The following is a 57433-nucleotide window of genomic DNA, read 5'->3' as shown; positions in this document are numbered from 1 at the left end:
GAGATGCAACCGGGTGTCGTAAAGATTGATTGAGACAGGAGGATGGAGGCGACGTAGGTGGAGAGCGAGGGGGGGTGGCACTGGTTGCGTACGTTACATTGGAGGGGTATTCTTGTGTTGCTCGGGGCAGTAGGGCGAGATAAGTTTGGAAAGATAGGGACAAACGATTTTTAATGCATTAACAACCTGGCTGTGTGAGGCAATAACAAGGACAAAATCGCCGCTAAAATGTTTGACATCCTGCATAGAGATCAATGCATACCGGAGAGGGCACACACACACACAAACACACACACACACACACACACATGCATGCAATAATACACAACCAAGCTACCAGATAACACACAACATGCAAACACACCAGCATTAGCAGGGCGCAGAGCATGTGGGTGGGTGCATGAGTTAACAGTCCGCTAGACCTCAGGGCGATGTGTAGAAAATAAAACAACAATACTTATATCCATAACAATATCCGCAGGTAAAAGCATCTTTAAATCAAAACAGGGAGAGAGAGGGAGAGAGTCGATTGTTTGGAGACTACGTAAAAGCCCCACAAACTAAAAGAGTAATGAGCCTATCCATATCTCCCCGTGGACCTTAAGTTTGCATTCAATACATTATTTACAGCTGAATTTTTACTGAGGTATAAGTTCCTCTCAGGGGCCCTTACACACTGGTGCTCTAACTGCTTTCCATTGCCTGCAGTTGGCCCAAACACACAGCTAATGCTTCCAGGTTGTTTTCCCATGTTTACAAGCTCAGATATGCATTACAGACGCCCGGGATGAGAAAACAATTTCAGAGATTCATGCATCTCTCCAATTTGGTGTACATTAATATGTGAGTTTGTTGATGCTCAAAAAATAAATAATGAAGAAAAAAAATCTCTTGTTCGTATTGAGTGGAACAAAGAAAATTTAATTGGAAAGCTCAGTGAGTTGAAGTTGGATTTTGAGTCATTTGGCATTTTGAATTGAATACAAAATGCCAAATGACAACAGCTGGCTCTGCTGCAAACATTGAACCGCTCGTGGTTCATTAGAAAAGGTGGGCTTTTGTTGTCATCATTCAAGAAATGCTCCCAGGCAAAAAGCCCGGGGTCCATCCATTTCAAACTGACTTGTTGTGGGAGGCCAAGCTGCAATGTCAGCTTTAAAATATTGAGCTATACCTTAAAATATGTTTGACAACTTTAATTTATTTATATTCAACATAATGCTTTTTATGTCATGCTTTGTATGGAATGAGATAATAATAAAAATAATATATGATCCATGCCTTTTAGAGCCCCTTTTGTTATGTATTAACTAGTACAAAAGCTACTGACACCTATTTTCATCCAACTAAGCACTTTGCTCTCTAAGAATCATAGGAAAGCAACTTCCTGACACTATCCCAGAACCTTGATTCCCCGTCATGGGCCGTTACGAGTGTCAAAACAGCAAGAAATAAGAAGAGATTGCAGAATTTTATAATAACTGCATTAGACAGACTCAGACAGTTGTTTCTGTGTCATAGTGGCAGAAAAGACAAACAGATCAAACTTAAACATGTTCCTGGCTCATGGTTTGAAATCAGGTGCAGGCCCTTGAACTGAAGAGAAGTTGCCTCAGATAAACGTGTTTATCATTCAAACATGAACCCAGAATCTCCAGCTGCCATACTGTATGTCATCATTGTGTCAGCCAGAAGATGAGAAGAATGAAGAGTTGCAGTGTGATATGTAATTAAGAGTCAAATTACCTGTGTATCCGATCATTTTCTGTGGCCAATCTGATGGAAAAGAAACGATTCAGGTGGACAAAAAGTGAGACCCGCTTCCAATGAGGACCTCTCAGGATCGATGCTATAAACAGAACAGATTTGTTATTGTCCAATGTGGATGTGTTTGACCACTACTGACATTTTAAGCATTTTAACATCACCTGGAATACTCGAAGTGTGTCTTTCTTATTGTATTCATCTATATTATAATTTACAAAAAAGCCAAGCATTATTCTTGTAATTTAAATATAGTAGTTTTATTGAGATGCAGTACAAAAGCCAATACGTTTTTGAAAATTCATAATATTATTGAGTCGGACTGCTTGTGAAGGCCTGTTTGCCAATGTATTTTATTGAATTTGGATGTGTGTGGTGATCTCTTACCTTTAAGCGTAGCGCGTGTGGATGAGTTTCATGTTTACACTCAGAAATTCAATAGAACTGACAGGCAGATGAAATGAAAACGTAGAAATGGTAAAACTGGCTCTAAAAGACTGTCTGCAGTAAAGATGATATCTGACTGGGGTAAAGGTGATATCAGATGCAGAATTGGACTGTAAATGTTTTCCTATGTGTGTTCTCAGTCTTCTTGTAGAATGGGATTTCTCAGCGCCGCGCTCCCCCCCTCTTTCTCCTCAAACATACAAGCTACAGTAGCAAGTCCCTGCCTCCTTTGTCTTTGTAGTTGGGCATCTCCAGCTCCCAAATCTTGTAACATCAGGGAGTCGGGGAGGTCTCAGTGAACACAACACGACTCCACTCCTTTGCTTCAAATCTATCTGTATTTTTGCCTCTCTTTCTTTCAACTCGGCTATTTGTCATCGCCGAAATAGAGCGTTTTAAAATTTCAACCTGGAGCCAACCCCCACCCCACGACGACTACCCCGCGATTCTCACTCTCAATTCCCCAGACTCTGGCCAGCACCGATCAATAGTCTATTGATCAGCTCTCTCCGTTCCCATTATACACCAGTGCCAAAAGAGCCCACCATTTTCCCTGAAAAGCTGATCGGGAGCATATTTGCAATAGTAAGGTTGCTCTCATTTCACTGGGTTATTATTAAATGCATAAACAGTGTGGGAATGGCTGCTCTGCGCTGGGCCGCTGCTGATAGTAAGTGGTGCTTAGTGAGTGTTCCTAATTGAAAGGCATTTCACTTGGAGTGGACAATGCTTCTCCAAAGACTTTCTTTCTTTTGACCCGCACAAACCTCCCTGATTTGTATAGAAGTTTAGGCAGTGATGGGAAGAATATTTAAAAACTGTATTTACTTTCATTAAAATTCATTTTGCTATGTATTTGTTTGTATTGTGATTATTTTGAACATTTTCACATTGAGTCGAATTATATTTAGTGTAAAACAACTTTATATTGTCTCACTGTAGGTTGTGCATTTAGACATGTACCAAAACCTGTGATTTCCCCATATTTACATTTGTCCATGCAATTCGACTGGCACAAAGGGTATTTTGGCCCTGACCTTCTACGTATCAGGATTAAATACATCCCTTAAATAATAAAATAAAAGTGACAGCATTACCACCTCCAGTACAGAGCGTCCTTGCTTTTCCAGCGCTCTCCGCCGTCCTCCATCTTACTTCTCTCTTCTCTCCCCATTCTCTCCATAGACAATGCTACGGGCAAAATCAATACTAGAAAAAAAAGGAAAAACAAGGCATATTTTTAGCCCGTTATTATATGAGCCGTATGAGGAAAACAGTGTTTGTGGGAAAGACAGAAAATGCCAAGGTGCTGATGAGAAAAAGGAGAAGGGAAAGAAGAGAGTGTGTTGAAGATCAGGTGGGGATAAGATGGGGTAACTGTGAGAAAATGGCCGTGTGCTTCTGTGTTTATGGGGATATTGTCACAAAATGACATTTGTCATAACGCTTTGTTCATATTTTATGTTCAGCTCGCAGCATTTCATGTGAGAAGCTATCATTCTTGTTTCCTATGTTTGCTCAGGCGTTTTTTTGTTTCAAGACAAATCATATATCTCTTTGTTTTATTACTCTGTAAATGATAACTGATGTCTGCCAGAGTTCGTCCTCTAAGGTCCATGGATAAATGTGTGTTTGTGCACAAAGATGTATGAAAGACATACAACACTTTTTAAGTCCTCTGTCCACATACCTTACTGTAAAATAAATCATAACTGAGGCCATCCGATATCTCGAACCGATATATTGCAGCTATCGGCCTTCTATTTCCTGCAGAGGCCGATATTTTGTTTGGGCCAACCTGCTGCCTAAAGAACATGTATAAAGCTTTGATTTAACAGTTCAGCATGGTAAAAGGTTACTTCACAAACCTGATTACACTTTTGTAGTAAACCCAGGTTGTGGATGAATAATGTGTCGTAAATTCAAATCATATAATTAAACTTATCAGCCATTGGTTTCTCTGGATTCTAAACAATCAGCATCGTCATTGTTTTGTTCATTTCTGTTTGCACTAAATCAGTCAGGTAAAATAGGTAAAGCAACATGTTTGAAATGCTACTACTGCTGTTTAATTTGACTCGACGCTTGTAAATCTATTGTCCAGCTCTAAGCACATGTACGGAGAGTTTGACACTAGCCCACCCAACTCCACACAGCCCCCAATTACTTTCTGATAGACTTCCCTTCCATATATTCTTTTTGGGATCACTCCTCTGCTGCTGTCTGTCAGCCTCTCTTCCCCTTCTCATTGGCTGGAGATGCTCTGTTGATCAAACGGCGGCCTGTGCGATTGGCTGCAGAGCACTGGGGGGAAGACAAGAATTGATTTATCTGTGGTATTAGGGGATCAATTAATCCCTATTGTGTGTGCCAGCACAGATAGTCCGACGTGTCTTATTTGGTACGGCTTGTTTCTGCTGGGCCAAGATAAGAGACCGTTCCCATCACTTCCCTCTATGAACAACAAATCAAATGCAATCGAAAAGGATGACGGCCCTGCCCAGGGTTCCTCCCCGAGCCGTGGCGGTCTGATCACATAAGGCGGAAGCATCAATATGAAAAGTAGTCGCCTCAAGAATAAATGTCTTTCACTTCAGATGTAAGGCATCTTGGTCTTAACAATCCCAGCAGTAAACATTTTAAATAACTTCTCTCATAATAACATGTTTGATTAATGACATTTAAGTGTGTCTGAATACTCTATAGACAACGCACTTATCCGTACAGTGTATTATTTATATAAAGATCAAATTGTTAAAGATCCAGGTGGAGTACTGTAAAGCGTTTGGTTCTGAATGGAAAACTAATCATAGCCAGGGGAGGAAGAGAGAAGGGTCAATCAAGCATTACTTGCCAATAGTTAGTCCGAGATGACAGCGAGGAGAAAAGGTAAGAGAGACTCAGGCAGAAGTGGGTGCTAATTCCTACTTTTCAGTTTAAATAAAGATTGGAGCTGGATAAAAGCCATTAAGGGAGAAATCAGACAGGGCATGCTATGTAGGACAAGAGCTGACTGCAGGGAGGTGAGTGGTGGGATCAATACTCAGTCGATGCGCTCAACACCCAGCAGTGGGCCGTGTGCTGGAGCCGGGCATCTGCATGTGTGTTTGTGTGAGCGCACTGACTAATGGAGAAAGAGACACAGGCAAAGCAAACGCACGCGCAATATACAATTAACTGTTTTTTGAGCGAGGCGGTATTAAATCGGCGCCGGCTGTAATTTGTAGTGATAAAAGTATTAAAGCAATGCGCCCGGACAAAGATGGAAAGGTGGACAGCTGCAGAGATGGATTTATTTTGGGAAGGCGTGCTACAGTTAACAAAGATAGATGTTTGAAAAGACTGTGTTGAGCCCCAACTGGAGCCTCAATTCGACTGCAATCACTCTGCATTCGGTCCTCCCTCCTCTCCTCCATCCTTTAGCCCCTCGCTGTCTCTCTCTCTATAGCATTGATCGGCCATGTCTCCTCAATCCATCTCTCCCTCTGTCGCCTAGCAACGGGCGCTCCGTCGGGCGTGGAGGGTGGGGGCCCAGCCATGGGAGGGGTCGGACAGGCTCATGCATGGGTAGGTGGGTGGGTTAAGCAAAAGCCAATTGTACTTGATTTCACATTTATTCTGACTGATACATGCTTCCCTTTCATGTGTGGTGTGTGCGAGCTTCCCACCGCCGCCTGGTGAAAAGGAGAAGACAAAAAAGGGTTGCAGAGTGGTGCTAGCGAGGGGATTTTTCCACCGTTCATCCCGTTCCAATGCATGCTGCAGTTGTGAGCACGTTGCGAAATGTTTTGATACGTGTGCCAGGATGATAGTAGGTCATTGTTTAGATTTTTTTTTTTTTTGCCTGAAGCTGTGTCACTGTTTTATGTGCTGAGCCGGAGCAGCGCAAAAGCAAAATCTGTCTCTCCCACAAAAAGAACTTTAGCTTTGTAAAAAACAAAACAAAAAACCCACACATATTTAGACTTTTAGGTGCCGACTTCAAGCGACTGAACGTCCGTACGCTACAACTGACAAAGTATTTGTGAAGGGGAAACGTCATGTTATCTTACAATATAAAGTTTGTTCCACAATATTTTCAGTTCATTTTATGGGGCTAATTTGAATTTCTTGTTCAATTCTGGTGTATTTTTCAATATTAGCTATTGATTTGAGAAACGGATTTCGAAGTTGAGTCAAGTTTAAAAGTGCACAATTTTGTACAAACTATGGGCAGCTGGTACAAGGAGATTAGTCTAAAGACACTAGCAGTGGGACTGAAAAATCCTTCTTTAAACTTTGAAACTTTCTCATCCTCCTGGTGTGTTTCATGGTAGGCCGCACAATTACACTGTCTTTTCCCATCATGATTATTGGACACAGATGCAAATACGAACCGCTTAACAAAAAGAAACTATCTCCAGTGTTTTCTGCACAATCCCTGTATTAACATAGTCGTGTGGGAATAAAGTGGTGCAAAAGGCATTGTTCTGTTTTTAAGGCCTTATCCTTTTGATCTACACTTAATGTCTGATCCCCTTTGAGGAAGATGTGTAGGCTATGCTTTAAGCCCTAATAAATCCAGCGTTAGCACTGCTTAAAAAGGCAGAAAGCTACGGGCTTAAAAACCAGGAGAGCAACGGGGAGAGCAAACCGTGCATAATGCTCTTAACTAGCTCGTGAGATAATGCACACACACAATCTATAATCATTCTAATCTGAAATCTATGCAGCGTGATAAATGTATGGATGGTGCAGCCTGTAGGCAAACAAGAGAAATTATGTTAAAATGTCTCCAACTTACATAGATGTAATCATTTTTTGACAAACAAGTTAAATACAAATATTGACAAGAGATTACTTTCGATATATACCAAACATACACACTGACTTTTCACGTTTTTCAGTTCATCTTTCATAGTTTAGTCCTCATCTATATTGACGGTCTTTATCGTACTTCAATGTTCTTGTATTCATCTGTTAAACCTACTGTATCTGGCATTCGTTGCATGTATCGCATCATAATAGAAAATATAGATTGGATAATAGCTTGCTTATTGTGTCCGACATCCACACATATCCTGACCAACTTTAAGCAGGTGAAGAAAAAGCTGTGTAATTACATGTCTTTGACGCATGGCTTGATCAGTTTTGTGTGGAAGCGCATGTCTAAATTACAGTTTATTTCTTAGGTTAACACACACGCAACACACGCAAAAATAGAATGCATAAAATACAGTCAATGGCCCTTTTGACAGACTGCGCACCTGTCATTAGTGTTTAACTCTGACTTCAAAATGTGCGTTTACAGTAGAAAACCCTTTTTGGTCTTTTGTATTAAACCAAGGGGGAGAAAACACTGGAAATGGATGCATGGCTTGATTTATAAATTGTGTGGTGTGTCTTAAAGTAGCCCAGGAAACAGAATGTAAAATTAATATAGATTAAGAATATTCTGATATAATACCAGATTCAATATAATACCATGTGTAGAGTTTTGCCCTTTTTTTTCTATTGTTGTAGATTATCTCTTTCTTTAAAACCAAAAGAATAAAATCAATTTAATAATTCTGTTGTTTCAAAACCGGTTCAACTAACATATTGTATTGAAAATAAATGCTAATGTTGATTATTGAGTATTAATTATAAATAAAGCTGTACATAAAAAGTGCCTTGTTAAAAGTAAAATTAAAAATGAAAAATCAAGTGTGTATGAGTCCTATCTAAGTCAAAACGGCAGAGTAATGAATTATGATAAATATTTGTGTTGTTAATTTATTTTGTTAAGGTGCTTAGTCAAAGGGTGAATGGATCAGAAATAAAAAAAGAATGGAAGAAAATGTTTGTTTCAGTCTTTTCCATGGATAAGTTTCACACACACACACGCACACACACACACACACACACACACACACACACACTTCCTCTCACTGTTGGAGGCCACCTCAAAGGAAGTGGAAACAATAGAACTCCAACGCAAGTGAATCCGTGTAACATTCATTTAGTAATCAGTCCAATTTAATCGATAGCTCATTGAATGAGTTTGTGATTAGTAGCTGTATTGATCACGTGCACATCATGGGAACACATCCGAATAATGGTTATTTTTCCAACAGTTTGTCACAATTCAAATGAATCTGAGGCTCGCGTGACCTTTGTGGTGGAAGAAATAACTTGGGCCTGAAGCCTATTTATTTTCATAATTTGCGCACGGCAAAAGAGAGAGCAGTGATGACGGAGAAATACTGTGATTAATTTAATTATAAGGGAAGGGAAATATTAATCTTATAGGTACGCTAATTGGTAAATTGATAAATTGTGAAATTCAATAACAAAGCGCGACAAAAAATACTAAAAAGTTGAAAATGATTGACAGCCTATTTTACGGAGTGTGTTCAACTTCCAAAACATTTTAGGTTATTATTATTTACATGTATTTTTATGAAGAAGCCGAGCATATAAAAGCATCTAATTTGATTGATTATTGATTCATGACATGTCACACCATAGGCCTCAATTAACACCTGTTGTTCTTCACCTAGACAAGATATACACAGCCATATTTATTTGCTTTAAATATACAGGTCTGTACATTCTTTTACCTTTTATTTTTGACACAAAGCCAACAGCAGAGAAGTGATGTGCGCCCAATTCTTTGTGCCAATCAATCAGGCTGCGGATGGATCGATAAGGCACCAGGGCTATCGATCACTACGGTCTTCTATTGCTGGCTGCTTTCAAATGCAAATCTACCTAAATAATAATCTATAGCAACACACTAATTCCTTAACAAACTGCAGGCAAACGCTTTACAAACACAGCGATTCAATGTAAGAGTGATTCTGCTCCACATTTAGGCCTCTCCATCCCACTGCAGCAGGCTTTTCTCTGGCGCTGAAGCTAAAGTGTTTTAACGCGAGGGGCTGACGTTCAATGATTCAACAGGACAAACATGTAACATTCAGACTGCACGGTCACATTGATTTGGCCTGTAGCCTATTGAAACTTTGTAGAAAATGTTGGGACGCAATGCGATAAGTTAAAGGTCTAACTAACGGGGGAAAAAACAATTAGTATTAAACCAAAGCAGAACTGCACGTGAACTGCCACCCAATATAGAAGTGATTATGTTTATTAGTGACTTCAGTTTATGGGCTATTAGTGTAAACTGTGGCGATCTTTGCTGATGTAAATCTATCAGACACCCACACACAGTTACTTAGAGCAAAGCCACGGGCAAACAAGCCACATGTCCGCGTTTCTACTCCGCAAGGCCACACAGAGTAAAGTGTGTGGTGCTATATATGATGTGCAACGCGTCTCGCGCTCCTGCTCCGAGGCCTGATCAATGCCACGTTACTAACACTGCTGCTTAACTTTTGCCAATAGCCAGATTCAAGTAAATATACTTTGGAATACATTAAGCGTGATGCATCTGCCAAGGAGTCATTCAAGAAGTCACGAGGAGATTAGTGCGTCGCCATGGCACTGGATCTTGTGCAGCATCAACTGCACAGCACATGGAGTTAATTGCACTTATTACACTTATTTTTTAAACAAATGTACAAATATTGACTACTTTCAATAGGCCTATACTGCTATTGCTACAACACATATACGACAATTAATAATAATGAAACAACAATTAACCTATCATTGTTATTATTATTATTATTATTATTATTGTGTCTTTTAATGTATTTTTTACGTTTTGGGGTTATTGTTTTTTTTTCGCACAGCACACAAACTTTTATGACTTCCGGTAATGAAAGTGCCTGTTGACAGGGGTCAAACACATAACAGTATATAGACTTAACTTAAAGTATTTGTGGGCAACGTGTTTTAGGCTCTGTATCGACCATCCAGAAATGTATTGATCCATGCTCCGGGTTCATATATTGATTGGTTGATCAGCAAACGACAGCAGTGCTTAAAGATAAAACTAAATGCTTTGTTGTCCTGCCCGGATGAACACTCAGGTTATACCAAATAAATTATAAGCTATAGTGTGCAAAATTAAGAAAGGAACAAATACACTGTGGGCCAAGTCGATGCCAATGGCGCCGGAGTCACTATCTGGGCCTCAGATTAAAATTAAATAAATCAGCAGCGCTGCAGTGTGGTCCCCACACACGCATATCGACGCATTTAATTTTTCAGATTGTATTTGCCATGGGATATATTTATTCGAGTATTCCAAAACACTACAATAATACTCAAATTAAAACCGAGCTCTAGGCAGCAGCATAGATTTTGTGGAAAAGAAGAGGTTTATTTTGCATTCCGGCTTTATTTTGGCTTATGGCTGGATTCAACCTCCATTGATTAGAGTGGGGATAATACTATGATCCCTATCCACGGCCTGCTGACCCGGTTTCAGCCTTGTTCTCTAAGTAACTTCTCATTAGCGTTGAATACACAATACAAGAGAAAAAATGGCAGAGTTTAAAGTCTTTGAAAAAGTCTCAAACTTTCAGCGCGTGCTTTTGGGTTGTAAACCCTGGTGAATTAGGAGCAAGGAGCCGCAGTGAAAGTTAACATCCATCACCAGCGCACCCAATAAGCATGCTGTGGCCGGCTGGCTGAGCACAGATGACGGATTCGCTGCTGAGCGGGCTTCGGTAATTCATTTTCGATAGCAGTGGTTGCTGGGATCAATACAGGGACATTAACCCAACCGGACACCACTGTTCTCTCTTGTTGGCACAGCCAAAAGCCACTGTCCCCCGTTGGCCACCCTCTCGTAAGGCACGCTATTAAGAGACGCGTGCCAAGGCCACTGATATCACACTTCGTCTGAGCTGTAATGGATGGGATGGCACTGAAGTGTTGGTAAACACCGGAAGGGGAATTATTTTACCTAATTTGTAAATAACGAGTGGTGTCACTTCCGGGATTGTTGTAATATATTTTTCTTTCATGGGTCGAAATCTTAATGGGCTCATTTTGCATAGCATTGGTGAAAATGCCATGCTCAACACTGTTAACAGAACCCCCTGCCCTTTACGTAAGGAACACTCACTGCCCTCCGCGAAAAGAGAGTAAACAGTGTCTTCAGAAGAAGTAGCAGCCTAAATACTTAACTGAATGGTATTTGGAGCCAAATAGGACACCATGATCAAAAGCACCTCTCATTTCAGTGAAGACCTTTGGCAGTTTGTTACACATTAAAAAAGCAAACGTCTTGACTAAACTTTTAGCCTGAAAGAAAAAATGCTGAAAGCTTCATACAAACGCTATTGCAACATAGATCAACATCGTTAACATTGTGAATTTGACTCGTGGCTTAAGTGTGACCGTATTAGGTTCTCACCCTTTACCAAGACACACTGCAACACAAGTCCAAGCCTTTACCCAAGGAGGAAACAGCTTTCAGAATGGAATAAAAACATATTTGGCTCAATAATGTGCGATGTCAACTCACGGACTGTTTTTAAGGCTTTCTTATCTTTAAATTTCCAATTATTTGGATGTTTTAATTATAGCTTATTTTTTGTGCAGGTGCTCATGCCCTTTGGTACAACAGTGTGCATAATTTATGCAACAGAAACTTTTAAATTAATTTTATTTGGTTATTGGCCCTTTTAAAAATAAATTATATGCTTGAAATGCTGCTTTAAGGTCTATTGCTGGCCTCAATAGGCAGTAACAGATTGATGATTCTGCTGATCTATGCATTGTTTGACATTGATGGATTGCTGACCAGAATTGACATGAGCAAGTTTTACAGAAAAGTTTGTTAAAACTCCATTCAAAATATTCAGAAAGCCATTGATAAAATGATGCAGACAATGTGGCTAAATGCAAAAGTAAATATGGGCTATGTAATTTTTGTATAGTAAGATACTTTTTCAAGATGGTTTCAAAATGGTTGGCTGTTTTCTGACATGTGTTGTAAAAAGATTGAGGTGCCAAAGGTCACATGTATTGAGCTGAATCAGAGAGCTGGCCTCTTTGAGAAAGAAATCTACCCATCAAAACGCATGTGCAAATGTACTAATCTCCCCATAGGCTTTTATAAATTATGTAGGCCTATTTTCAATCTATGAATAAAGATGATAGAAGTGCGTAACACATGACCTCATCTTGCGGTTTTCGCATAACACTCTGGTCAAATGTGACACATGTCAATTATTAATATTTAACCCCGTCACATGCGCGGCTGGCGCCGTGTTTTACACTTTTATCGGAAAAAACAACAACCAGTGAGCTCTTCTTATCCGCCACGCGGCAGAAACAACACTTCGGATTGGAGGTCTATGTTTTATCTTAAAAGTCTAATCAAATGCAATCTTCTTTCTGGAGAATCTGAGGTTCAGCTTGCAACACGAACAACCCATGACATCTGGGGCCAGTGACGTCAGATTGGCCCTGGACGCCAGTGAGCGAGGGCGCGCATCAGCCGCGGGGGCGCGCACATGAGCACAGGCAGACTCTGGGCGCGGGCACGTTCACATACACACAGAGAGCTGAGCAGTGCGTTGGCTAAAGTAGAAGGTGGTCCACAGCGAGAGAGACCCAGACACCTTCCGCTGAGCGCTGGTTTGCGGTGGCAGGGACGCGATCTTTTAAAATCATGCTGGATTGACTGCAGAGTTGCAACTACAATCAATGGCTTGGCTTTGAAATCGTTGACAATTTATTGGAAAGGAGTGTGAGACAGAACGCCAGTGAGAGGGAGAGGGGGAGCGGACGGCGAGAGGGGTGGAAATAAAAATCCTTTCAGCGATGGAGCTTACGATGGAAAACATTGGAAATCTGCACGGCGTGTCTCACTCGCACCAAACGAGCGATTTAATGAACTCGCCGCACGCGCGACAATCGGCGTCACATCGGAACTTGGTGTCGCACGGACGGTCAGCCATGGTGTCCAGCATGGCCTCGATTCTGGAGGGAGCCGGGGACTACCGCACTGACCACGCACTGTCGGGACCCCTGCATCCCGCCATGACAATGTCCTGCGACTCAGGGATGAGCCTGAGCAGCACCTACACCACACTCACGCCGCTGCAGCACCTGCCGCCAATTTCAACCGTGTCCGAAAAATTTCACCATCCACATTCACACCCGCACGCGCACCACCACCCCGCGCACCAGCGGCTCGCACCGGGGAACGTCAGCGGTAGCTTCACACTTATGAGGGACGATCGCAGCTTGGCATCCATGAGCAATCTGTATGGGCACTATCCTAAAGACATGTCGGGCATGGGGCAACCTCTGTCCCCCCTGTCCAATGGTCTGGGCTCTTTACACAGCTCCCAGCAGACCCTCAGCGCCTACGGCCCCGGAGCTCACCTTACCAACGACAAAATGCTTTCAACCGGAGGTTTTGAGTCCCATGCTGCCATGCTGTCCAGAGGTGAGGAGCACCTGGCACGAGGACTTGGGGGCCACGGGGCAGGCCTGATGTCATCCCTCAACGGTCTCCACCATCACAGCCACCCACACTCTCAGGCCAACGGCTCCATGCTGTCAGAGCGAGATCGGCAGACGGTGGTGGGGGGTGGTCAAGGCGCAGGGTCGGGTCAAGTAGAGGAAATAAACACAAAAGAGGTGGCTCAAAGAATCACCGCAGAGCTCAAGCGCTACAGCATCCCACAGGCCATCTTTGCTCAAAGGATCTTGTGCCGGTCCCAAGGAACTTTGTCTGACCTGCTGCGGAATCCCAAACCATGGAGTAAACTGAAATCTGGTCGTGAAACCTTTAGGAGGATGTGGAAGTGGCTGCAAGAGCCCGAGTTCCAGCGGATGTCAGCGCTGAGGCTTGCAGGTGAGTGAGGAGACAGCTCCCAATCTGAGTGATGTGGAGAGATCAATTAGAAGTCAATGTGGCGAGACTGTCAATAGCTGCTCAAACAGACATTACTAGAAGTTATTAGTCGATTATATCGAGTAAAACTTCATCATGACAGTTGGAGTGTTAAATGTTGGGAGATCTATAGTCTGATTGATGTTACAATCCATGACAGTATAAACAAACACCGGTGGGGATCAACAGAAAAAATGGCAGGGTCAGTATCAGGCTGCAGCAGTTTTACGCACAAAAGTTGTCAGAAAGACTCGACTCTCCCGCTCTTCCCCAACACGCGCTGTACTCAACTGGATAAATACATGACTAGATCTCGCCCTAAAGTCACAGTATACATATAACTGAGTCCTCACATTTACTTTGGACTAACACAATCATGATATAGTGGCTTTATCATAGTTGACTTGCCCTGCCAAAGCAGCGCACTGCAAACAAGGCTCGTCTGAGGCCTGGCCAAAGAGATGGGGAGCATGACCTCCTATGGATCAATATCCCAGGTCCACGCGTCCCTTTTCAGAGGCGCGCGTTGATAAATGATCGATTTGGATGTGAAAGACATAGACACAAACAGATGCGCCTTTCCGTGGCTGTCTTTGCTCCTTGTGCACTCTAGGGCTATCTTGTTTCCAAACTTGGTTCAACGCCATCTACGTGTATTAGACTTCATGAAATTATCCGCGCGGGTCATTTTGGTCATGATGTGCGCGCAGTTAGCACACGGAACACGCTTCTCAGGGGTGGGGGTACAAAGACTCTGACACGCGTCCTCCATCTGGCTCTCTTTTCTGAATGACCACTCGTTCTGATCCCCATTGTGCTCTTAAACCCGCTCCGCCTCTCGAGTGAAAAGGAGACGCGTGATATTTGTGTAAAGACTCCGTTTGTTCTTCTAAACGTCAATCAGCTCATCTGTGTCGTATTTCAGTGAACAATTCAATTAAGCAGATATAGGCTAGTGGTATATTTTAGTTCCAGTCAATGCCCTATTGAAAAGCACTTAATGGCATGTAAATTGTTCCTTGCGCATTTAGAAGGGGTTCTGGTAAATAAAGATTTAAACACTCCACAATTGTCTCTTTAAGTGCCACTGCTGTTAAAGCTAATTGGGCTGTGGAGTTTTATATCTTCCACACCTCGTGCAAGGCGAGGATAAAGAAAGCCCCCAACACAGGGTCCCGTAACAGCATATTTGAAGTGACCGGGGCACAGAACTCAAACCAAGCGAAGGCAGTTCGCTTTCTTGTCTTAATTTAATGTAAATTTAATGTGATTTACTGCAAATGCACCAATATAACTGTATGTCTTTTCTTGCTCTAAGCAGCGGGTTTGTGCCATGAAATCGTCCCGCAGGCAAAACCGGGAAAATTCCAGATGGGCAAAACGACAAATGACTTGTATGTAAATGCGCGCTGCAACATTTTACTTATTGCATTTAAAATCGCCATTATCCTTGGTGCACATGTGGAATGGGAGTTGGGGGTTGTGAGGCTGAAAGCGGGGCTGGGCCATACTCGCTCGGCCACATCAATCAATAAATTCAAATTACTATTCCAAATTCATCACAGTCACACAAATCAATGAAGCTGCCCTGCTTAGCTAATGTGAAAATGCCAGCCAGAGACACACGTACACACACACGCACACACAGCCGAGGTCTAGGGCGAAAAACTAGAGCAGAGAGGCCTGTTTAAGGTACCCTTCACGCTCAACATCCTCCAACATCAGCAGCAGAGCGACAGAAAGGCCTACAGGCTTATACTATTGTGATGAACCTACCGCTTCATCTCGTCCCATTCTCAGTCGGCAAATGTTTAGTTTCTACTCAAACATGCACCACGTAAATTAGAGCCAGGCGTGCAGGAGTCGTGCATCTGGGGCATTGAAATCTTTGCATTAACGATGATAACAATTCGTCTCTGCATTTGTGTTGAATTCCACACTCCATCTCAATGTATTTGGTTGGATCAATACAGCCCTGATCAATAAGGATAGCCAGTGCATCTATCAATTATCCCGCCTCAGCACTCTCTCCCATTGGTCTCCCCCTACCGCTGAGGGGGAGGAAGCAGCCGGAAAGAGGGGAAAGAGAACAACGGTTATAAAATGCCACAGCCACATTTTCTCTTGGTTGTAATTACGTTCAACTGCGTGAAAAGAACGATGGCGTGGCATGTTTAGTCGCACTTGGACACATGGAATTGAGCAGTTTATCAACCGAAAATATATATATGTGCCATTACATAGAGACCAAGGGGTGAGAATGTGAACACTAAAATGAGATATTTACATTTTCCAATCATGTATTATGCCACTTCTAGATCTAGATCCCCCTCAAACTTTTAGAAGCACAACAGGAAAACTATTGTGTACAAGTCAATAGCACATAGTAAACAGTAAACAGGATTTTGAATTATTTCACCAAATGTAAAAAACTGAATAAATAACTTGTGTCATTACAAATGTATTCGCTGCCTTCCCCATTACCGCTGAGATATTGTTAATATTCCCAGTGACAGGAGCGAGGTGCCATGGCATGCTAGTGTTTTCTTCATAATCACGCACAGTTGACTCATTACCATCTGAATGGATAAGGCACGTGCCACACGTGCCAATGTGCACAGGTCAAGACCCGCAGGACACGCCTAAAAACATTGTTTGAGTGAGGGTGAGAGGCCTCTTTTCACGATACAATGGAGTACATGTAGTTTACACTGGCCTAATACCGGAGTAATACTCGATTCGGCCCCACCCCCAAATAAACCCCACACATTGCGTCCTTCACGTACTATGCAATACATGGATAATTAAACTTATTGAGATTCATTTGAAAGGTAAACTTTCAAAAGGTAGTGTGATTGACCCTCTATTTATTTCATATCATATAAGGTACAATTACGTTAAGCCTAAACGCACTGTCCAGGGTGCTGACTTGAAATGCAGGTCTTTCGTGTGAGGACAGTTCAAGGTGGTAGACTGGACGTTTACCAATATTTAGTTAATAGCATTCTTGTAGGCTCTAAACACCATTATTTCACCCAACAGCTTCCACCCATGCAATCAATATTACAATCCACATTCATGTCACTCAGGCGATCCTCTTGCCTACTCCCCAAGCAAAGGTAATCACAACCTTCCATTCAAATCTGCAGTTTCTTGGAAGAAAATAAAATAAATACAAAAGCTATTGATGGTCAATATTCTGGAAAACCCGTCAAAATACAAAGCAAATCAAGTGTTGCTTCCCCCCCTCTCTTTCATTTAAAGTCGACACAATGAAATTAATTGGACGATACTTTGAGATATGATGGATGCAGGATAATCTAAAACAGTTTTTTTCTTTTGCTTGATGTTAGCCCACAAAATGATCGATTGCTACTTTAATAATTAATGTGTGAGGGGAAGATAGGGGAGTAAACAGTGCAGCTGCGGTTTCAGTGCCTCGGTGTTCGTTAAGCACAGCATCGTGTGCTGTAAGTATGAGACCCTTCGTGTACAAGCAACGCCTTTGAAATCCTCTTGTGGGAAAGCAACAGTCATTTTTTTAAGGTTACAGCCCGGGGCTATTTGTCCAAATCCAGTGTTTAGTGTAGCTCCCAGCACATGTGTGACATCTCTGGCCTGGTATCATTATCTGAGGCTTAAGTGTATGTAGCATATCTAACATACATTTGAATACATCTCGAGGGACAGACATATTGTTTAAAAGCATGTGGGTCATATATTCAAAGAAATGCCTGGGTGTACTCTATAGCTGCTTCTTTGGGACGAGAGAACAAGCTGCATGTAGTCTACATGTCACCGCCGCACATCTACCAATGTATGTGACCAGGATGCAGAGTGCGTCTGCGCCACATTGTTAAGGCCGTTCTAGCGAGTCCTGAATCGGTATCGATTTCCATTCCCTGGCCTCCCCTTCCCATCTCTGGAGCTGCACTATGCAACCCCCTCCATCTCCAGCATGCAACACCATTTCTCCCATTAACGGCTCGGCCTTCACAGCGGATGATAAACGCGCGCTCCTGCAACGCGTACGTACGGTATTCCATCTAGAGTCAAAAAGGCTGACTCTGAAATGTGAGAGGTTGTGTTGATGGGGATTTGCAGACTGAAAGCGAGTCAAGTTCGCAGACGCATAACCTTTCTGTTAATTACACAATCCACCCATATTGCTCTCACCAGTCAACCTTATTCAAATAATGTAATTTTAATATAAATCAGAATAGTCTGCTGAATGGGGAAAGGAGCAGGAGTGTGTTTTCACTTTTGAACCCTGCCTGTCTTTGTACACCGACACTAATAGAGCCGCCTTTCAGTTTAAGCTATTTCAAATGTAGTAGTGGTCTACATAGACTCTGTACAGTTTCAAATACCGTCTCTTCTATTTTAGATGATCATTTCCTATACTCCGTCGCCCCCTCGCAAAACTGGATCGATAGGAGAGAATGACCTTTAAATCAAATTGCTGGCAGAGCCCACTGAATACACACGACTAGCATCAAAGGGTTAATGGGCCTGTGTGCATCGCATTCTCCGGCAAAACACAAAGAGTCCAAAGCTAAGACAATAATTAAATCTCATTATTCGTCCTTGAGCTCAGAGTCAAATGAGCAAACCTCTGGACCAACCAAAAGCCGATGAGGTTTACGTAATGGCCGAGTCCGTGGCGCCTTCAAAAACGGCTGTTGTGCAATTAAATGTTGACCGGAGCAGGAGGAACTCCGCTCACGCTGTTACGTAACGCAAGGGATGCCCAAATCTGGCTCTTCTGAAATATCACAGATTTTTACAGACTCACTAAGATCACTTCCGTCCCATACTACGACCATCCGCAACATAATTAGTAGCCTACACACCCAGTATTCATGCTTGTGATTGTAGGTCCAGATATGTGAGTGACCCTTATCTCTGGTTCTTCCCCTCAGGCCTGTCCAGTGCCGTGGCAGAGCAGGGAGCTGCTGCTTATCTCAGGACCTGATAGGCCATCTCTTATTAAAGCCCCGATAATGGCTTGTTTAATGCGTATGCTAAGAACACAAGACAAGGACAACGTTTTCGCAATTAAAGAGAATAAATAAAAATTGTCACATTTTAAATAGCGCTTTGTGGGGCATTTACATAGTGCGGCTTGTAAAAATACCCGACAGTCTTTTGAAATGACCAAAACAATACACACCTAAAAAAATAAAAATATACAATAGAAAAATATATGTTTTTTAATCCACTCTCTTGTGGCCTAATCTGAGCTCTCTAGCCACAAGAAGAACGAGACCTGGCTCGACCTTTTCGGGCCTTTTTGAAATCAGAGCCCGAGCATGGCTTGTACAGAACCGCTGCAAGACTCTCTACATCAGTCGATCACAACAAAACCGCAAACACACAGTGCACTGACTCACACAGCTTCTCGTAGCCACAGATGCAACCTGAACCTCCGGTTGGGCAACCCCACACAGATCAACAAAGGAGCAAAACGACTGTGAAATCAATTGATGAGCAAATCGATGACAACCCATAATGCCATTGTATTAAATGTTATTAGATATAACGAACTGCTTGTTTGTTGGTCCACTTTTCATTTCTTTAATGTTTCAGGTCCACATATTGAAAACAGAGCGCGGAAAAAACTAATAAATAAATAAATGTGAACCACACAGGCCTCTGTATAAGTGCTAACTTAATTGCCACGAAGTTTCGCAAATAAAAGGAAAACCAACTTAATCAAATAGGATAATAATTCCCAAAATATTTGTATACAAACACTACACGTAAAACACAATAGGCTAATATTCAATTTAATTCAGTTTACAGTGTATATTTGATAGGATGGTTCCGAGCTTATTTCGTCTCAAAGGGCACAAGGAACGTGTGAGTCATATTTACCGAATATCATGTTCAAAAAGTATACAAAACCTCCGCCTTTTTTTGTTTTTATTGTAATTTATTTGACCAGGGTAATGACCAGACTGACATTGAGAATAGACTCTAGTTAGTCCGTTTTGCAGTTCATGACTTCATGCCCGGTGCTATATTGTATAGGCCCATTTTTCTGACGCACACTTATGTTGAGGAGAGCGAAGCGCCCATGTAGCCTATATTTGGACAATTGTAATTTTAACGTGAGGTAGTTGATTCATAATATATATATTTTGAAGGACTAAACCATAGGCCTAACGAATGAAAGTTTTGAGCAGAACACACTGTTATAATAGCTTGAAAATAGAATGTATCTTAGTCACTCGAAACCCAAAACTGAATTGCCGCATGTGAATCAGGACCAAATAAAGTAGGTCATTAACATCAGGCAAAACGGGTCGATGAAATGATGAATTAACTCAACGGCGATTGGAGATAAGAGTAATAAAAGCTTCAAACTGCACACAAATGGCACATGCACCCGTGCAGTTCACACAACAATCACTGAACTCTGAGCACTGTCTCTCGCGTGCGCGCATCAGTGCATTTAATTGCATCACGTCAGTGCAATGGTATTTATTTAAGCAAATAAATAAATACAATATAATTGACTGCATCAAAATTTTAGACATTATCCCCTCGATATCCAAAAAAATCCACTCGAAATTATTGTATCATTGATAATGTCTGTAGATAGTGACCAAAAATATTTGGACAATTTTGTGAAAATGTAGATAATTTCGCAATTGAAGTATTAAGTTATAGTGAGCGTGCTTATGTTGCAGTGGTCTTTGTGCGCGGGTTGCGAGAGTTGGAGAAAGCAGGCAGTGAATTGCTTGAGTGTTATTGAAGTGCAGGGGAAATGCCTCGCAGCTGAGTCGCGGCAGAAGGCAAACAAACACATTGTGTCGCTTTATCAGTATATTAACACCAATTCTCAGTCATTACATTAAGGAGTATTGAGCTGGGAGTGTTTTGGCCTGGCGAGAGCTTGGCACTGCCCTGCAGTCGGAATAGAATAACTGCCACAATGCACAGGACGCGCAAATTCACGGCACTATCAATCTCTCACTAAAGAGCGCGCGCGGATGCAGCCGAAACATCACTAAACTTTGTTCAGACCTTTGTTCACGTGTTGCCTCAACAGAGAACGGTCTAAAATGCGTATGCACGCACACAACTGGAGCCAACACACATGTTTATTGGTAAATGATCTAAAGCAACACTCACACTGACCTCGCGCGCGCTTATGGCAACTACTCACGACAAAGAACCAGACGCAGAACAGTCCAGTGCGTTCTCATGAAACATAGGCACAATATGAGCCACTTTGACTTTCTCATTATGAGCGGGAAGGGCATGGTAGTCAATACATGATTAATGCTGATATGGGCGCGTGCAGGCGTGAAACACAGGTAGAACAGGTGACGTCCACATACCGTCACCGATTAACATATCCTCATTATGATTTTCAGCAGCGAAAAAGGGCGGCGTGCGTTCCTTTTGGCGTGTTTTCGCCCACTTTCCCGCCCCTTCATGAATCTCTCCTCTCTAGGCCCACTCCCCCTCCGAGGCATAATTAATTGGACGGACCGAATTTCACACACGAATTATTCACGAATCTATCGATCAATATTGAACACCAAGGGCCTTTCTCTTAACCTCGCTTGGTTTGTCGTGAAGCAAAGAATATTAATGTCATCAGGAAAGGGGAAAAGGGCCGTTTTCATCGGAGCGGATTTGAAGAAATCACTCATTACTTTTTTTAGAGGAAATCTGCGTGACCCTTGAGTCTATTGAGTATAAGCAAAATCGCCAGTAGTCAAGATTGGGTGCACTGCTGTTTTCATCAAAAGTTATCAAAATAATCATGTAAAATAAAACACCCGTGTGTGTTCAAGGATACATATTTCATTTTTGTTTTGTAATGAGAGCTAAGACTGAGAACTTATTTCAAAGTGGGTCAGCATTTCCATATAAAGCTACCCCAAGACATGACCAAGAGCGCCTGTGCAGCAGCAGGGTGCCCACTTCACTAAATACTCACCAAACCAAGATTTCAGCTCGCAGTCCGGCTGCTCTTTGTGCATGACTTTATGTCCGTCTCTCAGCTCGGTGCCTACTGTAGCTCTAAAAGCTGCAATGATCGATTTTTTTTCTTTTCTACGCCGGGCTTGGTTCAGTAATCAGGGCCCCCTTCCTCACCGATCGATTGATATTGATTACTAAATCCAGCGCCTGTAGCAAAGGCAGCGCACTATGGCGCCCCGTGCAGCCAGGCCGCAGCCAGAGCGACACCTGTCGACAGAAAGAGCACAAAGCACACACAATGAGCCGAGCGGTCGATGCGGAGCAGAGCGTGACTGCGCCCTGTAAAGATGAAGAAAAAAGAGGGCACAGGCTCGGCCTATGTTAAACCTCATTCAGAGAGGTACTTACTTGTAATTACACTTTTATGCTTTTAATGGCCACAGACAATCTTGAAAACGACTTTATCTGCGACCACTTAAAACAAAAGTGTCAAACTGCATTGTAAATAAAGACCCAGAAACAACAGGTGAGTTAGTTACATTTATTATAACAAAAATAACAAGTGTGATTCAGTACACTATCCTTACTGTATAATTCAAGGATCACTGGAAATTCTAAATACTTTATTTTTTAGCTATGTGGAAATTTCACTTCAATAAAAGAAAAATGATATGACTATTAAGAGGCTTGAGTAGAAAATATATGAAAGAATTTAATTGTAAATCGCATGTACAGTTTTTAATTTTGTTTTTCCAACTTAGAGCACACATTTTCTGTAAAGAATATTTCATAAGGGAGAGCACAGCCGTGGTTCCACATCAAACAGACTGAAGCTTAGTGTGTTTAGGCCAGAGACTGTATACAATTTTCTTCCTGCTGAGAGACAAATCCCCTCTCACAAGTACAGCCAAGTGGGGAAGCTCCACCACAAAACACACAGCGATAGCAGTGTACTTCACATGCTCGTGCAAAAGTTTAGAAAATCAGAGACATGTATTGAACAGAATTAAGATTTGTAAAATACATTTTATGTAACACGCTATAATATCATGATGATAGGAATTGTCTTGATTTGACTGTTGTACCGTAAACATGACATAACATGACATGAAGTCAATCTGTAAATAAATCAATTCTGTGAATAGATCTGTATATTATGTGAGGGATCAAAATATCTACTCCTCAATATATCATATATTATTTATTTATTTATTTATATATATATACAAAGTCAGTATGTTAAATTAAGACAAATGTTTATGGATTCTTTCAATTTTGTTGAACGTTAATTGTAACTAAATATAACTTTACATGGCAGTTACAGTAATGTGATTAATTATGACTGGCTAATCAAATGTAATTATTTAAGCAAAAAACACCTTGCACTCACTGGTTTCATGATAAAAGATTGTGACACATAAATAAATTGAATGCAGAATAAAATAAATGTGTAAGTGGCACATTAGCATGTGTTGTTGTGATATATATATATATAGAGCTGCAGTGTTGATGAAATATGAATATGATGGATGGGCCAGTGTGCAGGTTAGACATCTGTAGTAAACAGATTGGACTGCAATGGCTGATCAATAGGCTCTGTTCCACTGTAATTAGACACACAGCGCCACTGCTTGGCTCCAACCACTCCAGCAAAATTCAACATCGGCCTACAATACATGCACACATAACATGAAACCACAGAAGGAAATGGGGTAAAAAAATCAGTTTTTAAATGCACAAAGAAGCTCACACACCCACAGTGTCATAGTGAGACGTTACTGAAGTCTAAGATAAAAGTATGAGAGACAATACGAGTGGCAGGCAGCAGGTAGAATCCCCATAGGGATGGCATGGCTCTGTCTGCTCCTCTTTCCAATTTGCTGTGGCTTTATAGAGACAGTAGGGCGGCCAGGAGGGACACACGGGTTCGATTGGTCCCTCGGTGGGGGAACATGTGACTGCCGGGCCAGTGCCTTAACCTTGCTCGCAACTTTCTACCTCTCCTGGCGCCTTTTAGCCTGCACCTGTCTGCCTCCATCCACCCATCCTACGAGCACTCCGAGTTACAACACTTACCCACAATACAACATTCTATTAACTATTAATTTTGCTGTTCGCTGGCAACAACTCCAACACCCCCCATTGGACCCCCTCCCCAACGTAAAGGCACACACTTAAAGGCTACAATTTCTTTTGAAAATTGCCCAGTGTGTGAAGGGGCTCATACGAGTGTTTGCGTTTGCGGGGGGAGTTGGGTTATAAATACCCTCTCAGAGCTCAATAGAGTCGGCTCCAGTGGGCTCTGTTTGAAGTAACAGACTGCAGACCTGCTGGGGGGAGTGGGGGGCGGGGGGGGGGGGGGTTCTGACCTCAGTCCCAACAGAGTACCCCCCAATTCCTACAGCAAAGTCGGTCAATATTTTTTCTTTCTCCGTACGCTTCACCCCTCCCTCCTCTGTTTCTCAGCTCGTCTCTTTGCTTCTTGAACACATACACAAATGCACACACTTTGTCAAACTCCTCCACCGTTTTTACAGCCCTCTTTTCTCTACAATAATTCTTCCCAGCCGCGTCTGCTCCTTCTTTGCCTCTCAATTCCACACATATGGGCTCACAAAATGCTTACTTTTGTGCAACAGTCACTCAGTCCCCCATTGCGACTGAAACTGCATTAATATTGAATCAAACAGCAGTGTCTACTAGCAGGCAAGTGCAAGTCCCTCTCCCCCTTCATCCCATCTTTCTCTCTCACCGCAGGCTGGCTCCCTGTCTGCACTCTGCAGGATGGAAGGAATATTCCCACTGGGCAGGAGGCATGGATTAGCTTTAAATCAACTTTAATATGGCAATAGAGATGGCGTTATAGGATCTGTCGCTGTACAGTTCTGTGTGATACATTTAGTAACTTTCCCCCTCTCCACACTGTGTATTTGTTGTTTTATAATTAACTATATTACGTTGTATATTTACCTTGCTTTATGTTTCTCTTTTTCCCCCTCTGCCTCCCACTCTCATCCTTCTTCGTCCGACCGCCGCTGTCTGTACCAAGCCTGCAAGCGTAAAGAACAGGAGCAACACAAGGACCGCAACACAGCGCCCAAGAAGCAACGGCTGGTCTTCACCGACCTGCAGCGCCGCACACTCATTGCCATCTTCAAGGAGAACAAGCGTCCATCCAAAGAAATGCAGATCACCATCTCCCAGCAGCTCGGCTTGGAGCTCAGCACAGTCAGCAACTTCTTCATGAATGCACGGCGCCGCTGCGTGGACCGTTGGCACGACGATCACGGAACCAGCCCGGGACAGCCAGGCACATCAGCCACCACCTTCTCCAAGGCCTGAGAGATGGAGAGGGCCTTCGGGGGGCCAGGAGCCGGGCTAGGACAGCAGTCATGGTTAATTAGCTGTGAAACATGTCTGTGAACACCCTACCAGCTCCTGGCTTCCTGAATGTGTCCTCTTCCGGAAAATCCTTCGTGCCATGCAATCATATTTTCTGTCAGTCAAAAAAAGTCAAGCTCTCACCAGAAAAAAAAAAGCATATTCTAAAAGGTGAATCGAGAAGTCAGGTCCACTGCATTACTCACACAAGGACAATCATTGATTCTGTCTCTTTTATAATGAGAATCATTTTGGTGCAGTTTTGTTCCTTATTAAGGAGTGTTACCAAAGATCTTTTTGTTGAATAGTACATGCCATTAGTGCTGGCTTCATTCACCACCTACGTAGCCACTCAATCTGCATTTAGTCCTAACACACCTCTTTGTGTCTGCCTCTTTTACTCTTTCACATCCCACAGAAGCAAAAAGGGCAAAAGAATGGCAATAAATCTGACACAACAGCATATAGCCTTATTATCCACCTCTTGTCCTGCACACACAAGTAAGGCTGTAGAGAAAACAGCAGTCTTTCAGATTCTCTGCCCAATCACCCCCTCCTCATGTAGTCTCCTTCATTCCTCAGCAAAAGGTATTCCCTGATGGCCAGCCATTTCAGAGAGCAGCTCGGCCTGATCATACAGTAAACTAATGAATTGAAAAATGAATCGATGCAGGCAGAGTGAGCCGGGCCTTGACCCTCCTGAAGGTTAAACTCCAGACGCTCAGCAGAAGATACTCAGGTCTTCTTGGTCCAGGTCTATATTTTTGCACAGATGTTGAGGCCCTATAGGGAGACATGTCACTGTTACCCTTAGCCAAGAGTCTGAGTCTCAGTCTGCACACAGCAAACCCGAAAGGCGGCCCAAGTCTGGACATGTTCTTTGTTCTGCCTTCCCCTGATCAATACCTGAGGCCCAACTACAACACACTAGGGCATCGAGCCCAACTACATTACAGCTGCTAGAAAAACTATGTAAAGGAGAACATAGAAACCAGTGGACACAGGGACAAAAAGGCCTCACTGCTGGAACAACCTCAGCACAGCTCCCTTCACAGGTCATGTGTACGCTAACAGACCAACAGCGTCCCCTGCTGCCAGCGATACAAAATCTTCCAGCTGAGGATAGGATTGAGATGGAGGGAGGGAAAGTCACTGGATGCTGAGGAGAAGTCATGGCACAACACTTTCAGGCTCTCACAGCTCTGAAGCCGGATCAATAGCTAACAATTATCCTATTGTTGTTCCTCATCCAGCCAGCGCTGGTGTAGCCAAAGGAGGGGGATGGTTAAACTTGACTAAAAAAATAGGAAAGGCTTATTAAGCAATTTACAATATTCACCAAGCATAACTCAGATCACATAGACACCCAGAGGGCTCAGTGCAGAGTAAAATGTAAAGGGAAGGCTCATTGAGACAGACACAGCTGAGGTTTCATTCAGTTTAGTGTATTTAATTTTCAGTGTAAATCACAATTTATACTTTAGAAAATAAGCAGATAATATTGAACTAAACCGCCTGGTTACTCCTAAACAAAGGTTACTCGCTAACCCCAACCAAACCACCACAGACTACATGTTGCTACATGCTACAATAATTAGTGCCAATGTTTACTGCCTTAATGCAAATCAGAGAAAATGGTACCAGGTTCACACACAGCTACAGGGAGACCTAATGATGGCAGGCAGTGTGTGCCATAGCAACCAACAATCAGCTTTTAAAGGAAAAGTATACTTTTTTAGTAAATATAAAAAACAAATTCAATTTTAGGGCAAACAATAACCAAACCTCAAACACGCCACAAAGTTAAAATGTCTCCAATTCATTTGTGGACACATTTTGATGACAAAGCAAAATCTGTCATTCTATCTTTGGTTCTCTACCTCTTCTGTCCCCTATTGCCCCTCTCTTTTCTCTCTTTCTCTCTATACTGATGCGGGTATTTAACTAGTACCATAGACACAAAAGTTTCTATTCCTCGTTACTATTGTGATCTGTTGTGCAAAAAGTAAGGCACCTTGTTGATAAATCAAAACGAAAAGAAAAGACTTTTTAAAAGAAATAAAGAAGGATGGAAGGACTGTGGCCAATGAAGGACATTTTGGTTTTTTGCATTATGTTATAAGACATGGAGGAGACATTTACTACATGAACATAAAAAGAAAAAAAAAAACAGGGAGTTGCAGAAGAGGAGAATAAATAATGGACTTTTCTCTCTCTTGGCATTTCGTGGACTGGGCTGAGCCCCACCAATGGGGTCAAACAGAGGGGGACAAAACATGACCTCCAAACGTCTCGGCTGAATCAGTGTGTCATGTTGGGTGGGATGGGGGCATCTCTTGGGACTCAACAGTTATCTGTAAGGTCTTAAGATGCAACTGTAGCATTTTCAACAATGTAGTCAGATTAGCAGTGCAGATTAGATAAAGTGGTCATTATGGAGGAGTTGATGAGGGTAGGGACTAAATTCATGTTGCTGTGAGCAGTGAATGAAAGTCGCCCAAGGTGGATGCGCTATTGTTGATTTGTGGTATACAGTTCATATGTACGTACATAGCTAGATTCAGCGCTAGGCATTAGGCTGACAATATGACATTTGTTTGTAGTGAGAACCAATGTGGCTACCTCACTAAGATGAGTGGTTTGTGAAACCGCCAATGATACCAAAGATACTGCAGCCTACCGGTCCCAAACTGCCTAGGGGGACACAAGCCAAAAAGGACCCCCTTTGTCCAATGATGATGACATGCTTACACACACACACACACACACACACACAGAACAGTGCAGTCAGACTGCATTGTGCCACATGGAGGAGGTGGCTGCCGTGCAGACAGAGTTGAGTGCCTTTTCCCTTCAACCACGGGTGGGACTGCACTGGACACACACATACACCACACACTTTTTTACAAACACATGCAGACAATGCAACCATAATGGGATGGACAGAAAGGGAAAGGGGGGCAAGAGAGGGACACAGTGTGGGGCTGTGTCAGCATTTTCATCCATATTGACTTTCCATCTTGATACACTAGAATGCAAGCACTTTATCACGTAGAAAGTCTATAAAACATTTTCTATACGCTATTTATTTGAAACTAAATTATATGTTTCTCCTTAATCTGTCAGGCTTTTTGCTCTTGATTTTCTACTGTTTCAGTCTTTGTGTTTTGCTTTGGTTTCTTTTGCTCTCTGCCCGATGTGCTTACACCCACGGCCGCTTTACCTCTCTCACATAAGAGATATTTTTGTGTACCAGTGAAGGGGCAGGTAAAAAGGCAGAGGCTCTAAGCACTCACAGAGCTGTAGTTATATTGGTTCCATATTACATGTCTCTCTTATTCTCTATGGCGTGCAAGCACAGAGGCTGCACTAGTAAGGTGTGGAAGACTCACTGACAGTTTAGACACAAAACTCTCCTCCCTTCACCTGTCCAGTCGACCTCTCCCCCTGGCTAGTGCTAAGACTTGGTAGGCGTGTGTTGACAATTAATTCTGAAATACCTCAAAATCTTTCATGTAAACTTTATGTAATTTAATCTGATAATAATACTGCTAATGATAACAATGATTATGAAACTATGATACTATGATAGTTAGTTTTGGAACTTGTGACTTGAAGCTTTATACTGTTAAATTCCTTTTATTGGTTTGCTCATTTTTCTTGTACGTTCTGTTAGTTTTGCTACGGCATGTACTTACTGTTTTCATAAAGGAAAAGACATTGTGAATGTTTCTGTGGGAAAAAGAAAAGACAGAAAACAAGGCAGGAACAGAAAGTGAAGTGAGGGAGCTACTCACATATTGTTTGTGTCAGGTCCAGAGATCTTTCAAAGGCTGGTACATTCAGAAAAAATGCAAGGAAAAAAAGGGGGAAAAAAGAAAAAAGTATTTAATTTTGGTTGAATTCAAAACCAAAACTAATTTTATAAACCAAAGGATGAACAAATTTAGTTTATTGTCAACTTTCTTCTGCCTTTCAGTTGTCTTTTCTCTTTAAAACAATTACACGGTTACTTTTGAAGGTTCCTGGGTGTGTTCAAGTGCTCCTGATGTTCTTAGAATAGCACCTTTTATTGAAAAGAAAGGTGCACTTTTTTTTTTCTTCTTTTGTGCATGGATATTGTATAACTGTATAGAAACCAACAGGAATGACCTGTGACTTTGTGGGATGAAGAGGAGGAAAGAAAGATTTGGGAGAGGGTAGAGTCAAGTCGGGGAATATTTTGTTTAACTGGAAAAAGGGTGGGAATATTTGGGAAGGGTCCTTGTTTTTAGAAATTTCCGTCACTGTTGGATTCACTGGTTGTGTGCATGTGTTGTTGCAACCCTTCCCCTTTCCCCATGTTTTTTTGATGTATATAAATTCCAACAGTAGGGGGCAGTGTGCGCTGGGGGGAAGTCAAACTCCTCTTCTCCTAATCAATACCATTCAATCTTCATTCCTCAGCTTGTGGTCCACACTCGGGTCCTGAAATGTGTGTCTTGCTTTTCCAAAGACAGGCTGTTCACTTGGAGTTAATCAGAGGGACACACACAGGTCTGAGCAGCCTTGTTATTCTTGTATGTCTGTCAACATGGGTTTCTTCAATTTGTGTATGTGTGCCCATTTGTACCTATGTGGAAACACATTAGATTTGTTATGTTCCTTTATCATGGGTTGCAATATTTGTCATGCAAAATTTGAAAACCATTTATTTTGGACTGATTAACATCGATCAACCAAACAACTTCAGTGCCATATGGCACCTGTTCATCCAACACGAAATGTTGTCAGCATTTACTGTCAAACAGCATCAGTGCATTTCATTTTCTTGTGGGATGGAAGGTTTGCCAATGGGGCTGTTGCAGACACCCCCAGTCACACTGTGCTCTCCCTCTTCTGTTACCTGTTAATCAATCAGAACCAAGTGTCTTTGTGATGGTAGAAGACAATCAGTTTCAAAACAAGAGGATGGGTAGAGAGAGGGCAGGCCAGTGCGGAGGAGTAAACCGGGGACAATACAAAGGAAAAGAGGTTCTCTGGATCACCATGTGCTGTAGTGCCTGACCAATACTCCACTTTATATACACTTTGACCTTATACCATTACAAAGAGGACATGAACAACCACAGACAATTCACTAGACTCATAGGATTCACCCATAATAACATAATTATTCCTTTTCACCATCCAGCCCCCTGCCAGTGTAGCGCAGGGTAAAAGTACAAAAATGGTGGAAAGAACATAATTACCCATCATTCTCTATTTCCTGTTGATCTATCGATGATGTAACCAACTGCGAGGAAAAAAAATGGCTCCGGTTGGTAGCTTTTGCACAGAGAACTATGCAAACACCAGACCCTCCCAATCTTAATCGTTGCTGCTGGGTCTGAGTGTACAACCCTCACCGCCCCTTTCAATACATTTAAAAATACTCATTAATTCCAGTATAAAGTCATCTATCTTCAGACCACATTCCAGTCACCGGTGACACAGCAGTGACTGTGATAAGGAGCGCACTACAGCACACTACATTTTATATAAGACTGCACCACTGATGTTGTACAGATTTAAATGCCCCAAACTGCCACGAACATCAAAATGGACTCCATGATGATGTTTTGCAAGCTAATCCTTCCCGCTTATTGCTGTATTATTATTTTTTTTACTACAATGTTCGAATGTCTTTGTTCCCAGCGCCAAGGAAGGGCCACAATCAATGCAAAGACACTTACATTGTATATACTAAGTTTACAAAGTCGTCTGGAGATGGTGGCTGATATTGCACTTGGACAGACACACAGACACCCAGAAACACAGGCACATGCTGCTCAGCGTGGGTCTGCCTTTTTGAGAGTGGTGTTGCTGAAACCAAAGATGAAATCAGAGGTATGACAATCTGGCTACCAAACCTAGAAGACAATTTTTCAGCTCTCTGGGCTGCTCTACGGGTCCTGTGATTTTTACCGGCCATGTGGACATTCCACCAATTGCACTTAGAATACATCGTTGCCATGTCAAATCCACTCTCACAATCATAAAGACAAGATACACCCACTTGGTCAGGAGCCTCTTTTCCCTCCTCCCACCACAGAAGCCGGAGAGCCTGTGGAGGACTTTTAGTTTTACTCTAGTTGACACTTTTGAGAAGGAAAAAAATCTGAGTAATAACTGTTACAGAAAAATAAAATCTTAAAAGGAAAATATGGGTAAATTGCGTGTTTTGAAATAAATTAACAAATAAAACAACCGCAAAACAATGCTGTGTTTGTCCTTTTATTAATATAAAAATAAGATGTTTCTAGTCCATGTTCTACAACAGCTATGAGATGCACAAAGGGCGGCAGAAACACATTTTATAAAATAATATTGTTATTCAAAAGAGCAGATGTGTTTTTAAAATAGAATCAAAAGTGAGTTATACATTTTTCAACGTCAGGTTGATGGTCACTTATTGAGAAGTAATATATATATATATATATATATATATATATATATATATATATATGTACATACATTTATTTATTTTTTCAAGTTTTTAATCAGCTGGGATCAGAATAATAATTCTGTATTTAATATGTAAACGTGACTGACCAGGCTATATGACACTCACATTGTTCATAGACTCAGGTTTGGCTTCATTTAATTATCCCACAACATTTGGCACTATTCTGTGCTTCGTGTTAAATAATTGTAGTTATGTAGTTAGAAGTTGTGGTGGGTTTGGTTACAGTCATCCTCTCCTTCACTGTTGGCACTGCACTCGCTCTGGGGGGATCTGTGTGTCCATTGGATGTCATGGCTCTACGATGAATAAATGACGAACGCCGAAGAGATGTTTGCGACGTCATCCGAGACCTCAGTTCCACCGCCTTTGGAGGGACAATGTGCACCTACAACCAGGAGAATGAATACATGCTCAAAGGCCATAAAATGTATACACAATATTTTTTTAATTATTAATGACTTATTGTTTATTTATTTATAAATGAGGTAGAGATTATTTGAAGCAATGCTTTGGTGAATAACTTGTGTAGTGTTGTCACTTTACAGTACAGTTAATTCAAGTAATTCAAGTCATGAAGTCTTGGTATCCATAGCATTAAATATGAAAACATTAATGGTACTGTTAAACGTAGATGTGTGGATGCTTCACAAAACTACATACTAATAATCATTTCTAATTTCTAATTTCACTTATTTATTTTAAATATCAGAAGTTTTAACAAAAATATCTGGGAATACTGAACCTAAATAATATAAGCACTTCATATTGAAATTGGACTAAATCTTAAAATCTAAAAAATGAAACATATGGACGTGGAGGGACAAACTTAAAAAAGGAGAATAAAGGGTGAATGTATCCAGAACACTCTTAATGGTATTTAATGCTGTTTACTGCTCTTACCTTGTGTTTGTCGCTGCCTTTGCGAATGACATTGAAAGCATGGATTGTGACTGAGGGCAAAACAGCTGTCCAGGCAGTAAGCAGCGCTGTGAGCCACACCACTGGATCAATGAAGGCCTTATCAGCTGCTCCTGTTGAGGCACACACACGCACGCACACACGCACGCACACACACGCACACACGCACACGCACACGCACACACACACACACACGCACACACACGCACACACACACGCACACACGCACACGCACGCACGCACGCACACACACGCACGCACACACGCACACACACACACACACACGCACACACACACGCACGCACGCACACACGCACACGCACACACACACACACACGCACACACACGCACACACACACGCACACACGCACACGCACGCACGCACGCACACACACGCACGCACACACGCACACACACACACACGCACACACACACGCACGCACGCACACGCACGCACGCACACACACGCACACACGCACACAATGATGACAGACATTGCCACAAGTGCAAAATCAACATAATCTTAGTTCAATCTGGAGAAACTTATGCTCAGACAATGTGTTAGAGGATAATTAATGATATACAGTATATAATAAGTTAAGTGCTTAGACCCTGGCGGGAATAATCAGAACAGGTTTTCACAAGTTCACAAGCTAGGAACTTGCTTTGGTGATTCGGTGCAACATAAAGCAATGAAAAATAATAAGGCGAGATATAGCAAATAAGGCATGCATTTAAAACAATAAAAACAAAATTACTATAAGATAAAAATGGACTTAGCATATACACAACATTTACAGTTAAATTTACAGATGTAGTGCAGAAAGTGAACAGTGCAGTGAAATGTATATTATAGCTAAAGTGACAGGTGATTTCTTAAACTGCCATTTGACTGATGTAAAACTATGATAAACTTTATCCACAAGTTCTATCGCACCAAACCATGTAATGATTACAAAAACATGAGAACCTGTCATTTGCCCTTTATTGTGGTAACTAGAAGAAGAATTTGCCCAAAATAATTATATAAATAGAAATAAAATAGTATTATTATATACAGATTTATTCATACCAATAAAGTAGTAGTCATTTGGTGCTCTCGTAAACAGTAGTTTACTGTGGGTGATTCTGGTAAAGATGAAGTACAGCACCACGGACACACACACTGAGGCAATGTTGAACTTGGTCCAGTATTTGGTCTGCAGCGAGATCTGAGCAAGAGAAACAGCCATTAGAACAGCTGCATGTACAGCCTTTACACAGACATACAGTGAACAAAGAACTGTATATCATCCATAATGATCAAACTAAAATAATGAAATATTATTAAAAAATAATTTACAACAAATCACAAGTTAACTGTATATTTGTCTAATTAACATACTCTAAACAGTATGCGGTGATACAGTAGTGTTCACCTGGGTAGATTATTTAAATGCAGTTTTTGTCTGAAGGATAATTTACACAGGCTAGGGGTTGTCAAAAGTATTTAAAAAAATCTGATATCAATCAATACTAAATATAGTATCAAAATAACAGCAAATGTTGAAGGATCACATGACTGGGACAAAACTTGACATTTCCTGAACAGTTTTAGAAAAGATCTTGAGCTTTATCAGAGCCAGTATAAGGATAAAAAGAGTACTTTTAAACTATTTAGTTAAGCTGTGCATGTTACTGAAAGTATTTTATTTTCACTTTTCTCTTTTCTGTCTTTATCTGTTTTGTGACATTTTTTTCCCTGTTGTGTGAAGCACTTTTAATTGCCTTGTGTACAAATTGTGCTTGACAAATAAAAGTGCCTTGTATATTATTTTATATTTAAAATGATAGTCTATAGAAATTGGTTAAAAGAATATAATTTCCAATTGTTATTAATGATCAACCTATTCCTTAGTAGCAAAATGTAGCTATGCATTTTAGTGCGTGACAGGGACATGCTCTGCCCCAGAGTTTCCTCGATGACATAATCACTTTGAACTAATAATGAATTACTCATGAAAACATATTTTAGTAGATAGCTTTAATGTACAATATGTGTATGTACATTTGTTAAATAAATATTAACTGATAAAATACATAAATGTACACTAACTTTAGATCTCAGACTCAGAGATTAGTTTGCACATGAATAAAACAAAAAATCCTTGGTATATCTCCATATGACCCACAGTCTTCGCTCACAGATGCGCATTAGGATTATGTTGATGTGTGTAATATGGATGTGTGACTTCCGTGTCTCACACTGACCTCTACAGTGGCTGCAAATGTTGCTGCCATAGCAACGGTGACTGACATATATTGGAAGTCGTATGACGTGTCGAAGAAGACGCCACACGGGATGAAGAAGAGAAAGAATGAGGAGTAGACAGCATAGAGCAGGGTTATCAACATAGTAACAGGGCTGGACATTTCATTTCTCTGTCCCGACATGTACAGCTCTGGATATTTCAAACAGCCTTCTGTGCTTGCGTCCTAAAGAGACACAGGTGGAAAGAAATGTCAAAGTCAAACCAGTTTCACAACAACAAACTAGTAATAAAACATGCAGTTCACCTTTTCAAAAAATGCCACACACAGAATTGGATAAGATGTGTAAAAAACTGAGTAAAATGCAATGAACCAAGTCTCATACAAAGACTAAAAAAGAGAAAAAACACATTAGAGAATTAATCTTTAAAAAAAATATATATATTATGGTACAGAAAAGTGTAGGAGAGCAATATAGTGTATATACGTTTTATTGATTATATTAAATTGTTTATATATATATATTATTAGGGCTACAATATATTATACATAATGTTGCAAAATTGGCATACGCAATAATCAATATAAAAAACGAATTAAATATATTGCAACAACACAAAGGTCTTTCATTTGACAGAGATTGTATTTTTTATTTTATTTTAAATAATGAAAATGTAAAAGAAAAAAAGGCTGTTTCAAGTATCTTTTTTTAAATGTTTTTGATTTTTTTAAATAAACATTGCAGTACTGCATATTGCCCAATATCATGCAGCCCTAATAGGAACGAGAAATTAATATAAATGTTTAGTTGTTTAGTCCATTCAAACTCAACCAATATCCTTACATTTTAGCACATTTCTGAAGGACTGAAAGAATAAGATATGATTGCTCTCATTGTGACAATGCAAAATCAATCAATCAATCAATCAAGACATTTTGTCAATATCTCCCACCTGAGCACTGAAGCCATTGAACAGGCCAAACCATATGTGAACAAGGGCAAAGCTGCAGGTCTTAAACAGGAAGTATCGCAGGAAGAGTGAGATGCGAAGGTAAGACCAATGTCCATGGACCAACAGCAGCCTCTGCAGAAATCTGAACTGGCACAGGGAGAAGTCTGCATTCTGCACGGCTTGGCCTCCCTCCAGCCCGGCCAGTCCCACACCAACATGAGCAGCTTCATTTGTAACACAGTTGAGTCAGGGATGAATAGTTCAAAGGAAACAACTTCAATCTGACTTACTTTTAATCATGTTTACATCATTGGCACCATCTCCAATGCACATAGTGATAGACTTGGTGTGTTTTCTCACTAGTTTAACTATGTCGGCCTTCTGTCCCGGCGTCACGCGGCAACAGAGAACAGACTGGCACTGCGTGGCCAATTTCATCAATGTGGCCCCCCACTCAGGTTTCTGTACAAACTCTGCCTGGAGAACACGTAAACATAGCATTGCAAGGATTTAGGTTTACATTTTGTGGTTCCGCTACCTGCTTGTCTCCATGGAGATGGTATTGCTTTCCACAGTATGTCTTTAAACATCTACTGGTATTTTAATTCATGAAATTACAGGCATTCAATAATTCAATAACTTATTATAATATTAATAAGATCATAAAAGGTTTTTTTTAAGTTATTTGTTTTATTATTATACTTCTGTTCCTACTCTGTCCAATCTGTGTTGCAACACTGGAATTTCCCCATTGTGGGACAAATATCTTATCTTATCTCTTCTAATTTTCATTGCCAAAAAATAAAAAGCTTGAAAAGCGTATGATCTAAATGAGGGCAGCCTCTCTGACCTGCAGCTTAGCCACACTATGGAATATGTGTTATTACAAAGCAACAGCATCTCTATGAAGACGGTCAGGTTGCGGACCCTCCACCAGAAATGTTGGAGACAAAAGGATCACGTTGAAGTTTACCAGCTCGGGTCCAGTGAGCACCACAGCAGTTTTTGTTCCAGCCATCTCTTTGTCTACAGCCCACAGCTCTGTCTGTCTGGCCTTGCTGAAGGAAACCTGTGGGTCTGGGGACTGCAGGATCTGTCTGCAGAAAGAAATACCAAGATCAAGGAGAATCTTGTGTTTGTGTGTATGTTACTGTGTAGTATTCACTTCAAACCTCAGTTCATGCCATTCCAGTAATCTTGTGTCAGCATCCAGTAACTTACAAGCATATCCAATATTCACTGCAGTTTCTATAAACAGTAGGAGAAAACATTTAGTAGGCTTTAGAAATGTTAACATGCATCTCTCTCTTGAAACAAACAAAAAAACGAAATCTAGACACACAAACATACACACAATAAAAAAATAAAACACATAAACAATATACAGAACCTTTTTTGTCCCCAGTCAGGACCCACACTTTAAGTCCGGCCTGTTGAAGTAAAGCAATGGTCTCTGGAACACCGTCCTGAAGTCTGTCTTCAATGGCGGTCAACCCCAGAAGCTTTGAAAATTAACACACATATTTTAACTATTGGTCGCTCTTAGTCGTGTAAACACACACCAGGAGTGTTCCACTGTAGAAAAGATTCAGTTGTAGTCGTCTGGACATTAGTGCATAGAGAGAGATTCACCTGCAGGTCTCTTTCCATTTCATCATACAGTTGGTCAAGGAGGACCTCGCGCTCAGACAGGATCATTTCGGACGCCTGGGACAGACTTTTACTCCACTTTTTCCACATTTCCTCAGAAACTGATCGAACTGCTATACATAACGTCCTCAAACAAGATTCTGCAAACATCTGTTATAAAAAGTTAAAGACATTTAAAGGGTGATAGAAAAGAATCTCAACATTTATGGCGTTACACTGTGCGCAAGTCTTTGATTACTGAAATACAAGAGGAGTATTTTAGGAATCGTTTTTCTACCTTGAGGGGAATCCATCAGGTATCTAATACCTGTGTGCATTTCCGATCCAATAGCCTATAATGTAAAGTATAATTTTACAGGTGTTCTCAAGTATGGTTTCAAGATCGAAGCGATTGAGTGTTCTTTTAAAAGTGAGCTCAGTGAGTGTAGAGTGGAAAAAAAAGACTCAAAACTTACCTCCAGGGCTAGTTCAGTCTGTTCCTGGTGTGGACAGTCCTTCTGCAATCTCTCCAGGATCACTATGTCTGCTCCTTTGCTGTAAAGCTTTAACCCACCCTCTGGCTCCCGCACTGCAGTAAGAAAAAGTTATTTGAGTGAAAAGATGGATAGTGTGTTCTCAAAGTTAAAGTTTATGTCACAATTTAAATAGTTGTACTCCTATTAGGACAGCGGTCTCACCCAGCATGGACATGCGCCTTCTCTGGCTGGTAAAGTCTAGCAGTGCCAGGATCTGATACTGCCGTTGCACACCCAGCTCTGAGATGACGATGAAGTCTCTAGTCCTGGAAATAAAGGCCCAACCTAACTCTCGGGCCGCCCCAACAAGAGCTTCTTCATCTGGGGAAGCAGCTTGGTACACAGGGGCTCCTGGAGAGACGACAGTAAATCCCAGTGGGGAAAGTGTACATAGTGTAACTCCCTTCAGCTCTCGCAGCTCACCATTCTTGTACTCAGCCATGACAGTGTGGCATAGCGACAGAGCTCTGAGGAACTCTCCGCTGACGCGACACTGCTGTCCTCTGAGTCTCTGCACCAGTTCAGGAGCGGACATGAAGAGCCCCCCACACGAGTACGGGTTCCAGCTCAAGTCCATGGGCTGCACATTCAGACGACTCAAATTGAACACATTTAACACAGACAAAATAAACGACTTATATAATTAATACCTCTGTATCTTCTGCGCTAACAGACACATCCCCTGGAAAGAAAAGTACAATTAATGAATATTTATATGGTAACACTTCAGTTCAGGGACCCCATAATAATCACTAATTAAGTGGTAATTGGTATGACAGAATGATAGATGTCATTAGTTAGTATAAAGTGCTTAAGATGACAATTTATGTACAAAGCATCCATTGCTAGTAATGCTAATAAACTGTAATCAAGAGAATTGATGGGGAATAATAGTTCATGGCAAAAAAACATCACACAAAAAATAACAGCAATGATAAGAACTTTGTAATTACTAAGATCTAATTAAAGCCAGTTAACCATTCATATGTGGCCCCTAAACTTAAGAGTTACCACTTATAATATAACTTCCTAAGAAAGGTTATTGTTATTGTTAAATATTAATGCGCTACTGAATTTCATTTTGAGCCAGTGTTTTCTCTCGAGATGTGATCCTTGCTTGTGTTTTTCTGAGGTCAATCCCCAAGTGGGACTGTTGTTCCACTGTACTTAGAAAACACTGCTCATGTCTCTTACATAAATAATTATTATTTTTTAGAGAAAAACTGCCACAGTGAGTCACAAGGTAAACAAAAACTGTCAAGAGACTGCAGGGATTTTAAGTCCATTAATGCTCTCATGCAGCAGTATACAGCAGGTGAAACTAGCACATAATGTGGAATGAAGATGACTAAAACCACATTTAACATGTACATTTGACAGTACTTAATGCTCAAATCACCATAAACCTCTCCCGCGATGCAGCACTGTCTGAAGAGCAGGTGGTTCTGGGTCAGGGTTCCTGTTTTGTCACTCAGGAGGTACTCCACTTGGCCAAGCTCCTCATTCAGAGAGGTATTCCTCGCCATAGCACATTTGTCAGCTTTTTCCCAATACATGTCAAGGTCCCATCCAATGAAAAGGCTATGCACCGTGTGAATCAGCTCAAACCTACGAAGATACAAACAATAAATCACGTGATTAATTGTCTTGGCTCAAATGTATTTTCAATAGAAAAGAGCACAAACGTAATATAAAGAGTGATTGGCATGGCAGGGCTGAGGAGGATGATGTAGCTCCAGTAAACCAGGAACCCAGAGTAAGCAGGATTCTGTTTCACCACCAGAGCAGCGAACACCTCTGTTTGTTGCATTATCTGACTCGCAAATATGCCACTGCCAATGGACAGGAGCAGCGCAGACAGAAGTACACTCAGGACAATCTGGAGAGTATACAGTGTGTATAAGGAGCAGTTTAAGTGTCAAAAGTCCAGACTAGCTGATTTACTGACCCCCATGACTGCTTTATTTAAAACTTTTTCAGTTCGAGTCGTCTTTGTACGTATTTTTCCACAGTTTCTCAGGATCTTGGTGTCAGCGCCTGGAACAAAAAAACTTTTACCGAGCAGTGAACGGGGAGCCCCCCCAAGGGTGACAGTTCAGGCTTTAGTCCGAGTACATGGCTGCTCATGTTTCCTTCAGTAAAAAGCAGACTCCTTCCAGCTCTGAGGGCTCTTGACCCTGCTGTACTTAGGTCAGGGGAAGACTGCATTTCCCTTATAGGGATCAATAAAGAATATATAAACTTTCAAGAAAATATGTTTTCCAACAATGGCCTGGTGCAGACGGAAGCTCCATGAACACATGACAAAACTAAGTAGTGTCAAACTACCCAAGGACAGCTGTTCAACGGCGGCAGAGATGTCGGCCCTGATTATGCCTTATTCAAAGCAGGTTATGGCGAGTGAGATGAGGGTTAGTGTTATCAGACTGAACTGAGGTCACATCAATAGACAGTCACTGATGAATGTTATAAAACCCATCTCTGGAAGAATTTGATGTATTGATTGGCTTTACCAGAACGGAAAGTGCCGTTGCAGTGAAATCCATGACACCTCTGCCTGGACCTGTTATATCCGATCAATGATCACTTAAAGACAGGAGCAGCTGTAATCCTCCATACGTTACACTCGTATTTAGGACACAAACGTCAGAGTTAAGTACTCTTCATAATTAACAGTATAATGTATTCTGAAAACTACAATATGTCATTGAAACCAGGGTCTCTCTGAACAAGGTGAAATCAGGACAGTTGACCTAGAAACAAAAGAGCTTTGTAGTGTTTTTATCTCAGATGTCATATACTTTCTATAGCATGTGTGTGACTGACCTAGAGCAGTTCTACTTTTTAAAATAGTATTATGAAAAACTAAATAAAGTAGCTTTTCTAGGAAACATGTCTCCGCACCAGTGTATATGGTGATGCCATAGGCACACTCTGTGTTGCGGAGGATGGTGCCCCTAAGAAGTATATGATCGGTGTCCAGCAGAATCCGCTGTCCTCTCCAGTGCAGCCACCCTCTGAAAGTGTAGAGGCTGTTATTGGGCTCTTCACAGAGCACTGCACCTGGAAAAAGTACACGTATTATACTATTTACAACAGTTCTTAATTTTATTCCGATGTGTATTTGTTCTTATTACCATCAAAAGCAGAAAGTCTGTCCTCTGAGGGTTTACTGGTCAGCTCAAAGTGTGTCGCATCTGGGGCTTGTTTATATTTCAGGTTGGTCTCACTGCAAATAAAATACAACCGTGTAACATCACTGAGATTAGATAAAAGTGGTTGCATTAATAATGATATGGCCGTATTCATACAATAGTGATTCATTTTACCCATCTATATCTGCAGTCTCTACATAACTCAGACTGTGAGGCTCTGAGCTACACAATAAAAGAAGGTCTGCCTATGAAGACAAACAAAACAGAATAAAGAAGGTGAAAAAAACAAAGTATGACATATAAAAGCATCCCATCACAAAATCTACTTATGGGTTCAAAACTTACAGGGATGGCTTGGTCCTTATGGATGCGAAGAATATCTCCTACACATATGTCTCGCCACTGCTGTGTTTCAAACCTTGATTTTGAAGATAAATATAGAGATAAAAGTAGTCAGAAAATATAAAAATAACTTCTTCTCACTCTTATTATTACTCTAGCCATTTGCAAAAAGCCCATTGTTGTGTCCATGTGGTAGTAGCGGGCAAAGGGAGTGTCTGGGGATTCACTTATCCACACTTCATTAGGGCTTCATTAGACAACTGCTCTAAAATGGGGATGTGAGGAGAGCCTTGGGACAGCACTCGGCAGCCTTTGTCCTCACCTCTGAGAAACGAGTATGTCACAGGGTCGAGAGTTGATGGCGGAGTCGCTCCGTCGCCTTGTCTGGGGAAAAATGACAATAAGAAAACAGTGAGTGAAAGTAGGTTTAGGGACAAGGCAGCGCGATAAGACGAGGGGAAGAGAGTGAAGGACAGGCCGTGTGAGAGAGGCAGAGAAGATGGCCGTGAAAGGTTGAGCGGGAGAAAGGAGACGCCATTACGAAGCTCTACAGTGACACCAGCTGGGAGATTTACACCCTCCACTAAATGATTAGTCAATAGGAAAGGGTCAAGCAAGCGTTTCACCCAGAGCTGTTAACGACCGTAACTCAGTGATGCACTTAACCAGAGAATTCTCCATGCAAAACATCTCGCATGCATTTAAAAGGAAAAGCTTTAATGATAGGAGGGAAAATTAATGCTACTGGGATGACTGGTTTTGTCAATGAGCAGAGGACAAGGAGTCAATAAGGACAATGAAGGAGAAAAGAGTGAAGACATGCTCAAGAGCCAGCCACGTATACGGATGCATGCAGCCGCCTTTGCATTCGCCCGTTGGCTCATGGCTTCACGAGACATCAAAACATTGTAGAACGCCTAGAGTTTTAAAACTGAGCAGGGGCCGGGCAGAATCTGATGGTAGAATTGGCTGTTTGACTGTCAGATTGCAGATTTGACGACCCGATTTATGGTGAATATCCTGGCAACTGCAATAAACTAAACTAAATAAACTAAAATAACTGCCACAAAGTTCAATGTTTTGTCTGTCAGCGTACATAACACAATGAGCCTTTAACACAATGACTGTTATTTCTTTATTTTCCGAGCATGGGTGCGTCGTAAATAGAAAATAGTGAGTATCAATACTAGTTCAGACCTTTCCTGAACAATTTTAGATTGATCTTGAGCTTAACCCAAACTACTAAGACCACATTGCAAAATACAGAAGTACTACTATTTTGTGTTGAATATGAGTATTGTATAAAAAAACAACAACACATTTTTAATTATCATTGTGGTATTGAAACTGGTGTCGAGTATTGAGCCAATTCCTTAGTATCGAAACACATTATATATATATATATATAGTGTTGAGGATGTATTTTAATATTTAATGTATGTTTTTCACAGTGTTTGTAAGGTATGTTTTTATATGATGCTCACCCCAGGGAAAAAATAGTAACGGTGATCGAAAATTAACAAATAAACAAAGCCTCAGAAATGATTCAACCCCAAAGACGCGATTGTTTTCAGGTTCAATATTTGTGTGGGATAAGTTTGGATATTTCAGTGAGTTAAAGGAAAGTGAACACCATCTATTTTAACATTATGGAAGGAGGAAACACTGATCCTACCATGTCATTGGCAAGGTCTTTTATCCCCCTCACAGACAGCACAGACACCAGAGGGATGAAGCTGATGTACCAGGGCACGGAAGAGATGGCAGGAACGCACTGCAACACACATGGAAATATTATGGAAAAGCTTGTGGTCGCGTGCCACTTGAACCACTCTCATGCCGTACAGTTTGCATGTCTCGCGCTCTCTAAAGCCATAAACAAGCAGAAACACATCCATCACAATAGTACGTCAGGCACAAAGGACAAGGAGAAACCGAATGATGGTGATTTAGCCTCAATTATGAGATTGGACGCTTGAATTGTTTGTTTTCTTTTACATTGGTTGGTAACACTTTATTATAGTATCACTTTATAGTTTTTTGTAAAGTGATACTGAACAAAAGGTTTAAGACTCATTTGGGCTATTTAATAATGTCCTGATCCTAACCAGTTACAATGACTTAATAAAGTATTTGTTCATGTAATTTAATTATTTGTTCATGCTTTATTTAGGCAAACTAAGGTGTAGTTAGTATAAAGTGGCACCCATTGGCTATACCTGATCTTAGTGATGTTTTTACTTCTTAAATATTCCAAACTAGAAATACAAAATAAATAAATAGAAGTAAATACAATGGGTGATAACCACATGAACAAAGGACCTGACTTTTTCCTTGAACAATGGATTTGAGTTAACAATAGTGGAGTTATTAAAAGGAATGCATTAAATTCACACTGGTTTGTTCAGAGCATAGATCAGGTAAAATGTACATATAAGTTACACAACAAAATTAGATAATCAGAGTGTTTGTCTTGAGCCACTGCAACCATTTTAGTTGTCAGAATCATTTGTATATTTTACTATTTTACTTCAGTTTCTGTCATTTCTTATTAAAGCCTTTTTAATCGAGAGGTCCACCGCCTGCATGTGGTTTGGACTTTGGAAGAATACATTTGACTGTTTTTTGTGGTAAATGGCAATAATAAAGTCTATATTGTTCATCTTCAGGAAATACATATTGAAATCCATTTTTATTTGTTTTTACTTCGACAAAAATCAAATTGAATCAAACACTGCGACTGATCAACATGAGGGGGGAAACTTGATCAAATGCTTTGTCTTTTTTTTTCTGCCTTAATAATTGTGTAAAACGTCGAGACAAGATAGAGGGCGAAAGGTCTGACCTGCAGCACCAACATGAGGAGGAAATAGAGGTTGGCCACTCTTTGGAACTGCTCAAACAGTGTCAGCGGTAAGAAAGTCAGGGGAGTGTACTTGTAACTGCGGACCACGTTGTCCTGATAAAGCCACAAAGACACAGTGAGACAGTCAGTGTGGACAACAGTAGTGCCACAGTCCCCGTGTTTCACCTGGGACAACATGGCGTCAGGTGTAGAGTTTCACATGTGAAAGAAAGAAAGAAAGTAGGACACACTCACGGCGTATCGGCCCCATCGGAAGCACAGCAGCGACTTCTTCTGACTTTCTCTGTGGAAGTGACGGTCGTTCGCTTTCACCTCCCACGTGAGGCCTATGAGAGATTAGGGGTTCAACGTTAACCAGGAACATAACCAAAAAAAAAAAGCATTATCGTTTTTCACATGTTACCTTGTGCTGCAAACAAATAATCAAAAATGTCAAATCAAAATCTATTTCATTTGCAAACCTGTTTCCTTCTCCATGAGGCTCTGAGGACGGTGTTGTCAAGGCAGAGTTGTGGTGGTATTGTTAGGTAAATGTCGACTGATGGGACCAACAGAAGTGTCCGCTAGTGGAATACATGTAACTCATTACAAAGGGTTACCATGGCTACGCTCTGAGCAAAACCACAATAGAGAAAGAACACAGATACACTAAAGACGGCTACAGGAATTACATTTGAACAGAATAGTTTATACTGATGGAAGATTCCATTTTGTTATTGTGATAGTGAAATGTTGTTTTGAAGTGCCCCAAAACATTATCCTCAACATATAATAACTAAATAATGCTATTTTTTGCTATTTTACACATTGCATTAGTCTATGTGAATAACAAAAAACCCCAAGGCAACAGCAGTGCTAAATAAACAATACGGAGAGCACAAGATCTCTCACGGTAAAATTAAGAGTTTATATTTGGCTTGGATAAAAAGAATGGTAAAGTTGGTGAAGTGGCGTTTTGAGACGCTGTAGCAAAAAAACAGAACAAAAAATCAGTGCTACGATGACAACAAAAATATGATACAAATACAAATATAAACATGTCTGGCCAAAATTGGGATTTTAATTGCAAAATATGAATAATTATGTCGAAATCTCATCTTGTCACATTCTTTGGGACCTCGTCTCATGTGGGTCTCTGCTCATCTCTAATGAATAATGTAAGCAGAGTAAAGAAAAATAAGGTCGACATATATGCAGTAGTATAACGATATATTACAATTATGTTCTTACCTGTAATTACGAATACGACTTGATGAGTTTCCATGAGCTTAAAGGTGACACCACTGAGCGTTACCTGTGCGTTCATCCTCAGCAGCAGTATCAGCCACGCCCCTTTCCTGGTTGATCTGGTTCCAGGTCACACCTTTTCCGACTCCCAGGTGGAGGCTCTGGTGTGATGAATTATATTTCCCGAGAAGAAAGAGGCATGAGGGAGAGGTCTAGACTCACACTGTATTAAGCTATTGGTATTATAACTAAAACAATCAAATAGATATCATCTTCAGGTTGTGTTTGTTCAATAACAATAGATGCTATTATAGAGTAGTTATTAACGTATAATAAAATAAAACTTAAAGAAGTAAAACAGAATACAAAACATATATTTTGTAAAAAAAAATTGAAAATTTACAAAATGTTTTGTGACAGTGTTTTTATGTATTATTTCTCCTGATGAAAACAAAAATAATATTCATATCATAATCTAAATCAACCATCATCCGTTATCTGAACCCTGTTTCTTTTGAATCTGATGCCACCTGCTGGACATAAGTACTGACTGCAATTCTCACAAAGGTCAAAAGGGGGTAAATCTTATTTTTTCAGCAAAAGCAGCAGAGTATACTTCACAATGTCAGTTAAATGTGCTATATGTGGTTTCATATCTTTTGTCCCATTGCTCGTCTGTGCCAGTGAGGTCATCCCCACAAAGGCCACATTTCAACAGTCGGATGTGTACATCACAAGTATAGGTCTATGTCTGCATATCTAGGACAATCTTTTTCATCTTTTTTGAAGGTGGTTAGAAGAAAGTGGTTATGCCGGATGAGAAGCTGCGAGTGTTTTTGGGCTGAAGCAAGCAGTAACAGTTCATAAGCTTCATTTCTGCTCATGTTTTAACATCTCTGGTCAAGCACAAAAGAAACCAAAAGTTAAATAAAGATGGTTCTTAGCAAAAATTCAATTAAAACAGAAATTGAGAAATAATTCTGTTGCTATGTACATGTGGGTTCAGTCTGATCCAGTAGAACACTTGTACACAGATGCAACATAAAATATATCATTCGATAATAATGATTTAAAGAACAAGTAGAAAGAATAATTATTAGATTCTAGGCACCATAGAAGAATGTTCCTAAATATCAAACAAAACAAAATCAGAAGAAGAATCAACCCGACACCAGATTTGGGGTTCTGAGTCGGAAGTCGCACTGGGATTTGAACATTTGCCCACAAACCCAGAGATCATAGGTTTGATCTCAGCTTGTTATTGTGACAAATCCCCTCAGTAATTTCTGTCAGTTTAAAACAGGGAAAATGTGGACTGTAGTTTATACCATAAATTAAGTTGATACAACAGCCAACTGTTTTGCACTGCAAGCAAAGCTGTTCCAGGTGGGTCACGGGGTGCCTTTTATGTGGGGTGACATAAATGTTTACGAGAACCAAACAAAGAAGAAACCACAAAGTTAAGTAGGAAGAGTAGTGCACTGAAAAGAACAAGACAATGTTACTCTCTTAATATTATAAGCTTGCATTTGAGTACAGAATAGATGAGCTATTATGAGGAGTAATTTTATATTATCAAAAGTGATTTTAATGCTTGATACATGAGATAATATACTGCAGAAGGTGTTCAGGTTGTGCCGCTACACAACGAAAGAGATTTTTTTTTAAATCCAGAGCATTTTACTTTTGAAATAAATTATAATTAACCTTCTAAATCTCTGTTAATACAGCGCACTACTCGTGTTAGAACAGTAGGAAAAGGGAAATAGTATAGGTGCGTACAATACAGCACTGTAACAGTTAATTATAGAAGAACTATTTTTACAGCCATGCAACAAATTCAGTGCAGTTGAACCTACAGTTCCTGGTTCCTGTGTTTTGTGTGAGCACCTGAACCAGAAGAGATATTAGATGAGTTTTAAAGCTACAGCACAGGCCTATTTTAACAAAGATTAATTATAAGCACAATACATTGGCCATTCTCTGAAAAAACAGTTCCGACTCACAGGCTGTGAGTGTGGAGTTGTAAATGTGACTGAGCATACAATAATTCTTCATCTAAAGTATATCGTATTATAGAATTTAGATGGAGGGCAGAGGACTATGGGAGAGGAAAGGCTCAAATGTTGAACAAGATAATTATTTGTGACATTGAGACTGGGTCCACAAACCAGCCATATTATTATCAAAAATATTTTCACCTCACATGCAGTCGATGAGCTCTGTGTCAATTTTTGCTTTTGGAATTACAGTGATATTATCCTTATTGGCCAGACACTTAAGTGGTTGTATTGATAAATACAGGGAGACGACAGTGAAGACAAACAGTATCCATAAACCAGGACAAAATATCACAGTCCAATCCGTCACAACATTTATCACATTTTAAAACCAGCCTATAAACACAAACATCACTTTCAGGCTGCAAGTTGCATCTAAATTGCATTAATTGTAAATAATGATTGTTGTAATTGTAGAGAATTACAAAAAGACAATTTAAAGCAAATGCACTTAGGAATTGGAAGCAAATTCCTTAGTTCTGAAATGAAATATTGAGTTACTGTTGTTGAAAGATAAGCTGTGGGATGTGGTTACAGTGAGTCAAAAAGAATTTAAGGATTTTTTTTTCTTTCAGACAAAAAGCCACAAAAAACATACCCCCTGGTTTGGGCAGCCCCCCCACTTACCACAGCTGAATATGTGGATTGGTTATGCTGGTGCTATGAAAATGTGTACACTTAATCCTGTACACTTAATGACCAAAGACTTAATCTATAGTGAACAAATAGTTTGTTAAGAATGATTCAGGCTTAGTAACTCTGAATATTCTAACACCCAACTCGTAACCCTATGCTTAATTAAGTATTTACTAAGCCTGAATCAAACTTAATAAACTATTTTGTTCATTATTATTTTTATGAAGTCTTTGGTCATGCTTTGTAAAGGCAAATGAAGGTGAAGTTATTATGAAGTGGTACATAAAATGTTTTTGCATTCTCGCCAATTACAATAAAGCTTTATGCATTTTCCTTAAAAGAACCCCCCCTGTTTATACAGCCTATGATGCGTCTGGCAGGACCACAGCCATGTTTTATGGGTGTGTTTCAGACAAATAACAAACAAATTTGTTTGTGACTCATTTCACAATCATACCTATTTCTTTTATGGCTTTCATGTTGTGGTTAAGGCTTCCGCACTGAGTGGAGAACCTGATGTCTTGGCGCACAAAATACTCACTTGTGCTTTACAGTCTGACACTGACTGGCAGGGACAGGGATTCTGTGAGGGTTTATGTGGACAGCTAACATTTAGACATTTCAACGTTTCATTCTGACATATGGTCTGATACTGATGGGACGTGGTGGCGGACTCACATTGAAGGTCCTGGCTTGGTGATTGTAGGTCCTTTGGTGTAAAGTGTGTATGTTCTCTGTTACTCCAGGTGCTCTTTTCTACCACTAAAACCTGTGCAGTAGGTTTGCTCTGGAACCAGGTTGCCTGTTTAAAAGATTCAGGATCTTAGTATAACATTCCTGGTTAAAGGCACACACGGTTTGTTATCCTCTTTGAAGCTAATCCCTGTGTGAAAGAAGCTGTAGAATAATTATAATATAGTTGGTTGATCACTTTGGTGAGCCCAACACTGCTGTACTACAGTTTTCAAACCTACCGATATCCAACTGTCATTTGTTCAAAGTTGCATGTGGTTTCACCAGTATTTTGTGGGAATATGACTTATGAGAAAAACCTTGGTACCACCGGTATTTCCCCATCATTCCACTGCATAATTACTCAGCAACTGTTGCCACAAAAATTTCCACAGGTACACAACAATTTTGCAAAAGTATTTAGCAAATAAAATAAATAAAACGAATTCCATCCTCCTATAATAACGCCTGTACTTTCACCTTTCACCAAATCAAACTAAACTGTGTTTCAGTTTTATGCAGTTAAAATCTGCAGTTAAAGTCTTCCTGAAGATGTGAGACAGGCTTCTACTCTGACAATGCTCAAATCCAAGCTAAAAACTGTTTTCTTTAGCTGAGCATATGACTAAAAGGATTTGATTTGCACTCTTCTCTTTCATGTCTTTATCTGTTTTGTGATATAAATGCATTTTTCCCCCTGTTGTGTGAAGCACTTTGCATTTTATTTGGTATTCACATTCAGACGCATGTTGAAGATGTCAAGGTTTTTTAAAATTGAAATGAAATAAAGCCTTCCTTCTGGCCTTCTTTCTTTGAACTAGTGGCAGGCAACATGCAAAACAACACAAACGCATCAAATCAACACAAGCTCAAACTACTTTACATAACTGCAAGATGCACCGGGCAAGTGTATACCACGTGTGCCATACTGTAAGCACAATTAATCTGTCGGTGAGGAAACAAGAGATAAAAGACAGAGCACAGCAAATCACAAGAGAAAGGAAGACACAAGAGGAGGATATGAACAGGACAGCCCCTCTGACTATCAATCTGCACTACAGGAGCTCGAACAAAGAGCACTGTCTTAGGTGTGCATAGGGTTGAGGAGTGTGGCCATTTATCACCAGTGCAACTCATCAACTCAAGGTAAGGACAATGTTTCAGTTACAAAATATTAGCTGGCTAGAAAACTGTAACACATCAAATCCAATGTTTTAATGCCATGGCAAAAATACAAAAACATTTGAGTCTGTTTCTACTTTACGCAACTGTTCAAGATATAATTTGATGTTTCTGAATTAATTTCTGAATGCACGACCGTATGAAAATGCCCGTTGTGTCACACGAGCGCACACTGCAGTTATACAGTGGCAGAAGAATATTTATAACCTGATGGGCCCTCTCGCCACCACACAGGGCACAATGCCTCTTTGAAGTGTTGTTTTGTTGCCACGGTGCAAGGCCAGACTCAGCGCTAGCTCGAATGATAAAAATAAAAGCTGAGAAGTGAACGGTCCATGACACTTTGAAGTAATAATCTGTGAAGTAACAGCTTGTGTCTGAAACCATTTCCGCATGAAGAATATTGGTTCTCTTCTGAGCAAACCAAAGTGAGAATTAGTTTAACTCTCTTATGAACTAACAAACATTCAACAGATGCCAAAGTGTATAAAAGCCATAAATAAAACTCTTAATTTACGCTCAAATACTGCATTTGAAACAAAATGTTACTCTGACCCTTTTACTCTGTCAAGTTGCAAATATTTGTGATCGTTACATGTAGTTAAATGTGTAGGTCACAGCTGTAATAAACATTCTCAATTATAGTGTTGATAAGTTAATGTTTCCCAATTCTCTTGTGTACGATTGCATCATACTTCCAATACATTTACACCCTAAACAGCTGCATAAAAGAAGCTACAGAAGGCCTACACATCACAGCAACATTTACAAGAGGCAGATCCTTTTACCACAATAAAGATATTTACATGGAACAACAAAAAGTAACATATACTATGCATGAATAAAAATATATATAATTTAATTTGATTTTGACCAATTTGTGTCCCTTGATACAAAGTGCATCATGTTAAAACATAGCATTTAATGTTAACATTTGTAATGTTGATTTATTTTGAATTGCAAACACATTTGTCATGAAGTTGTTTAATGTTTTTGGTTCTTAAAACAATCAGCTAATCAGAAGCAGAATGAGCCCCACATCTCATCTTATTTGTGTTGTGTTTAATGCTAAAATCCTGTTGGTTTAATCCTAAAAGTCCTCTCTGTGATGTGAATGGTTACTTACTGCCTAAAGACCAGCACCTGCACCAATCCTGATCGTGCCTGTGCAGCTTCTGCAGCTCATTGAGCCTGGAATTGTGGAGGAGGAGCTTTAACTGAGGCACATAATCAGACTTCTTGATTTATTCTCTCGTTTATTGCAGGTCGTTATTGTGCTTACCACAATGGAGTCCAGGTCCCTGAATTCTGAGAGACAACAAAACATCCATGGTCTTCATGTGGACAATGATGTGATGCATAGAGGATCTCGTCGCAAACGGGAGTTCATACCTAATGAGCAGAAAGATACCGTTTACTGGGAGAAGCGCCGTAAAAACAACGAAGCCGCCAAGAAATCACGGGAGAAGAGAAGAATGAGCGACCATGTGATTCAGACCTATGTCATGGCTCTGCAAGAGGAGAATACAAGGCTCAGAGCTGAATTGATGGCCATAAAGATCAATTTTGGTCTATCACACCCTGTGGCCTATACCGCCTACCAGCTTTCCCATATGCAGGATGAGGCACAAAACGGTGCTCGGGCCCCGCATCTGGCTCTGCAAAGGGACTACTGGAGAAGTCAGGATTCCCCCCTGTGGTCCTCCTCACAACCGCCTCACCCGGTTTTCATTCCGATCCCCCAGACAAGAGCCAATCCTTACTTAAACCAGCCTAGTGGCACAAGCTCCGGTCTGTCCACTGCATTCGTTTATCCTGAACTTTTCAAACAAAACCATCCTGATGCTGTGCGTTTACCAAGGCCAAGTCCCAGAAAAGACGTCTGGGAGGAAGATGAGCAACAGGTCCCTCGAATTTCCCTGCTGTCTGGTCTCACGCAAAGCCGCAAACGCAACCCAGAAAGAGACTGGAGTCACTTACCTTGATAAGAATAGTGCACATTATAAATCATGTCTCAATAATTCAGAATTGGTTTAGCAGAGCATTTAAAATGACCAACCCAGTATAATAGTGCTGCATCTTTCAATCGATTTCAATGATTTGAACAGACTTTTTTGTATGAGTCCTCCAAACAGGACAAACAGGACCAGTGCATACTTTTGTGTCGATACACTGCAGTATAACATGAGTGTGTGTTTGACAATGCATGTTTACAGCATCTCATGTACGTTCATTAACATACACTGTCCTGAACAAATAAACACTTTTTATATCCATAAATGTAAGGTCATTTGTTTTGTTTTGTGTTGTTTAGTTGCTATGGCTGTATACTGTGAACACTTTACAAGTTACTGGAAATGACAACTGTGAAGTGGTCTTGTATGGTTTTCCTGTGTGGGCAGAACTTGTCATCCTCCTCAACTGTGTGTCCATCAACATCTTCCAGTCGCCTTTAAGCCTCATGGTGTTTCATTGTTGGAACCATTTTACAGCAGAGGATCAATATCTATATATTTTGCCGACCTCCACATGCAAAGTAGTAGTAACACAATCATCTTTCATATTTACCTATTAGAGTCACGTGCTAACTTGCAGCAGCCCAGGACGCGTGGCAACAACATATCTAGATGAGAGTAGGGTTCATTAGGCTAGAATTAATATTTTTTTCTCTTCAGTATTTGATACGCCATCGCAAAAAAAAATCTAAAATGTTCAAGAAGAAACGCGGTAAATTGCATGACTTTAAAAAAAACAATATTTCCACAAATATTTCTGAAAGCCTAGCCTGAGCCCACCATCACACTTGGCACAGCTCTCCACAGTAGGCAAAAGGCTAGTGTCCCCTAGTGGGGAAAAAAGTACATAACTACATACCTGCTGTAGTTATGTACCAGACGAAGTGGCCTTTAGCAGTGTTTCGTCCAGACACCAGCTTTACTCCACCTCATTTTACTAATGAAAAACTACTGAGTCTCACATTTACTTTAAAGACTTCCCCATTTTTGACACTCCAAAAGCTTCAGAAACTGCTTCATTTGGGAGTCACTCTAGTATTTTAGGAACAATCAGCCTTCTTGATAAGGGGTTTAAAAGATTAATAGTATTCACATGTAAAATGGTGTTTGCAGTAAATTGGATGTTTCGGGGAAGCAGGTGAAAGGTCATATTCATGCAGCAGCAGCAGGAACAGGAATATGGACGTGTGATATGATTTGTGATATAACATGTTGATATCACAGACGTGTTGGCTGTTGCACATACTCAGTATGAGCTCACTTTTTTTTATAGTTTAAGCTTATTTTAGTTACAAATGATTTATGTGTGTAATCAAATGAGTGCATTGAGCTTCGCTCTGTCATGTTCATACTTTATTACACTCTGACTTCTGTTTTTACCTGTAGCTCCTGATTTGTCCAGGTTTGCGCTGGTTTGGATGTTTTCCTCACAGAGCACAGGACCGGATTAAAACGTCTGGGGGGGTGCTGCTTGTTTGACACCCCCATCTTAAGGGGTACTCAGGTCAAAAAAGGTAGAGACATAATGCCTTGCAGGAAATTATGATATGTGTTTTCAGGATGTAGTTGCTTTTGCAGTTTTGATTGCATGTGTGAGATAGTTCCATTAATGTGAGTAAGTTTAAAGAGGTGTGAAGTTATGAGTCATTATGCTCAGCACCAGGACAGAAAATAAATATGACACCTCTGTGTGGTCTGGGGATAATGAAACTTCTAACAGTCTAGGCACGTGCTTGCAATGTCAAGTATGTGGAAGCCTGAGAAGTAAACATAAAATTGTGCATTTCCACTGTGAAAGATAATGATAATCTGGAAATCACATTGTATAATTTTTAAATAATTTATTTGTATACTATTGTTGCATATAAGTATTTGAACACCTGAGAAAATCTATTTTAATATTTGGTACAAAAGCCTTTGTTTACAATTACTGTGGTCAAACCTTTCCTGTTGTACTTGGCCAGGTTTGCACTCACTGCAGCAGGGATTTTGGCCCAGTCCTCCACTCAGATCCTCTCTAGATCTTTTAGGTTTTGGGGGCTGTTGCTGAGCAATATGAAGTTTCAGCTCCCTCTAAAGATTCTCTATTGGAGTTAGGCCATTCCAGAACCTTGATTTGCTTCTTATTTTGCCATGACTCATCTTCAATGCACTGACTGAGAGAAGGAAGTTGTTACCCACAATCTCACAATACACGGCCCCATTCATTCTCTCCTTAATACAACCGTTCTGTCCCAAACATGATGTTTTCACCCCCATGCTTCAGGGATGGAGTTCATCCTTCTTCTTCCTCCAAACATGACGAGTGGATTTTTTGCCAAAACGTTGTATTTTAGTTTCATCTGATCACATGACTTTCTCTCATGACTCCTCTGGATCATGCAGATGGTCATACTTCAGATAGGCCTGGACATGTGTTGACTTATGCAGGGAAACCCTCTGTGCAATGCATGATTTTAAACCATGACGGCGTATTGTATTACAGACAGTAACCTTTGAAAATGGGTTCTCTTCAGATCTTTGACCAGCTCCTTCTGTAATTCTGGGCTGATTCCTCACCTGTCTTATCATCATTGATCCCCCACAAGGTGAGATCTTGCATTGAGCCCCAACCTCTTCCATTTTATAACAGTTGATTTTCTTTCACTAAGCTTCTTACAAATTGCCCCGTAGCCCTTTCCAGCCTTGTGGAGGTCTACAATTTTGTCTCTGGTGTCTCTCTGGTGCGTCTTTTGACAGATCTTTGGAGTTCAAAGGGGTGCTACTAATTCAGACTGATAAGTGGAGTAGAGGTGGACTTTTCAACAATAGACTAATCGGTCTTTGAGAGCCAGAATTCTTGCTGATTGGCAGGTGTCCATTAATTTATCTGCAGCAATAACCTACAAATAAATAATATAAAATCATATAATGTGATTTCCAGATTTTTTATTTTTTGTTTCCGTCTCACAGTGGAAATGCACCGACGATGAAGATTTCAGACCCGTCCATAATTTCTAAGTTGGAGAACTTGCAAAATTGCTGGGTGTTCCTCATTGTACATCACAGACGATAAAGTGAAGACGAAGGGGGAAAAAATACATCAAAACCCTTTTTTTGCACAATTGTCTTATTGTGATGATAGCACAATTTCACAGTGAGGGGTCACAAGTGTACACTATGGCCAAAACCAACGTTCAACATCTGAACCAAAAATAAAGTGAGAAACAAGAGGTGACTGCAGTAAAAAGGCAACAGTAGACATCATCATATCTGATAATAGCATGCTTTATAAATAGTGTGCTTAATTTTATAAAACAATACAAAACAGTCAAGCACAATCTGATGACACAATGCTTCATATATTACAACATGTGAGCTTTACAATTCAAATCATATCAACAACATTAACATCAACATTAAGAATATAAATGCAGTCTTTACATAAAGTGTGCCTCTCCTTGAACCGACACCTTAACGTGGTGGAGGGGTTTGAGTGCCCGAATGATCCCGAGAGCTATGTTGTCGGGGGCTTCATGCCCCTGGTAGGGTCTCCCAAGGCAAACAGGTCCTAGGTGACGGGTCAGACAAAGATCGGTTCAGAAGCCTCTTATGACGACGACACGAACAAGGCCGTTTACGTCGCCCGGATCGGCGTCACCGGGGCCCCATCCTGGAGCCAGGCCTGGGATGGGCGCTCCATGGCGAGCGCCTGGTGGCCGGGTCTTACCCCACGGGGCCCGGCCGGGCACAGCCCGAAAGAGCGACGTGGGGCCGCCCTCCCGTGGGCCCACCACCCGCAGGAGGATCCATAAGGGGCCGGTGCAGAGAGATCTGGGCGGCAGTCGACGGCAGGGGCCTCGGCGACCAGATCTCCAGACACAGAGACTAACTCTGGGGACATGGAATGTCACCTCGCTGGGGGGGAAAGAGCCTGAGCTTGTGCGGGAGGTTGAGCGATACCGACTAGATATAGTCGGCCTCACCTCCACGCACAGTTTGGGCTCTGGAACCCATCTCCTCGAGAGGGGCTGGACGTTCCACTTCTCTGGTGTTGCCTGCGGGGAGAGGCAGCGGGCTGGTGTGGGCTTGCTGATAGCCCCTCAGCTCAGCCGCCACGTGTTGGAGTTGACCCCGGTGAACGAGAGGGTCGCGTCCCTCCGCCTTCGGGTGGGGGACAGGTCTCTCACTGTTGTGGCGGCCTACGGGCCGAACTGCAGTGCAGAGTACCCGGCCTTCTTGGAGTCCTTGGGAGGGGTACTGGACAGTGCACCGACCGGGGACTCCGTTGTTCTACTGGGGGACTTCAACGCCCACGTGGGCAATGACAGTGACACCTGGAGAGGGGTGATCGGGAAGAACGGCTTCCCCGATCTGAACCCGAGCGGTGTTGAGTTATTGGACTTCTGTGCTAGCCACGGATTGTCCATAACGAACACCATGTTCAAGCACAAGGGTGTCCATCAGTGCACATGGCACCAGGACACCCTAGGCCGGAGGTCAATGATCGACTTTGTTGTTGTGTCATCAGACCTCCGGCCGCGTGTCTTGGACACTCGGGTGAAGAGAGGGGCAGAGTTGTCAACCGATCACCACCTGGTGGTGAGTTGGATCCGCTGGCGGAGGAGGAAGCCGGACAGACTTGGCAGACCCAAGCGCATTGTGAGGGTCTGTTGGGAACGTCTAGTGGAGCCCTCTGTCAGTAGGGTATTCAACTCGCACATCCGGGAGAGCTTCTCCCATGTCCCGGGGGAGGTTGGGGACATTGAGTCCGAGTGGACCATGTTCTCCGCCTCCATTGTTGATGCGGCTGCTCGGAGTTGTGGTCGCAAGGTCTCCGGTGCCTGTCGTGGCAGCAACCCCCGAACCCGGTGGTGGACACCGGAAGTAAGGGATGCCGTCAGACTGAAGAAGGAGGCCTATCAGGCCACTCTGGCTTGTGGGTCTCCGGAGGTCATCGACGGGTATCGGCAGGCCAAGCGAGCCGCGGCTCGTGCTGTCGCAGAGGCAAAAACCCGGGCCTGGGAGGAGTTCGGGGAGGCCATGGAGGAGGACTATCGGTCGGCACCAAAGAAATTCTGGCAAACCGTCCGGCGCCTCAGGAGGGGGAAGCAGTGTCTCACCAACACCGTTTACGGTGCGGGT

General features: G+C 41.2%; 2 protein-coding genes across 2 annotated transcripts; one reads left to right on the top strand and one right to left on the bottom strand.

Annotated features, from left to right (window-relative positions):
- The first annotated feature begins 12667 nt into the window (after window positions 1-12667).
- Window positions 12668-31560, top strand: onecut3a (one cut homeobox 3a). Its single transcript, XM_072438147.1, has 2 exons — window positions 12668-13960; window positions 24990-31560. The coding sequence occupies exons 1-2, from the start codon at window positions 12919-12921 to the stop codon at window positions 25280-25282; spliced, it is 1335 nt and encodes a 444-aa protein (XP_072294248.1). The 5' UTR covers window positions 12668-12918; the 3' UTR covers window positions 25283-31560.
- Window positions 31561-31983: 423 nt separating this feature from the next.
- On the bottom strand, window positions 31984-45140 carry atp8b3 (ATPase phospholipid transporting 8B3). The gene is made up of 27 exons (XM_072438080.1): window positions 44919-45140; window positions 44692-44783; window positions 44437-44550; window positions 43267-43365; window positions 41914-41975; window positions 41595-41667; window positions 41424-41494; window positions 41232-41323; window positions 40999-41157; window positions 40043-40131; window positions 39780-39973; window positions 39494-39702; window positions 38745-38776; window positions 38518-38674; window positions 38257-38445; window positions 38035-38147; window positions 37562-37729; window positions 37320-37431; window positions 37102-37177; window positions 36903-37026; window positions 36220-36406; window positions 35930-36153; window positions 35283-35366; window positions 34977-35201; window positions 33799-33937; window positions 32709-32839; window positions 31984-32193 (listed from the first exon to the last, which is right to left on the bottom strand). Exons 1-27 carry the CDS (start codon window positions 44932-44934, stop codon window positions 31984-31986), a joined length of 3441 nt encoding a protein of 1146 aa, XP_072294181.1. The 5' UTR covers window positions 44935-45140.
- Window positions 45141-57433: the final 12293 nt, after the last annotated feature.

Source organism: Eucyclogobius newberryi, unplaced genomic scaffold (genome assembly GCF_026437365.1).
Source record: "Eucyclogobius newberryi isolate DKJ021-1_F unplaced genomic scaffold, fEucNew1.0.hap1 SCAF_9, whole genome shotgun sequence".
NCBI classification, from domain to species: Eukaryota; Metazoa; Chordata; class Actinopteri; order Gobiiformes; family Gobiidae; genus Eucyclogobius; species Eucyclogobius newberryi.
The sequence above is the reverse complement of the archived record's forward strand: the minus strand, read 5'-3'. Positions and strand labels throughout refer to the sequence as shown.

Bases quoted from the DNA above. Each gene is read 5' to 3' on its own strand.
- onecut3a (XM_072438147.1), top strand. From the start codon at position 12,919: ATGGAGCTTACGATGGAAAACATTGGAAATCTGCACGGCGTGTCTCAC. The intron at 13,961-24,989 runs GTGAGTGAGGAG...GTCTGTACCAAG, and splicing joins GTCAGCGCTGAGGCTTGCAG to CCTGCAAGCGTAAAGAACAG.
- atp8b3 (XM_072438080.1), bottom strand. The intron at 41,495-41,594 runs GTAAGTTTTGAA...TTGTCTTCATAG, and splicing joins ATAAGGACCAAGCCATCCCT to GCAGACCTTCTTTTATTGTG. The intron at 35,367-35,929 runs GTGGGAGATATT...TCTCTTTTTTAG, and splicing joins TCAATGGCTTCAGTGCTCAG to TCTTTGTATGAGACTTGGTT.